The 72,089-nt window shown below is 38.1% G+C and overlaps 2 protein-coding genes across 2 annotated transcripts; both read right to left on the bottom strand.

Annotated features, from left to right (window-relative positions):
- Positions 1–13,131: 13,131 nt before the first annotated feature.
- On the bottom strand, positions 13,132–16,915 carry LOC134852888 (uncharacterized). Its single transcript, XM_063868734.1, has 5 exons — positions 16,638–16,915; positions 16,226–16,347; positions 15,678–15,920; positions 15,280–15,429; positions 13,132–13,575 (listed from the first exon to the last, which is right to left on the bottom strand). The coding sequence occupies exons 1-5, from the start codon at positions 16,693–16,695 to the stop codon at positions 13,273–13,275; spliced, it is 876 nt and encodes a 291-aa protein (XP_063724804.1). The 5' UTR covers positions 16,696–16,915; the 3' UTR covers positions 13,132–13,272.
- A 15,532-nt stretch (positions 16,916–32,447) lies between these two features.
- LOC134852962 (uncharacterized) lies at positions 32,448–48,783 on the bottom strand. Its single transcript, XM_063868854.1, has 6 exons — positions 48,686–48,783; positions 43,279–43,579; positions 42,546–42,782; positions 36,004–38,093; positions 33,472–34,990; positions 32,448–33,216 (listed from the first exon to the last, which is right to left on the bottom strand). The coding sequence occupies exons 1-6, from the start codon at positions 48,767–48,769 to the stop codon at positions 32,762–32,764; spliced, it is 4,686 nt and encodes a 1,561-aa protein (XP_063724924.1). The 5' UTR covers positions 48,770–48,783; the 3' UTR covers positions 32,448–32,761.
- Positions 48,784–72,089: the final 23,306 nt, after the last annotated feature.

Below are 72,089 nucleotides of genomic sequence, written 5' to 3'. Positions count from 1 at the left end.
AGGATTCCACATAAAACATGTCTTATTATTTGTTTGTGGATTCCACAAACTGTTCTGGATTCCGCAAATACCATTGCGGATTCGGCAGATTCGCCTATTTTTGAGCAATTTTGAGCGGTACAATGTTCTAGGTATTTGTTTATTGAATCCAAAATAGCGAAGAAGATAAAAAAAAACGTAGCACGCTTGCCCTTTCTCTGTTTTGTTTGGATTTTTTTCGTTTTCAAATCCGTACTTTAAATCTAGAGAAGGCTGAGGCTTGTGTTTTGTCCGCTACATTTTGTGGCTGTGATCACCTGATTAAAATAGCTGATCTGTGATAAGTGTTAATCTGGGGCTTACTATAGTTGCTCGTGGTATCTTTAAACTGAATTTTTGGTCTCAAAGCATATATTATTCAGTTTGATCTGGTTTCACAATAGTGGAGTTCTCCAGTACATGTTGGCAGTGCGGTGGTATTTAACGAGAAGTTAATGAGGTGCGTTGGTTATTTAAACTTCATTCAAACCGGGTTAACGAAATATTTGAAAGCGTAGAAGACTGATAGTGTTGTTATCAGTGATTTGCGAAACTTGAAGTTTAGTCCTTTTCTACAAATAGCCAAGCAAAATTGTGAAATTTTCTTAACTATTTATAAAAAACAGGTCGAGTTGGAGAGAGTTAGAAAATTCCTACTTAGAAAGGTAAGTGTATCCGAAGTTATGGTTTCAGCTGTAAAACCCATTGCATTGTACTACAGACTTACTGCAAATAAAACTGTTAAATTTTTGCTTAATTGTAAGTTTTACTGAACAAATTCTAATATACTGCCATAGGTTAGTGCCTTTCACATTATTGATAAAAAAATTGTTTTTCTTATTTGTTTTTCGTATTTTAGCTAATAAAAAAATCTACATGAAAAATAATGAGATATTTGAATTTAAAATGGTTTATTATTTAGTAAACTTATACATACAATGGTTCTGTGAAGAAACTATTATCAAACACAAAAGCGATGGAAAAGGATTCCAAAAATAGTTTAGCTAGTATGCGAATGACGTTTTGTTTTTAGCAGTTACCAAGAAGCTCAAAAGACCAAATGATGTTGAGTTTTTCCTATGGGACTGAAAACTCATGGTTACAGTGCTGGATGAGGTTAAAATCTACTTTATAAAATTCGTGCCCTGATTGAATTGTAAGAAAAGTACTTCTAAAGTTTTCTGGTGAGAAGTACTTCTAGGGTAAATACTGGTGTCGAAACAATTATGGTGGGAATGCTTTCGGAGTCTAAATATTCAGGTGGGATTTCTTTTTCAGAGATTTCTAAAAAATTGCCAGAGTTAAATGGGGTTTGTGTTGAATCGTCAGAAAGCATGTGAAATGAATTAAATGATGTAGTGGAAAAAGTTGAAAGAGGTACCGGTTGTGGCGATTGTAGAAGGTTCTTGATAGGTGCGAAAGAATGTGAGCGATGAAACACAGAGGGGTCAGAAAACGATCGCTGGAGGGATCCAAGTGGTATGCGCATAAGCTAAAACGATTTTCATTTTAAAACGAACTTTTGAGAACGAATCGTGAGGTTGTTCAATTATCTGCTCGTTTAGATACTTTGTTTTTTTTTGTGGTTGACATATAAAAAGAACAATTGGTTTCATTTTTACCAGATTTTTTAAAGGAAATTGTTTCTAGGAAAATATGTGTCCTAAATTTTGAAGGTATAAACACTCCTAGGTGATAAAAAGTTTGGAAACTTTGTGTTTTTAATGGTGCTGTTGTTGTTTGTGATGTGTTTTGTGTATCGTCAAATGTATTTGATTGTTCACTCGATTTTAACTTTTGTTCACCGATTTTTGCGTTCAGTAGGATTTTGTTTACTTAAAATGAAAAAAATCCAAAGCAAAGACGTACCGCAGAGAGTATGCTGGGTAAGGCTTGCTCGTCGCTTAACGTGTGTATGAATTGCACAGGTGTTGAATACTCCTTTAGGAAATGAGAAAAAAAGTCTCAAGAATTTAAGCTCTGCCTGTAGGGTATTGAAAACTTTCTGAAATATACTTGCTGTTGGATATCTTTTTTTTCATTTATATACGACTTTTTGATTGACTTTAAATCAAAACTCGGGTTTCTAGCTGTTGCGCGATTGCAATGATAATGTGTTGTATTCAACTTTTTTTCATAATCTAACAAAACTTCCGAGTTTTGCGCTTGAACAAGGATTTTATGTATTACCAAGCGTATTTTGTTTCTTGGTAAATAAGAAAATTTTTAGTTGAATTTGATTTCAGCATTAATTCGGTAAGAATTGACTTCAGTTTTCGTTTGCTTGGACTTACCCGATGAAAAATTTCGATTCCTTACAACAATTCCGATAGGATTTTAATTTTCGTGTTTGAATTTTTGTTACTTGAAAGAATGTACAAGAAACTCAGCCAACCAAACAACGATTGCTTGTGTGCGAATTGTAAGATCGCAAAATTTTTGATATTTTTTACATGATAAATGGATTTCTTGATGTAATTGTTGTTGTTGAAGTTTGTTTTCCTATTATTGTGTTTGCCTGACGATTTTGCTTTCGCTGGTATCTGTGATTTGTAGTTTTGCTAGAACTGTACTCAATTCTAAATGAAGGTCAGCTTTAATTAACAGTGCATTATCAACTTTTCAAAAATTGATTTGCGTTTTGTCCATTTTAAACTAAGAAATAATTTGTCTCCATGTGCCATGATAAAAAAGAGTTTCGTCTAATCTTAAATGTTTGTTATTGTAATTGTGCCGAGTGATAAGCATTCACAGTGAAATGCAAAAAATTTGCTTAAAATAACTAATTTCAACCTGGTTTCACCCATCTGGGTTCTAAAGAAGCTTTTAAGTTCTGAGTTTTTTGTTGGAAAGATTTCGGAGTTCTTGAGAGAGTTGTTTTTATGTGTCTTCAAAACACATATGATGATGACTGATTATCGTTTTTCCAAGAGATCGAAGTGATGTAAAGATAAGTGCTTTTAGAAAGTCGATTTCACAATTCAGAGCAGGACTACATTCGAGATGATATCTTGGCTTTTCTGAGAGACGTTTCGAAAACGACTCGTATGTAAATTTCACATCGAGGTGGCCAATCTTCTGTTTCAATGGATTCTTTTTCTTCGATGTCAACTCCATAATTACTTATAGAGGAGAATGAGACTGCTGCAAGCAAAATAAAAAGATTTGCTATTCCAAATTTGGTGATTTTCTCCCCTTTTGCTTCATCTAGATTGTAATCTGTAAATTCTTTTACATTTTTTTCTGCACTTTAGTGATTTCAGTTTTAGTGATGAAATATGTAGTTGTTTTCGCACAAGCTTTCATCTTAGTTCAATTATTTTGAAGAGTTGCTCACACTGGAGCCACTCTTAGCAGAGTTAGAGTGCAAGGTTTCTAGGCGTGATTTACCTCGGTTGGTGACGCCGGCTATAGGGTTGTCCTACTAATTAGACCAGTGGTTTAAGTAGTAAAGTTTGTATTGATTACACCCTTTTTCTTTCCTTTATAACTGGTGTTTCTGTCAGTTAATTTTTGTGATTGTGTCCACTTGTTTAAAATAGCTAATCTGTGATGATTGTTAATCTGGGGCTGACAAAAAATGCATGTGGTCCTAATTAAACTCAGTTTTTGCTTTCAGAAGTATATATAATCCATTTTGATTTGATTTCAGAATAGTGAAACCTTCCTCTACATGTTGGCAGTGCGTTCTTATGGTGTTGCGTTTTTAAGCTGTTTTGGTTATTTAAGCTTTAATCCTACCGGGTTAAGGGAAATTCCGAAAGCGTAGAAACATGGTTAAATTTGTTATCAGTGGTTTGCGAAACCTGAGACTCATTTATATACTATGTATTCTTATGCGATGAAATTTTTGAGCAAGTGAGTTCGCGAATGATTGTTGCACAAAGAGAAAACTAAAATTTCATGCATGTTAGTCTGTTGTGAATGATCCCTTTTTGTAGTCGTGATTTAGTTGTGCGATTTTATAAATTTCTGGGGACGTTTGATTGATTTCTGCGTTTGTTGAGAATGCGCGCGGCCCGGTGTGGAGTATTAGTGCTAGACGTTATAGTAGTCCTAGCAGCGGAATGTGTTAACCGTTGAATTGTTATTGGTGCGTTATCCTTGTGGATTAATTGTTGCTGATGGATAAAATTGCCTGTTTCATGCTGGTCGTCGAAAATAAATCTTGGAGTATCTCCAAGGGGGTGGAAAAATGGCGATAGAAATGGGTGGCATCACCAAAGGAAGAACTAGAAATTTGAACAAAGGTAATGACCAGAAACTGGGAAGTGATAAAGAAAATACTGATGTGGAAACATTTATGGCGTGACTGTTTTGGGTGTCTAAAAATTCAGGTGAGTTTTCTTCTTCTGAAGTTTCTAAAAAATCGCAAAAGTTAAATGGGGTTTGTGTTGAATTGTCAAATTGAATGTGAAATTCTTTGATGATGTAGTGGAAAAAGTTGAAAGAAGTACCGGTTGCGGCGATTGTAGAAGGTTCTTGATAGGAGCGAAAGAAGGTGAGCAATGAAACACAGAGGGGTCAGAAAAAGATCGATAGAGGGATCCAAGGGGTCTCCAACTTGACTGAAACGATTTTCGTTTTAAGAACGAAAGTTTGAGAACGATTTATGAGGTTATTCAATTATCTGCTCGTATAGATCGTTTGTATTTTCTGGTTGACATATGATAAGAACATTTAGTTACTGTTTTGATCAGTTTTGTTATTAGAAATTGTTTCTAGGAAAAATTTTGGCCCGTAGTTTGAGGGTATAAAAACTTGTAAGTGATGAAGATTTCGTTAACTTTTTTTTAATGATGCTGTTGGAAATTGTGATGTGTTGTGTGTATCGTCATATGTATTTGATTTTTTTGAACTCAATATTAAATTTTGTTTATTGATTTTTGCGTTCACTAGGATTTTATTTATATAACATGAAAAAATTCCAAAGCAAAGACGTATTGCAAAGAGTATGCTGGGTAAGGCTTGCTCGTCGATTAACGTGTGTATGAATTGCACAGGTTTTGAATACTCCTTTAGGAAGTGAGACTTAAAATCTCAAGAGTTTAAGCTTTGCTTGTAGGATATTAAAACCTTTCTAAAATTTAATTGCTGTTGGTTATCTTTTTTCGATTAATTACAAAATTTCGGTTGATTGTAAATCAAAACTCGGGTTTCCAGCTGTTGCGCGAAAGCTTTCGGGCGAAAATTTCTTTTATTTGATGCGTCAATAAAGTATATGGTGTTCATAAATACTCTTTTACTTTTTCGTGGTTAATTTGTACCAAATTGTGGCTACATTCTAATTAACATGGAACAGCGGTATCCCAAAAACAAAATCGTTGTGAAAGGATATCTACGAAATGAATTTTTTATAATAAAAAAATGGTATGCGGCGGTAATGCAATGAAATTTGGTGTGGTGAAAGAATCGACAACTGTGAACGGATTTGTTGTTCATACTTTACAGCGTAACTCGGGGGAAACTCGAAAAGAGCCCTTTTTGAGGTTAAAAGAGTTTGACAATGAGTTTTAGATCAAATTGTTTCATCTTTGAAAAAATTCCCGTTCTGGGGAGGAGGATTTTCCAGCTGAAGCGTGACAGTAAGCAAGAATTAAGCTGCGTTAAGAATAACATTCATAATTCTTTATGATTGAACTGAAAAGAAAGACTTTTCAGACCAATCACAAGGAATTATGCATGTCCACTTTAGCACAGTTGTATTATCATTTACTGTTACTCTTAAGCTCTTCCCCAGAAAACGGTAACTTTTTCCAGCTGAATCAGTTTTACCTAGAAACCATTATGTTAAATTATTTTATCCTCAAAAACCAGCGAGGATGAAATAGAACCAACTAAGTCACCTGTCGCATAGAAAAAATAAATAGAAAAACCAGTAAACCGACTATTCTAAGCTAAAAACTAGAAATTAGGGAAACCAGTTTGGCGAGGATTAAAGACCGATTGAGACGGTCCTTCGGTTTGCTATCATGGAACTTTTTAGCACAAGGGAGTTCAGCCCCACTTAGCATTCTCAGCCCGTTTTTTTTGTGTAGAATTGGTTTAAACTTGTTTGTCTGATCGTCAAACAGAAAAAAACTTTTTGTCTAACTAGCGTTAAGTTTAGTTTCCTCTAATGAACGGACTTGAGAACCGAACTAAGGACCGAACTTTCGAATTTACTTTTTTTACCGAAGAAAAAAAACAAAAACTTCCTTACAATTTTCATTTCAAGTTCGAGGATAAATGCCCTGTACTGTTGCTGTGAAAGAGATGAAGCAGCACTGGGTTTGTTTGCAGAAACATTTCTTACCACTGATTCACAGCTTCCTAAAAAAAACTGGTCTACAAAATTTTAGGCAATTTTAATGGGGTTAGCCTTCAATTTGGGAATTAAGAAGAGTAATGGTTATGATTCTTTTTTGCGTTAAAGTACTGGTTTTGCGTTAAACTAACAGCTTCAATTTCATTTTTTCTTAAGTGATGTTCCTTTTTAATCGAAAGCATTTACAATGGAAATTGAGCAGCAAAACAAGTTAATGATTCGCGAATGATTGTTGCACAAAAAGAAAACTAAAATTTCATGCATGTTAGTCTGTTGTGAATGATCCCTCTTTGTAGTCGTGATTTAGTTGTACGATTTTATAAATTTCTGGGGACGTTTGATTGATTTCTGCGTTTGTTGAGAATGCGCGCGGCCCGGTGTGGAGTATTAGTGCTAGACGTTATAGTAGTCCTTGCAGCGGAATGAGTTAACCGTTGAATTGTTATTGGTGCGTTATCCTCGTGGATTAATTGTTGCTGTTGGATAAAATTGCCTGTTTCATGCTGGTCGTCGAAAATAAATCTTTGAGTATCTTCAAGGGGGTGGAAAAATGGCGATAGAAGTGGGTGGCATCACCAAAGGAAGAACTAGAAATTTGAACAAAGGTAATGACCAGAAACTGGGAAGTGATAGAGGAAATACTGGTGTGGAAACATTTATGGCGTGACTGTTTTGGGTGTCTAAAAATTCAGGTGAGATTTCTTCTTCTGAAGTTACTAAAAAATCGCAAACGTTAAATGGGGTTTGTGTTGAATTGTCAAAGTGAATGTGAAATTCTTTGATGATGTAGTGGAAAAAGTTGAAAGAAGTACCGGTTGCGGCGATTGTAGAAAGTTCTTGATAGAAGCAAAAGAAGGTGAGCGATGAAACACAGAGGGGTCAGAAAAAGATCGATAGAGGGATCCAAGGGGTCTCCAACTTGACTGAAACGATTTTCGTTTTAAGAACGAAAGTTTGAGAACGATTTATGAGGTTATTCAATTATCTGCTCGTATAGATCGTTTGTATTTTCTGGTTGACATATAATAAGAACATTTGGTTACTGTTTTGATCAGTTTTGTTATTAGAAATTGTTTCTAGGAAAAATTTTGGCCTGTAGTTTGAGGGTATAAAAACTTCTAAGTGATGAAGATTTCGTTAACTTTTTTTTAAATGATGCTGTTGGAGTTTGTGATGTGTTGTGTGTATCGTCATATGTATTTGATTTTTTTGTACTCAATATTAAATTTTGTTTATTGATTTTTGCGTTCACTAGGATTTTATTTATATAACATGAAAAAATTCCAAAGCAAAGACGTATTGCAAAGAGTATGCTGGGTAAGGCTTGCTCGTCGATTAACGTGTGTATGAATTGCACAGGTTTGAATACTCCTTTAGGAAGTGAGACTTAAAATCTCAAGAGTTTAAGCTTTGCTTGTAGGATATTAAAACCTTTCTGAAATGTAATTGCTGTTGGTTATCTTTTTTCGATTAATTACAAAATTTCTGTTGATTGTAAATCAAAACTCGGGTTTCCAGCTGTTGCGCGAAAGCTTTCGGGCGAAAATTTCTTTTATTTGAAGCGTCAATAAAGTATATGGTGTTCATAAATATACTTTTTCGTGGTTAATTTGTACTAAATTGTGGCTACATTCTAATTAACATGGAACGGCGGTATCCCAAAAACAAAATCGTTGTGAAAGGATATCTACGAAATGAATTTTTTATAATAAAAAAATGGTATGCGGTGGTAATGCAATGAAATTTGGTGTGGTGAAAGAATCGACAACTGTGAACGGATTTGTTGTTCATACTTTACAGCGTAACTCGGGGGAAACTCGAAAAGAGCCCTTTTTGAGGTTAAAAGAGTTTGACAATGAGTTTCAGATCAAATTGTTTCATCTTTGAAAAAATTCCCGTTCTGGGGAGGAGGATTTTCCAGCTGAAGCGTGACAGTAAGCAAGAATTAAACTGCGTTTAGAATAACATGCATAATTCTTTATGATTGAACTGAAAAGAAAGACTTTTCAGACCAATCACAAGGAATTATGCATGTCCACTTTAGCACAGTTGTATTATCATTTACTGTTACTCTTAAGCTCTTCCCCAGAAAACGGTAACTTTTTCCAGCTAAATCAGTTTTACCTAGAAACAATTATGTTAAATTCTTTTATCCTCAAAAACCAGCGAGGATGAAATAGAACCAACTAAGTCACCTGTCGCATAGAAAAAATAAATAGAAAAACCAGTAAACCGACTATTCTAAGCTAAAAACTAGAAATTAGGGAAACCAGTTTGGCGAGGATTAAAGACCGATTGAGACGGTCCTTCGGTTTGCTATCATGGAACTTTTTAGCACAAGGGAGTTCAGCCCCACTTAGCATTCTCAGCCCGTTTTTTTTGTGTAGAATTGGTTTAAACTTGTTTGTCTGATCGTCAAACAGAAAAAAACTTTTTGTCTAACTAGCGTTAAGTTTAGTTTCCTCTAATGAACGGACTTGAGAACCGAACTAAGGACCGAACTTTCGAATTTACTTTTTTTACCGAAGAAAAAAAACAAAAACTTCCTTACAATTTTCATTTCAAGTTCGAGGATAAATGCCCTGTACTGTTGCTGTGAAAGAGATGAAGCAGCACTGGGTTTGTTTGCAGAAACATTTCTTACCACTGATTCACAGCTTCCTAAAAAAAACTGGTCTACAAAATTTTAGGCAATTTTAATGGGGTTAGCCTTCAATTTGGGAATTAAGAAGAGTAATGGTTATGATTCTTTTTTGCGTTAAAGTACTGGTTTTGCGTTAAACTAACAGCTTCAATTTCATTTTTTCTTAAGTGATGTTCCTTTTTAATCGAAAGCATTTACAATGGAAATTGAGCAGCAAAACAAGTTAATGATTCGCGAATGATTGTTGCACAAAAAGAAAACTAAAATTTCATGCATGTTAGTCTGTTGTGAATGATCCCTCTTTGTAGTCGTGATTTAGTTGTACGATTTTATAAATTTCTGGGGACGTTTGATTGATTTCTGCGTTTGTTGAGAATGCGCGCGGCCCGGTGTGGAGTATTAGTGCTAGACGTTATAGTAGTCCTTGCAGCGGAATGAGTTAACCGTTGAATTGTTATTGGTGCGTTATCCTCGTGGATTAATTGTTGCTGTTGGATAAAATTGCCTGTTTCATGCTGGTCGTCGAAAATAAATCTTTGAGTATCTTCAAGGGGGTGGAAAAATGGCGATAGAAGTGGGTGGCATCACCAAAGGAAGAACTAGAAATTTGAACAAAGGTAATGACCAGAAACTGGGAAGTGATAGAGGAAATACTGGTGTGGAAACATTTATGGCGTGACTGTTTTGGGTGTCTAAAAATTCAGGTGAGATTTCTTCTTCTGAAGTTTCTAAAAAATCGCAAAAGTTAAATGGGGTTTGTGTTGAATTGTCAAATTGCATGTGAAATTCTTTGATGATGTAGTGGAAAAAGTTGAAAGAAGTACCGGTTGCGGCGATTGTAGAAGGTTCTTGGTAGGAGCGAAAAAAGCTGAGCGATGAAACACAGAGGGTTCAGAAAAAGATCGATAGAGGTATCCAAGGGGTCTCCAACTTGACTGAAACGATTTTCGTTTTAAGAACGAAAGTTTGAGAACGATTTATGAGGTTATTCAATTATCTGCTCGTTTGTATTTTCTGGTTGACATATAATAAGAACATTTGGTTACTGTTTTGATCAGTTTTGTTATTAGAAATTGTTTCTAGGAAAAATGTTGGCCTGTAGTTTGAGGGTATAAAAACTTGTAAGTGATGAAGATTTCGTTAACTTTGTTTTTTTAATGATGCTGTTGGAGTTTGCGATGTGTTGTGTGTATCGTCATATGTATTTAATTTTTTTGAATTCAATATTTAATTTTGGTTTATTGATTTTTGCGTTCACTAGGATTTTATGTATATAACATGAAAAAATTCCAAAGCAAAGACGTATTGCAAAGAGTATGCTGGGTAAGGCTTGCTCGTCGATTAACGTGTGTATGAATTGCACAGGTTTTGAATACTCCTTTAGGAAGTGAGACTTAAAATCTCAAGAGTTTAAGCTTTGCTTGTAGGATAATAAAACCTTTCTGAAATGTAATTGCTGTTGGATATCTTTTTTCGATTGATTACAAAATTTCGGTTGATTGTAAATCAAAACTCGGGTTTCCAGCTGTTGCGCGAAAGCTTTCGGGCGAAAATTTCTTTTATTTGAGGCGTCAATGTAGTATATGGTGTTCATAAATACTCTTTTACTTTTTCGTGATCAATTTGTACTAAATTGTGGCTACATTCTAATTAACATGGAACGGCGGTATCCCAAAAACAAAATCGTTGTGAAAGGATATCTACGAAATGAATTTTTTATAATAAAAATATGGTATGCGGTGGTAATGCAATGAAATTTGGTGTGGTGAAAGAATCGACAACTGTGAACGGATTTGTTGTTCATACTTTACAGCGTAACTCGGGGGAAACTCGAAAAGAGCCCTTTTTGAGGTTAAAAGAGTTTGGCAATGAGTTTTAGATCAAATTGGTTCATCTTTGAAAAAATTCCCGTTCTGGGGAGGAGGACTTTCCAGCTGAAGCGTGACAGTAAGCAAGAAATAAACTGCGTTAAGCATTACATGCATAACTCATTATGATTGGACTGAAAAGAAAGACTTTTCAGACCAATCGCAATGAATTATGCCTGTCAAGTTTAGCACAGTTTAATTATCATTTACTGTTACTCTTAAGCTCTTCCCCCAGAAAACGGCAACTTTTTCCAGCTGAATCAGTTTGACCTAGAAACCATTATGTTAAATTCTTTTATCCTCAAAAACCAGCGATGATGAAATAGAACCAACTGAGTCACTTGCCGCATAGAAAAAATAAATAGAATAACCAGTAAACCGACTAGTCTAAACTAAAAACTAGAAATTAGGGACACCAGTTTGGCGAGGATTAAAGACTGTTTGAGACGGTCCTTCGGTTTGCTATCATGGAACTTCTCAGCCCGTTTTTTTGTGTAGAATTGGTTTAAACTTGTTTGTCTGATCGTCAAACAGAAAAAACTTTTTGTCTAGCTAGCGTTAAGTTTAGTTTCCTCTTATGAACGGACTTGAGAACCGAACTAAGGACCGAACTTTCGAATTTACTTTTTTTACCAAAGAAAAAAAACAAAAGCTTCCTTACAATTTTCATTTCAAGTTCGAGGATTAATGCCCTGTACTGTTGCTGTGAAAGAGATGAAGCAGCACTGGGTTTGTTTGCAGAAACATTTCTTACCACTGATTCACAGCTTCCTGCAAAAAAAAACTGGTCTACAGAATTTTAGGCAATTTTAATGGGGTTAGCCTTCAATTTGGGAATTAAGAAGAGTAATGGTTATGATTCTTTTTTGCGTTAAAGTACTGGTTTTGCGTTAAACTAACAGCTTCAATTTCATTTTTTCTCAAGTGATGTTCCTTTTTAATCGAAAGCATTTACAATGGAAATTGAGCAGCAAAACAAGTTAATGTTCCAAAAACCGAGTCTTACAAAGAGCTCACTTTTGCAGATATCATGTTAAGTTTCACTAGGGTTTAATTAATCATATTTAAGCTCTAACTCTTCATCAACTTGTACCTAAAACGGCTTATTATTAATTTATCGTCCATTTGAGTTATGGAAGCTGTGAATACTGATTTAAAAAAATTGAGAAAAATTTCTGCAATATTTTTAAAAATCGGAAAACCCAACACCAGTACACCTTTGGCCTGTACTCATAGAGTAATTTCAGATAAAGTACACCGTCTGTTTGTCACGCTTATTTATTTTCGACCGGATAGATTCGTGCAACTTCTTAGTCTAATACCAATCTTAATCTTACTCTTATATCTCCTAGTCTAAATAGATCTAGTGTATACTGGTTTTAACGAGTTAGTTCTTGGAGTTTATCCAGAAGGAGAACAACTGTATTCAAAGTTTTGTTCAAATTGTTCTGGTGCTGAAGCTACAAGTAGTTTCAGCACTTACAAATAAGTGTCAATGTTAGAGATGGAATATGATTGGTTAGTTAGAAATATTTAGTAGTGATAGTTTCATCAATAATATAATTGGTTTATAAATACTAGTTCAGAACTGGTTCCACTTTACATCAAAAAGTGGACAAATTAGCCTATTTCAAATAAAAGTTCAGTCAATTGAAAGTATATTTTTGCATTATTTTACATTTAGGCTGAAACATTTACAAGTTTAGAGTAAAATGTAGAAAAAAGCAGCGATTACGACAAAATTTTTGAATGATAATTATGCATTGCTCAAAATGTTGAAAAGGTGTTTTACACACCTGATTTTTGTGGAAACAATTTTCTTTTTCCTATTATACTGATTTAAAAAAATTGAGAAAAAATTCTGCAATATTTTTAAAAATCGGAAAACCCAACACCACTCATGCCTAACTAAACAGTTATTTAGTTAAATTCCAAACCCGTATCCTGGGGATTTTCTGTGCAAGATCTGAGTTTCTTTATTTCCTATATAAGTTGATTCTCAGATCTGAAATTCGTAATTAACTTTCTCGATAAGAATTTTGAAATTTCAGATCTGAAATTTGGATCTGAAAAAAAAAAATTCAGCTATGAAATAACCTTGAAAAACAAAGTTTCAGATCAGAAATCAACCAATCCTTAAAGTATCCCAGCGTTATTTAAACATTTCATAACCTACTTCAGATCTGAAATTTAGATCTGAAAAAGATTATTTCAGATCTGATTTACAAAATTTACTAGGTACGGGAAAAGTCAAAGACTTCAATCATGTAACTTGATTATTGTTTTGAAAACAATTGAATCGGAAACCTTTAAATTTTATACGAAACCTAAAGCATCAAACAATAACTATAGCTAGCTAAAACTATTAAATTATCAAAAAGTAATGTACTACATGTAACATTTACAACAAAAGATGGATAAATCTAGTTTCAAGCCTAATTCACAATAGCCGAATGCAAATAGTAATTGTTCAACTCGCACAAAAGTGTGTAAACATCATCAGGGCCACTGAAGATATGCTTTCCGCGCGTCGGCTTCGAGTTGTCCGTTTGGATTTTAATGAAAGTGACGCAATCACTTCGGAAGCCGGAATCTTCTAGAAGAGTTGCGAATCCTTCTTCGTCAGTGGAGCTGTCTCCGATGAAGATTGCACTGTGGGTTTCGTGCCAGTTTTCGCCTAGTTTTTCCCGGAGGATTTTCTTCATGGCGTAACCCTTAGTGATCTTAGGATGCCTCACCTGAAAGAACATGAGTTTTTCTGAGTATTTTTTAGACTGCATCACCGACCAATCGAGAATACATTTAAAACTAAAAACAAGAATTGGCAATGAAAAAAATAAGTACACTTCTTTAGGTTGTTCAGAGCTTGAATAAGTTGTTTCATCATTATAATGAATTAATTAACATATCATTCTATATATTTTCCAAGAAAACAAAGGAGCAATATTTGCAGTGCTTTTCAATTGTTTAGAAGATATTTTCAACATACAACCCAGTACGACTTTTAAACCATTTTCTGGACTCAAAATTAATTCTGATCCAGCTTTGACTTTCAAAACACATTATTTGTGAACAAACTACAATTTAGATTACATTATTTGTGAACAAACTAAAAACTTTCAATAAAGCTTTACCGAAAGGTCATCTGAGTTCTTGTTTGATATCAAATCCTACTGGTTTGATCAAATCTAATAATAAAATTCAAATTCAAGAACAAACAATTTAATGACATTTCGTTTGCGGTCATTGAAATTGTTATTTGATCTAAATTACGCCCTCTAATTGAAATCTATTATCAAACCAAATAAATGAATTCATCCATTAAGAAGCTGAGTTTTGCATATTTGATCAAAGTTTTTTCAATCATGCACCGGTTTGTTTGCAATCAACGTGGCGTGTTCTTATAATGTTTTATAAAGTTCTTGTAATGTCCATATCTAATGTCCATATCTTTTGAGTAGAAAAATTGTACAAGGCAATGTCCAGATTTTCCATCATTTTGTGCGCTTCGTCTTCAAAGCGGTTCTATGTCAGGAAGTGTTTTAAAAACTCCACAAGTGGAAAAAAAATTTTGTGACTATTGTTTTAGGTTAGTTTTATTTTTTCCAGAAAATTAGAAATGTTTCAGAATTAAAATGAAAACACCATCAAATTCAAATTTAACAGATAAAAAAATATGCAATTTCGAATTTTCCACAGATATTGAGCTTTCCACAGATCATAAAGGAGTTTTCCGCAGAGCAATTCTAAGATTTCACTGTTATTTTCGTAAATTCAATAACCAAGTGAAGCAAAATATGAAACAATTCAACAAAATATAGTGGAAACTTCTGTTTTTAAGTTTGTGGATGCAGTTATCTTAAATTTTAGAGCTTTTTGATTTTGCTTTTCCAGTTATTTTTTGGTGGTATGTAAGCCAGTCGAAGTATCAACTAGCCAAAAATACGTAAGTGGTGTAACGAAAGTTATGCAAATTTCATCCATATGATGTAACTTTTTGGCCGGCTTATATACTCCGCGCATTTTCGGTTGGTTTATATTTTGGCTGTATTATTTACTCTCAATTTTTTCTCGATATATGAAAAAAGAAACAACTAGAGACCACTGAAAACGAACCCAAAGGTCTGGTGACGATCTCTCAGGCTAACGCTCTAATGATTCGAAATGGTCTTCACTAAAAATCAATAATGATATACAGGTGTTAAAATGAAGACTATTTGTCTTTTAATTACATTATTTTATTTTTTATATTGATCATTTTATCATTTTGTTGTTTTTATGATTTGAAACTATCAATTTATTTTTCATTATTAGTATAGTATTATAAAACTAATAATTTTTTAACTACTAGTATTATTAAACTACACTATATTTTAAAAATACTAATACTACTGTATTTCTGTATTAGTTGAGAAGTATAAGTGACAGTAGTTAGTATCTACCTCGATGCACCCCTCTCCGTCGAACACAGGCAGCCCGTTCTTCTTCACAATAGAGCACGCCCTCTGCACAGTCTGCTCCACATCATTGGGGGGCACATTGAAGAAGTGCCACGTCATGGCTGTGTCCTTGTCCTCTATGTTCCCACCCACCTGAAACAAAAAATAAAACTTAAAACATCTAAAATTTCCCTAGTCTTGTTTTTTAATCTCAATTAGGGTTATAATCTTTTTAATTTTTCCACTTTTTATTGTAACCACACTAGACAAACTTTGATTGTGATTTAGTTTAATTTTTAGAAAACAATTTTGTCGCTTCCTTCGGATCAGACACTTGTACATGTCTTTTTTCTAATGGCATTCGTTTTGATAGTTTCATTAAGAGGGTCATTATTCTTTACCTCTTTTCCCAATTTCTTCTCTTTCATCTCCGTCACTATACTCTTAATGCCTCCTCTCAACTTGCTCAATTCTTCCTCATTTAAATTGTACTCCATTTTGCCCGGCTTCCCCCCACTCTGCTGCGGTCTATCCAGACCACTCATTTCCAGTCCATGATTGCCACTGTAGACTATGTCTTTGATGCCGATTCGGTCGCGGAGGTCTTCTGTTTTGCGGCCACTGATCGGAACCACAATTACATCCTGAAAATACCTTGCTCCTAATTGCAATTTCAACCTTGAACAATGGTGTAATTAGCTGAAAACTCACTAGTAACAAACTGATGGGCAGGCATTGATGTAAAGCTCATCTGAACATGTATGTCATTACATTTCGATATTTTGATATTTCTTCATTGGGTCTCAAAAATTCCTTCTTTTCTTGATCTTTTTACGGTTGAAGGTTAGTTCTAGGGAAATGAGAACAGTAGGGTGATCAGGTAAGGTTTGGGATTGGGGACTGGGGGAAAAGAAGATATTAAAGCGATCCAGATTTTATTTCTGCTCACCTCTAGACAGCTGACATCGGTTAGTACTCTCTTCATGTCTTTGCTCATGTAGGTGTTGTCTGGCTCACTCTGAATCTCTGCCAGAGTCCCATCATAGTCCAGGAACAGAACCAGTTGCTTCCCTTTAACCATGAAAAAAAACAATTGGCATGATTGATTAAATAAAGGCCGCTAAAACAGTTTTTGGAAGCTAATTGTTGAGGTTGGTTTGACTTTATCTGATTCTTGAATCCAAAATCTACAATTATTCCGAACTGTATTGAATTTTTAGCATATCTTTGATCTTTGGTGTATTTCAAGGAAACTTGAAATTCAGCAAAAACACTTACTTTACGTGCTATCCGAACCAATAAAACAATAAGTTTCTTCTCCTTTTTGAAAAAGCTCATCATGAGTTTTTTTAACACGTTACCTTTCAGTGATTGCTTGATGCTGATGATTGCGCTTTGAACGTTAGAAGGAACAGGCATAGTTTCAAATTGAATATTTATTCTGTGTGCTTCGAAATTATTGCAACTTTTTTGAAGTTTAAAAGTTCGATATTAAATCTATTCAATATTAGAAATTGGAGATCTATTCTATTTCTGCTACTTTTGTAACTTAAATTACTATTCTAATTTTTTTACTAGTCAATTACTATCAACTATTGAGAAGCAAGTTTGCTTTAAAAGTGATTTTACAAAGAACGTTTCCAAAGTCAACTACTTCATTCCAAACATAGATTACAAAGTTTTCAGATAAGCAAACAAACTCTTGTTCATCAAACTTGACTGATCGGTTAGTACAAATAGATTACAAACTCTCCCACCTGGCGTGATATAAATATCTGACCTTGACTTTTACTTTATTATAAACCAAGGTTGTTATAAACATAGCCATCGCGTGATAGACTTACAACATTCCTGTAACGGATTAGGATCATAAGTCAGGCGGGCAGTATGATGGTGTTGGCGATAAAGATGAAGATAAATTGTTGTTTAAAGCGTCCGACAACCTTGAGCGACTTTTCACAGAGGAACTTGAAAAGAAGGTCGTGACCTTTATTTCTGTCAGAAGCAGTTAAACAGAACTGAAGAATAATTCAGATAAGAGGGCGTTTTGATGTACTGAAATGGTTCTTTCTCATGGCAAGTTTCTCAAATTGTAACATCAATTTATTAAAGAGGGCTCATCTAAGTAATTTTTTGACCCAGGGTGAGGTTGCGGTTACATGAATCACACGAAGGGTCGACATTAACCCTCTCTGGACACAGTCGGTCGAAAATGCTCTTAACGTCCCCTGTCAACTTTGGCAGTTTTTGTTGATCTTGACCAACGTTGGCTGCCTTTGGTCAATTTGGGTTGGTTGCGGTGGACTTTGGTAGTTTGTTTTTGAATTTATTCCGTTTTATGAATTAATTGCCAATTATATTATTCAAAATTTTCAAAATTTTCTGGCTAAGAATTTATTGTTTGAATTTTTTTGAAGTCTAATTACGAGGAATCTCATTGAAGTCTCATACGAAGATCAAAGAAAAGTAGCAACGTTGCGGATTACGCGACAAATCTGATTTTTGCCTGTTGCGAATTCCGCTTACAATGCAGAGAATGCACAGTTTGGCCTCGTAATGCTTCAAGTATTTTAAAGTTTAATCCATGATTTTTGTTCAGAAAATCACATCTTTTTGTTGACGTCCTTTTTGAGCAGATAGTTACATATTAGTGATTTAATTCTGTAATGTAATGTTAGCTCAGCAAAATACCACGGGTTGAAAAAATCGAATTACAATTGCAAACTAGGGATTAGGATACTCATACGTCTAGAAAAAGGTACATAACCCTACGATTGAAATTTTAGCTATTCTACGAAACTTTGTGATAAGCATTTTGACATCTTTTTAACTTCACGACTAAGGTCATACTATGAGAATAAATAGAACTTTTAAGGAGCTTTTTACATGAAATTGTGTGACTAGCATTTTTTGTATGAAGTTAACCGGGCAGCGCCCTTTCATTTTTTACGTGTAATTCTCTAACATTTTGGTTTGTGGTAAATCTTTGTGCGGAGATGAATACAAAAGTAAAAAAGTAACAAAAAGCTAATTGATGTTTCTTGCTGTGAATTTAATAGGTTTCCACCACGTATCGTTCATAGTCTAAAGCTGACCCAAACTGGTTGATTACTTTTACTTTTACCAACAAATATCTGTGAATTTACACGACTTTTTCTACAAACAAAAGCGAAAAAACCGAGCCGTAACCGAGCGGCAGATAACTTGGTCCGCCGACCGGGACAAAGTTTTATCCGGATGCAAAACGAACTACTCGGGCGTCATTCGATCTGGACGAAGTTTTATCTGGACGAAACTGTGCCCCGACGAAGTTGCGCCCGGACAAAAGCCCATTAATGTATCCGAACGAAAAACAGTCTATTTTAGCCGGAAACCTCGTTAAGCCGTCTTACGCCACAGTAAACCAAACGAGACCTATAATCAGCCAGACGATTGTCCTAATTAGTCGAAACTGGGTCAACGGATGTGGCATCTAGCCAAACCTTCGTTCGAAAGCATTACTTAGACCCCAGCCAGAACTGAAGACCAGTCTAGCCAAAATTGAGGGCTGTTAGCCATGATGTAATGCTTTGTAGCTCATAATAGTTCCATTTATGCTCCGATTAGAAGCAAATTAGCAACTGCTTAAAAGTTAGGTAACCAGTAGGAAAACGCTTTGTACAAGTTGAAAAAAAAACAGTTTCATTTTTTTTTTCGAAAAACTTTTGCTTCAATTCCAATTCAATTCCTTATTAATTTTTATTAAATGATCAAAAGAATGACTAAGGCCCAAAACTTAGGTTATTAAGTACTTTTTATTACAATGAGGCCATATCAAATAAGCAAACATTTAAAACTGAAGACATTCATTATTTCGTCATATTACGCGCCGACAGGGGAAGATTTAGGGGGGGGGGGGCAGCGTATGATTTCCCTTCTCTCATGGATTCGACCCCCTCATCGACCAAAGGTCCCCCTTTAATACTATTTTATGACATCCATTTTCAGCCGACCAATCGTAAAACTTTTCTAGAGGCGCCTTTGGCGCCCACACATACTAATTTTGGAGAGGGGCGCTCGCAAAAAACGCAATTTTTCGTCAACAATTTCCGAAATTGTCAAAATTGTTTCATGTCTTTCTCGAAGCCATTTCAGAGACGTCTGAAAACAGGCAGAAATCATCTAAGGACAATCTCCCAGATTGGGTTCTTTCAAAAGGTCATTTATAAAAATTATATTTATCAATGTGAACCTATACTGGAAACAATTTATTAAAGCCATTGATAGATGTTTTTTTTTGCTGAACTGATTCGCTCAAAGTTTGATATTCAAAAAATCCTTTCAAGCTATTCAACTTAACAAAATCGATTATTATCCCAGCCCAACAGATTTACCCAGCCCAACTAAATTTCTAGACATTCTGTTTTCAATCTGTTGATTGTAGACTATCAATCGGGTTCCGGGCAGATCACGCGCTTTCGTCTAAAGTTTCAATGTGTTCTGTCAGTGTCGTAGCTTCAATTGAACAAACCAGACTCCTAGGTACCTGGACGTTCGGCTTTCCGTCACAAAACCAGTCATGAAAACGACTTTTGGGAATTTTTCGAATTAAACCGCAGTGTTCTCCTTCATTGCGACGCCGAACAGAGCCAGTCATATGGTGATAAGGATCCCAAAAGTCATCCGGCAGCTGCCGCAGGCCCGTTTTCCTTCTTTTTTGTTTTTTGTAGGTTTTTGTGCAAAAAAAAATTCAAAATTGAATTCATTTTTTCCAAACTAATGTCTCTTAATTTTCTTGAATCTTCAATTGCGTAAAGCTACAAATTAAATTTCAAACTTTATATTGTGTAACTTTTTTAAAACAACGGCTAAACTGAAAATCGATGTTTCACAGCAGAGAAAAAAATAAGAGCTTTCGTAGCTCAAACATTTAGCAGAATTAATATGGTGATAATAATCTGCTGATAATACTAACATCTTGATAAATAATCTTGCAAATATCGGATCCAAAACTTTACCCTTTAATGATGGATCATTTTAAGACTTTTTTCGATCAAAGACAACGCCGAAACTACTGAGCCGAACGCTAACCTAATTATATCAAAGTGGGCCTCTAACGTAGCACAACAGAGTTAAAGAAGGTTATAATCTCCAAAAATTAGCGCAAAACATATACAAAAATCCGTTTTTAAATAAAAAATTGGTACTTCATGAGGTAAAATTGACATTTTTAGCTATCAAATGATAGTTAACTTTTTACGCAAAACTGAGAAGCTGTTACCATACTTAAGCTTTGTTGGGCTATATAAGAGTCTCACTGCGATATATTATTATCAACCATTCAACCGGTAGTTTTGGCGTAATTTTTGATTGAATACGAAAGCCCAAAATGTCCCGTTTTTGGAGTAAAATTTTGGGTTCGAGTTTTCCAAAATAAATTTCACCATATTAATTCTGCTAATTTAATTCTGCACCATATTAATTCTTTTGTCCGGATAATTTGAATCAGGAGTGTATTGGAGCGCCAGGTTTTTAATCCGGCAAAAAAGCTGGAGAGTATTTCGGACCGGGGCGAGAAAAAAATACCTGAAAATTGAAATTTCCCGCTACGACTTTCAACAGATTGCTTAACAAATAAGAATTTTCATAAAACATCATAAATTTTGCAGTATATGAAAAAAGAGCCCTTTTCAAGTGTGGAGCGGCTCCCCATGTATGTCGATTGAATAAAAGGCGGTTTGTCTGATCCTTCCACAGACGCAGTAAGAACTATGTCGTTGAAGTTCACCCAGATATATTCATCCGATTTAGGAGGAAACATTTGACCAACTGCCTCCATTTCAGCTATAGTTCTCATTTCGAAAACACTCGAATTTCTAAAATATTTTCGAAGAAAATAATGAACAGATAAAAATGTGCTAAGGAAGAATCTAACGAAGTTAACTATGAAAAAAGATCTGTTTAAATTTTGTTGGATATTAATTAAACCGAAAAAAAAATGCTTATCGGATCTTGTTAACTATTTCAATTTTCAGAAATTCTGGCCGTCACATTTCCATTAGTTTAAAACAATTTTCAGAAATTAAAATTAAACAATTTTCAGATATTTAAATAACATTCTAATGTAGGTATTATATGAAAGAGTAATAGAAAAACGAACGCGTGAAAATTAAAACCCAATTAATTGTTGACATTTTTGAAAGGCATATTTTATACAGAAATGATTGTCAAAATTAATACATGCATAGGGGTGGGGGAAGAGCTAACACAGAGGCGAAGCAGAGCTCAGCATCACTTGCGATACAAAGAAAGCGTATCATTGCAAGCTACTAAACTTTCGGTGAGATGGAAATAACTCAGTGGAAAGAAAAACTTGAAAAACTCAAAATACGAGAAAAAAATCATGGAATATTTTCCGAGCATCAAAAACACCAAAGGAAACGGTCATCATAAAAATCATTATTTTTTGAAATACGTATAAGTTTAATCTCTGAAAAACAGACGACAAACAGCCACTAGCATTGAACAAGCTTTCACTATTTGCAAGGGTTCACTAAGCCAATAACGTCAATTAAACCGAAAACCAAAAATGTCACAAGAAAATGTCAAAAAAAATTTGAGCGATCAAAAACATTGAAGTTTTCACTAATCATACCAGGCCGACCTGATTTAATGAAAACATGAATGATCAATTTTTATCCTTATACCGATAAAAAATAAGTTCAACAATTCAACAAACCAAGAGTCGGAATCATTTAGGCTGACTAAAAATTCTAAGCGATAAGAGAAACCCAAAAAAAAACAAGAAAATATCTCGTTAATCTACGCAAAATAGGTGGAATAAACTACTATAATACTAGTTGAACCAGTTCAACCGAAAAAATGACAGAAGCGAAGCTGCGCTTCGCAAACACAAGCAAAGAAAACGCAAAAAAGTGCTCTACGAAGTATAACCTTCTCACATCTGTTTCACAATCGCTTGTATTTTTACTAACACTATATACCAGTGAATCACCGACCTGTTGATTTGGAGTCTCAAGTCCTGGTATTTGCGCCACGGTTGCTATTTATACCTGTTTTTTAAGTTTATCATGCTGTACTGATACGGAAATGCGTAAATTTAAAAATTCCAAAAAAATGGATTTTATGCGAAATCCTAGATTTCTCTGCTTAATTAGGGGATTAGCCGCTTATTTAAGGTGGAAAACTACTAGTATCTCTTTCAAGTAAATTCTTTCTATCAGAATTGGCTGTGTAGTTTTCGAAACAAGTAAAAAAAATCCAAAAAATGATCAAAACTTTTCTAAATCCATAAACTTTTCTCTACTAAAGCATGGGAATAGCCTCTTATGCAAGGAAGATTTCCACGCCCTAAAATTTAAACTGAGCCCTTAATATCAGATTAAACTAGTAGTTTTTAAGAAAATCTAAGCACATTGTTAGTTTGATAAACTATCAACCTCAGAATCGGCAGGTTAGTTTAGGGGAAAAAAGTTTCCAAAAAAACGCGCAACATTTCAAAAACTGGACTTTTTCTACAGCCATATTTTTTTCTCAAGCGTAAGGCATAGACTCTTGCGCAGAGGAGAGACGCACAACTGTTTTTATTTTGCTTTCGGTTAAACCCTTGATCTCCAATTTCGCAGGGTAGTTTTTGTGAAAAGTCAAAAGAATTAACAATTGACCAAAATGTCAAAAAAATGGGTATGTTTGAGGCTCTCACTTTTTCTAGCAAATTTAGGGAATAGCCGTTTGAGAAAGGAAAATCCCAAAGATTTGTTCTTTTGATTGAAACTTTCATCTCAGATTTGTGCTCTCAATATTTGAGAAAACGTAAAAATTAAAAACAAATAGATCAAAAATCCCCCTGCTGAAAATTTCGAAGGCCGTAGAAGGTGGGGTAAAATTAAAAGAGACTAGCGAAATATACAAACACATAAAAGAGCTGCCGATTTTTTAATTGGCAATTTTTTTGGAAAATCAGTACAGTAGTTTGAGAAAAATTGAAATTTCTGAGGTTCAAAAGTTTTCCTAAGCTTCGCGAAAAAATGGAAAACAACGAATCTCATATATTTTTATAATACCTGCTTTTTTAAACAGGACCTAGCACTAGCCAAAAACAAAGCAGCAACATATGCTATTAACTTGCCTATGCCTAAATAAGCTTAAATATGATTAAATTGAAATATTCCAAAAGTGCCACCAAATAAGCACTTTTATTTGCGACTTAAGCTGAAAAAAAATTCTTCGTAATAATACACTACGCTTAGCTTGTGTGAAAAAAAGTCTTCGTATTAATACACTACGCTTCACTTGTGTAAAAAAAATATTTTAGATCAGAGTTGGTAAATTTACTAACTACAGGACAACTTCCAATTATAAAAAACCGTTTAAATAAAAAAACAGAATCAATGGAAAAAAGTGCTTGAAAAGTGTTTGCATAATATAAAATTCAATTAGAAAACAAACGAGCCGGCATAAATTTTGACAGTAGCCACAAATCTGAAAAAAAAAATCAAACTTTTCTTACTTTAAATATTTGACAAATTAATTTTTACCTAAACTGGAATGATCTAAAAAGGATTTGAATGTGAGCTTGTCTATTTATATCATTAAAAAAACATGCAGTTTGTGAAATAAGTGTAATGCAAGAAATACGTGCAGTTAAATATGTAAGACAAGTGATTCAACTGAATTTGTTCATCTAGTTGTTAGCCCTAAAAAATTCGCAAGCGTAACAAGGTCCAAAAGGGAAGAAATAGTTAACAAAATCCAGCTTATCAATTTTATCAACTATTAACGAAAACTAAGATGAACTTACAAATTATTACAGTACGCAAGCGCCTCCCAGAATGTGTTGAAATCCTGACTGCTTTTGTGCAGACATTTATCCGCGACGTTTAAATTAAACTCAAAGCCACCTGGGCACCGGTACAAGCAACTACTCTCGTATACGAGAAACATAATCAAAACTTTCCAAAGCATATTCATAGCTAATCTAACTGAACCTAGTATTACCGGTGAAAATTCAAATGCTTTAAAATAACTTTCAAGTTGTTTTTTTTTCCCGATAAATTGAAACGTAGTTTGAATTGAACAAATGAACCGTTTGAAATAAATTGAATCAAACTGCGTCAACTCGGAGGCATCTGCAATGATCCAACATATAAACTGTCTAGAAACTTACGCGGTTATCAACATATGGACCAAACAGTATATTCAAAAAATCGTCCTAGTTTTAAGTTTTTTGTTCCCACCTTAATTCCGACCAAAATAATAGAACAAAAAAAAAGAAAAATTTTCTACGCCCCTTTCTTTAATCCATCGTCACACACGCGTTAAGATCAAACGAATTTAACAAAAAATTGAAAGAATCAGTCTAGCTATCCCGTGTTGTTGAAGAAAACCTTAATTTTCTTAACGACCGCCCTAATCCAACCAAGCCTGAACAAAAGACGGCACACAGAAAATAACATGAATAAAACAGACTAACGAAAACAAGTTTATGCTAGGAGAGCTCATGCTATGAATGCAGCAGCACGCTGCCCTTTCCTTCGCTTGTATAGAGTTTTAAAATGTGTGTACTTAAAGCTTGAAAACACTTTTTTGTGATTTTTATTACGATACTCGAAGAGCCTGAAAATTATGCCCGGTCTTGTTTCTCCATCAGACAAGATTCGATTCTCTGAAAAATCTTTACATGTGTTTCTATAGTTATATATATTATATTTATGCTAGTTATATATTTGTATTTCTTCGATCTATAAAACAACAGAAACAAACTGCAACAACATTTCACCGGCGATGTTTTTTCGTGAAATTCTGAAGATTTCGACGCAGAACCATAAAATGCAGAATAAAAACTATCTGCAAAATTGTAATTAAATTTCAAGCAGGAAGCCTCGTAAAACATGGAGCATATTATCAAACTTGACCAAAAAATTTAGAGTATCAACCGAGGAAACCAGCTAGCATGGCTTTAAAATTCACCAAAAATTAGGAAGAAAACAAAAAAGCCCCTGCTATGATAGGCATACAGTTAAACATTGCCACAAATAGACTTAACTAACTTTCACACAGATTGACTGAACAGATTTTCAAATAGAATGCTAAATTGAACATAAAATTGGCTGCGATTTAGGATGGAAAAAAGTGGACTAACTAACCTAATTAGACAAACGTTGCTTTCGTACATACAGGGTTTCCGATTTGATTGCTCCCATGCTAGTTGACAAAACTGACCACTGTGTTGCACTTTATTTGCAATAGCGAAACTCAAAATAGAAGGTGCAGATAATTCAGTTACTTTCTCATTCATATGCATTTTCTTAAATCTTTAAATTTAAAAAAACCACTCCAGTTGCTTCGGTGTCAATGACTTCTTTGAAAAACCCTGATTTAGTTTAATAAAACGTTATCCCAAAAAAATTACTAATCTATTATATATTTAAATGCGGGCTTCACTATCTCGCCATGTTTAAGCTTTTTCAACGTATTATTTTTGCATGTTTAAGCTATATCGTATATTGCAATGGTTAAGATTTTTTTTCGATTTTCCAATTTGATTTTAGTGGCTATTTTACCTTAAGTTTAAATTAAGCAGCCCAATATTGAATTAGGGGTTGCGAATTTGGCCTCCAATTTTGAATGCCCGAATCATTTTAGTTAACGAGATAAGACGATTTTTGAGATTTTTTCAAAAAATTTCAGAAATTTCAAATAGCAAAATAATTTACGAATCTTGAAGTTCCCAAGTAGTTGGGTGCTGTCAGAGTACTCTAAGGAGTAACAAATCTTGCCTCCAAATATGACTGCCCAAATCCTTGTAGTTTTCGAGATATGACGTTTTTGTGATTTTTTCAAAAAAAATTCAGAAAACTTAAATTATTATTTTTTCGCAAAATCTGAAATTCCCAGCCCTGTAGTTGGGTCCTGTCAGAATAATCTCGAAGATTGCGAATCTTGCCTCCAAATATGACTGCTCAATTCTTTGTAGTTTTCGAGATGTGACGTTTTTTATGATTTTTTCAAAAATTTTCAGTAAACTTAAATTATTATTATTTTTTAAAAATCTGAAATTTCCAACCCAATAGTTGGTTACTGTCAGAGTACTATCAAGGATCGCGAATCTTGACTCCAAATGTGACTACTCAAATCCTTGTAGTTTTCGAGATATGATGTTTTTTGTGACTTTTTTGAAAATTTTAATTTTTCTTTTCTCAAAATTTGAAGTTCCCAACCGTGTAGTTGTTTGCTGTCAGAGTACTCTTAGGAGTTACAAATCTTGACTCCAACTCTGACTGTTCAAATCCTTGTAGTTTTCGAGATATGACGTTTTTGTGACTTTTTTCAAAAAATTTTCAGAAAACTTATATTAATTTTTTTCCGCAAAATCTGAAATTCCCAGCCCTGTAGTTGAGTCCTGTCAGAATAATCTCAAAGATTGCGAATCTTGCCTCCAAATATGACTGCTCAAATCCTTGTAGTTTTCGAGATATGACGTTTTTTGTGATTTTTCCAAAATTTTCCAGAAAACTTGAATTATTATTAGTTTTTAAAAATCAAATTCCCAACCCTGTAGTTAGGTCCTGTCAGAGTACTCTCAAAGATTGCGAATCTTGCCTCCAAATATGACTGCTCAATTCTTTGTAGTTTTCGAGATATGACGTTTTTTGTGGTTTTTCCAAAATTTTCCAGAAAACTTGAATTATTATTAGTTTTTAAAAATCTGAAATTTCCAACCCAATAGTTGGTTACTGTCAGAGTACTATCAAGGATCGCGAATCTTGACTCCAAATGTGACTGCTCAAATCCTTGTAGTTTTCGAGATATGACGTTTTTTGTGATTTTTCCAAAATTTTCCAGAAAACTTGAATTATTATTAGTTTTTAAAAATCAAATTCCCAACCCTGTAGTGGGGTCCTGTCAAAGTATTCTCAAAGATTGCGAATCTTGCCTCCAAATATGACTGCTCAATTCTTTGTAGTTTTCGAGATATGACGTTTTTTGTGGTTTTTCCAAAATTTTCCAGAAAACTTGAATTATTATTAGTTTTTAAAAATCAAATTCCCAACCCTGTAGTTAGGTCCTGTCAGAGTACTCTCAAAGATTGCGAATCTTGCCTCTAAGTATGACTGCTCAGTTCCTTGTAGTTTTCGTGATGTGACGTTTTTTGTGATTTTTTCAAAATTTTCAGAAAGTTTAAACTAATTATTTTTCAAAATTTGAAACTCCCAATGCTATAGTTCGGGGTTGTCAGGGTAATCTAAAGAGTTGCAAATCTTGCCACATGCGACTGCTAAACGCGACTGCTCAAATGCTTTTAGTTTCCGAGATGTGACGTTTTTGATTTATTCAAAATTTCTCAAAGAACTTATCCACAAAGAAATTCAAAAAATTTGAAACTAACTTGATGAAGATACAACCTTATTGTCACCCAGGCTTTTCAAATCTTGCCTCTTAATATGAATGCTCAAATCCTTTTAGTTTCCGAGATAAGACGTTTTTTTTTCAATTTTTTTGGGGACACTTAGCTTTAAAAAAAATTTAGCTTTAGGAATCCAGAGACTCTCAGTGGTTGCAAATCTGGCCTCCAAATTTCTCCAGAGGCCCATTAAATTTTCGAGATGACGCTTTTAAAATGGGAATAAAAAATTAAAAAGTTCGAAATGACCAACCCTGGAATTGGGTGCAGTCAGAGTACACTAAAAGTTTGCAGATGTTGTTTCCAATATATGCGGTTTTTCATGAGTTGTGAAAAAATTTCGAAGCACCGAAGGTGCGTTAAACGCTAGTCCGATTTATTAATGCTTGCTAATCGCAAGCATAAAACCTGTCCAGTTGTTTCACACCCAGACATAAAAAAAATTTGCCCAGACCCATTTTTATATTAACCAAAGAAGTCCAGTAAATTTGCTTCAGTTAACAACGAATAAGTGAAATCATACACATCGGCAGTTCGTACTGCAATACAATTACCTGGGGGCCTAGGAAATTAGACGATAAGCAAATTAGACGGATACTACAAAAACGAAATTAGACGGAATTAATTTTTTACAGATCTGGCATTTTAGACGAAAAAGCTATGAAAAGGAAAGGGCCAACAAAATTTTTTCTTAAGAGTCAAGTTTCACAAATACAAAAAAGACATAAAATGTCAATACCTATCAAAACAATTAGTTCAAATGAACATAAAATGTCAAATCAGAATATTACAGGAGAGTTTTGAATTGAATAAATTATGCCTGATTGACTTGTAAAGTTTTTGGCCACCGAAATTGAACTGTTGTCTACAAACAATTTTATTTTTCTAACGCAATTTGTGAGCAAACAAAGTTAATTTCTCTCACTTTCGTCTATTTTCTCACAATTGCAGTTTTGCAAAACCGTCTAATTTCCTTTTAAGTACCTCCGTCTAATTTGCTTATCGTCTAATTTATCAACCCCCAATTACCTGATTGTCTGAGCGCGCGACCGCAGTCATAATTTCGCTGATTCAATAACTTATCAGTATTTCATCATGACGACACTTTCAAGTACTTTATTAACATGAATTGGCTCATCTGATTTTATTGCAAAAGCCGTCAGAACCTTCCGACTGACCAATAATTAGTCTCAAATTACTTTTGGTCAAGAAAATTTTGATAACACATAATTTTGGGGTTGCCAATATCAATGAGTCACTATTAAAATTCGAGTTGGCCAGGAAATTATATTTAGAAATTAGCTAGTCTCAATTCAATTTTAAACGGCTTTGAATGCTGGATAATTGATCACACATAAATAATTCGAGTTGGATCACACGTGGATTTTCTTTCAACCTTTGCTACCCAAAGAAAGGTCGTAGAGGTTCCAGTGTGGTATCATTTTAAAACCCTTTTATCTGTGATTCGAATTCCAAAAAAGTCCAATTTTCGACTTCATTCAACCGCCGCTAACTAAAAACAAACTAACATTTTTGCAAAAAATTATCTAAAAATTTCGAAATTTGATTTTTTTATTCTTAAATAGCGTATAACGCAACTCAAGTCCTACGAATTTTAAAAACTCAAAAAAAGCATATTAGAAATAAGATCTGCATTCTTTGAGTGTACTCTGACTGCACCCAATTACAGTGTTTTTAATTAGAAATTTTGCAAAGTTTTTTATAAAAGTTTTAAGTAAGTTCTTTGAAAAATTGTATTACGAACTAAGAGACCTCACATCCGGAAAACTAAAAGCAATTGAGCAGTCGCATTTGGACGCACTGTTTGCAATTCCTGAGAGTACTCTTAGAGTACCCAACTACAACATTGGGAAATTCAAATTTTGAGAAACTTCAACCTAAACTTTTCTGAAAAAAGATATATATTTTTTGAAAACCAGATAAAATGTCACATCAAGAAAACTACCAAGATTTAAGCAATCTTGTTTGAAGGCAATATTCGCCATTTTATTATACAATATTGGTTGTGAACTTCTCTTTTGTGAATTGTTTTGTAATTTGAGTTTTCTGAAAATTTCCGAAAAAATCTCAAAAACCGTCGTACCTCTTAAAATAAACTTAAAGATTGAGCATTCTCAAGGAGACGCCGAATTCGCAACCCCTGAGATTACTGTGACAGCCTCCAACTACAGTTTGGGAATTTCAAATTTTGAAACAAAAATAAATTTAATTTTCATGAAAATTTTTTTGAAAAAAAAAACGTCTTATCTGGAAAACTACAAGTTTTGAGCAGTCTTATTTGGAGGCAAAATTCGCAACTCCTGAGAGTAACCTGACAGAGCCTCACTACAGAGATGGTATTTCAAATTCTGCAATTTTTTATATCTAAGTTCTCCTAAAAATTTTGAGAAGAACCTAAAAAACGTCATATCTCGAAAACTACAAGGATTTGAGCAGCCATATTCAGAGGCAACTCAAATCCTTGTAGGGTTTGCAACCACCAGATTTCCAAGGATTTCCGGTGGTTGCAAATTCAAGGATTTGCAACCACCGAAAATTCCCTCAAAATAATTTCCAACAACATGATTGAGATCTTCAAAGTTTTGGAATTTTTTAATATCAAAGTTTTTTGAAAATTTTTGAAAAAATCACAAAAAACGTCATATCTCAAAAACTACAAGCATATGAGCAGTGCTATGTAGAGGCAAAATTCGCACCCCCTGAGAGTTCCCCCACAATTTCCAACAACAAGGAAAACTACAAGTTTTGAGCAGTCTTATTTGGAGGCAAAATTCGCAACTCCTGAGAGTACCTGACAGAGCCTCACTACAGAGATGGTATTTCAAATTCTGCAATTTTTTATATCTAAGTTCTCCTAAAAAATTTGAGAAGAACCTAAAAAACGTCATACCTCGAAAACTACAAGGATTTGAGCAGCCATATTCAGAGGCAACTCAAATCCTTGTAGGGTTTGCAACCACCAGATTTGCAAGGATTTGCGGTGGTTGCAAATTCAAGGATTTGCAACAACCGAAAATTCCCTCAAAATAATTTCCAATAACATGATTGAGATCTTCAAAGTTTTGGAATTTTTTAATATCAAAGTTTGTTGAAAATTTTTGAAAAAATCACAAAAAACGTCATATCTCAAAAACTACAAGCATATGAGCAGTGCTATGTAGAGGCAAAATTCGCACCCCCTGAGAGTTCCCCCACAATTTCCAACAACAAGGAAAACTACAAGTTTTGAGCAGTCTTATTTGGAGGCAAAATTCGCAACTCCTGAGAGTACCTGACAGAGCCTCACTACAGAGATGGTATTTCAAATTCTGCAATTTTTTATATCTAAGTTCTCCTAAAAAATTTGAGAAGAACCTAAAAAGAAGAACCTAGAGGCAAAATTCGCACCCCCTGAGAGTTCCCCCACAATTTCCAACAACACCATTGATGTCTTCAAAGTTTTGGAATTTTTCAAAGCTCGAGTAGTACAGTGATTTGAAAAGTGAGATTTGGAGGCAAGATTTGCAACCCCCGAGAGTACCCTGACAGCACCCAACTACAGGGTGACAATTTCAAAAATTTATGATTTTTTTAAATTAAATTTTCTAGAAACTTTTGAAAAATTTCGAAAATTGCCGTAACTCGTAAACTAAAAGGATTTGGGAATTCATATATGGAGGCCAGAATCGCAAAACCTGAGAAAACCCTGAGCTTATTTCAAACTTGATGAAACCAACACTGAATTTAAAATTGAAAATCGAAAAATATCTTAACCATTCCACTATACGATATAGCTTAGGCGCGCAAAAACTCTTTTGTTTAACATGCAAAAAAATACGTTGAAAAAGCTTAAACATGGGGAGATAGTGAAGCCCGCATTTAAAACAGAGGCGAAGTAGCACTTCGCATACACAGGCAACAATACGACCGACAACACTACAGGGAAAAACTGAACGAAAAATTTGAGTCTACAAAATTTCATAAGTGACGCACGCCAAATATGAGCCTAGATAATTGCTAATAGAAGCAAGCCAATTATGATACATTAATAATACAGTAGTCTGCGTTAATATACAATATTCTGTGTTAAGTTCAGCATTGGACGTACTTAATAGCTGGATCAAAACGAAAACTTTCAAAATGAACACATTGTCGCAACAATATTTGCGACTTAGGTTGAAAAAAAAAAAAAGAAATTTCATACTATAACACAGGCTATACTTGTGTAAATATATAATAGATAGATAAAAGATAGATGAAAAAGCAGGTATACAGACAGACAGACTCAATTTGACATCGAAAACAAATTGCTGGAAAATTAATGACCTTGCGGAAAGTTCATCGAAAAAGTTTCTTAAGTATTGCAATATCTGATATAGCTTAAACGTGAAATTCTTTCGTTAAACATGCAAAATTATTATGCTTGAACATGGAAGATAGCTGTCACACGCATTTAAATATAGTATAGGTAGACATATATAGATAGATAGATAGATAGATAGATAGGTTTTTTATCAGATTTTTGAAATTATTTACCACAACAGTTGTGGTCGGAACATTTTGAGCTACTTGTTAGCAGTTCGTGATTTATTCTGATAATTATTTAAATCTTTCATATAAATCACTTGAAATAATCTATGGTCTCTCGAGCTGAACCTACAAAGATGGACGCTTAAGCAGAGCAGAAAGATCATTAACCAACTATTTGGTCACCCTGTCTTGTTGATGATAAAACTTCATAAAAAATAAATTATCTAATTTGGTCAATTTTTTGGTAATAGATCCGATTTTAATAGATAAAGATAGAACTAGATTTGGTATTGAATTTTGATTGGAGTCATCTACAACTAATTCATTTTTACAGACATTTTGTACATCAAGTTATTAGACACAATTCAAGTATATCAAAACGTTCAAAATCAATTCATTCATTTAAATACAACTTTTCAAATCAGTTCCATAAAACCAATGTTAATCTCCTGCTTGTTGCCCATTCTACATATTCATAGTTTCCACAACAATTCTCAAGATTCAATTTAAGAAGTTAAAACAAAGTCAATCAGAAGTTAACTCAGTTTTGCTTCACTTTTTTTCATCCCGAAAACTCAATTGGTAAAGTGGCAAAACTCGACTGTTCACTCTTCGCACGTAAAAAAACCCATCATCCTCGCGCACATTGTTAACACCTTTAATCACGTGAAAATCACACGCGCAATTATCCACATCCATCAAATCGTGAACACAATTTCTCCTGGAAAACCCTGGAATCAATTCACACATAATAACACAATTGTCAGGATTATCCAGTTTTCCTGATTTTCCACAAATCACCGCTGCTTCTGGATTTCCGGCAAAAATTAACTTTTCTCCCGCTATTTTCAAATCTTCGTCTGTGGCGTGATTAAAACCGTCTTTAAAAATATCCTCAGCCTTTTTCGATTTAGTTGCGTAATAAACATAAATAGGCTTTATTTCCACGATCCAATCAGATTTGTCCATTTTGGCTCCGTCCGTCGCTTTTTTGTAGCTCGTCAAGCCTTTGTCGGGGTTCGGAATGGTTTACAGCAGATTTCAAGAAAAATAAAAACATGAAATTTTTCAAATTGTCAAAGATCCTTTTCAAAAATCTACTTCAAGTAGCCAAAATACATTTCAAAGCTCCTATTCGAAATTCTTAAGTTAAGATGATTTCGCAACTAATAAAAGAAACAACATGGGATCTTAGTGCAGAAAAAATGGTTAATACATCTTAGCCCAGTATTGATTTTTTCGTAAAAATTCCGAAACCTGACCTTTTTCCAAGTTGAAATACTGCTCCAGCTTTTGATTCGGTCTATACAGTGCTTTCTCAACTGTATATATTTTCCCTGACATGTTGATTTGATATTTTACTTCAATTGAAAGACCTACCGTACAATCCATCCAACCTAGCACGACTTCGAAGTGATCATAAAACGGATGGCAAGGACTTGAGCACTCTTTCAAATCAATCAACGCAACAGTCTCTTCGTCAGCCTTTTCACTACAAAAATTTCCAGTATACAGCTTTTCGGACCAATGAGACTTTAAATACATCCCAGTCGCTTCGTCAACTGTCTCTTTACAATCTATTTTGTATCCTTTTTTATTTATTTTCTCAAATTCGTAGTTATTTTTTTTCGCGGATTGGTCAAAGTTCTGCTCCATATCTTTGCAAACTTCGTCCGGATACTCAGGCTTGGTTTTCGACTCAGAACGTTTTGATTTTTTCACGTTTTCTTTGTTAGTTTCCCTATAAAATTCGTCACCTTTCTGTTTTTGGCCTAGGTTGTCTCTTTTAGCACCACGTAAATTTAGAAGCTTGGACGAACAATTCTCCACATCAGTTTCCTGACTTCTATCTTGGTCAGATGATACTGAATTTTTTCCGATGTCCAGTTTTTTCGGTTCTGTCGTCAACTTTTTAAGGGAAGAAATTTCGATTGTGAGATCAAGGCTACTACCTGAACTCGACTCAAAACACTTCGAATCAATGCTGCCAATGCTTGTAGTTTCAGAACCCACTTCTTCAACTGTTTTCTGCTTTCGTAGTAATTTCCTTCCACCACGATCCTCCTTGGCATCTGGTGAAAAGTATCTAGTGCATAGTAGTCCAGAGTTCAAGGTCAAATCAGCAGACGGATCGAATCGACCATACTCTCCGAGTGCTGAATCTTTGTCCTTCACATATCTTGAATCCCATTTCGGCTCCGAGCACTTATTCTCTCTGACCGGTTCTTTCTCAAATTTCCGCCATTTAGTCTTTGTCAGGGCTTGACCAATTCGCTTCAATTCAACATTTCTTAAGCGTTCGCATTCCTCAATTAAGCAAGCTCGACAATGCGCCAGACCTTTACATGCATGCACTCCTACTCCCTTTTCTGGACTGTTATTGAACTGTACACTAGAGAACTCTCTATGCGCATTTCTCTGATTTCGAAATTTTTCGATCATACTGCGGTCGGTGCTATCTTTTTCAGACGATTGCAGATCGTTTCGAGACTCGCTTCGAGATTGTGATTGCATTTCTACATTATGTACTATGGTATCAATTGACGCTCGAATCTGTCCAACTCTCTCCGAAAATGCATACATATCAACTTGGATTAACTCTTCATTGCCTATATCCTGTTCTAATTTCTGTATATTAAATTTGGCGATCATCAACTGAGCTTCAGCATTGGCGAATTTTCCCAGGTCTTTCGGCTCTTTTGCACAATCGAGCGAAAATGATTTCTTCGCAAAAGCTTTTCGCTTCTCCTCTGCTGACAATTCGCTGCTTCGATTGCTAATCTAAATCATAGCCAACAGACATGTTAGAGTGTCAAGACAACAACCCAAGAACAAAAAAAAAGATTTTTAAAGAAGTTTTCTCAAGTTCAAGGAAAAAATACCACCCTAAAGTTCTTTCGTTTTCAAGAATCTTTTATGATTATCATTACGCGGCCGCAACAATGACGCTCTCTTTGCTCTTCCATCGTTTTCCTGTTCTTTGATCGTTCCGACAAAAATTTAACATGTTTAAATACTTGTCTCTGGATTCCAGAGACTTACACACACCAAACTGTGCGCCTATCCAGTGCACATTTGGCCTCGTAATGTTTTGGTCGAAATAACCCAAGAAAACAGAAACCTTTTTTAGATCCATGACAATCTATCCTACTCCTCTCTACCCTATGCCATTCCACCCTTTACTAATCTAACCTATATTCCAATTTACCCTATGCCAATCTACCTTATGCTAATCTACCCTCTGTTCTATACACAGTTCCATTGGTCAGATATAAATGCGCTGACGATTAAATTAGATTAATTTGGTATAAAGGGTAGAATGGCATAGGGTAGATTGTATTAGGGCAGATTGTCTTGCTACCATCGTTTTAAGTATCCCCCTTTTTTTTGCGAAAAGGTGGAGGGTATTACTACCCTAAGGGGATTGTTAAAGAAAGGGATTGTCCTTTTTGTGCAAGCTTTCCTATTGTCACTAGGATTTTTTTATTCCGCTGCAACTATGACAATTAAAATCAACTTTTGAACCTAACATTCTTTCACGAATCTAAAATCAAATATGAGTGTGAACAAAAACTTCCTGAAAAAATTAATCAGACATGACTTATAAAAGTGCCTTCACTACATTAACTAACACTTAATAACCAAAGACGATTAAATGACAGAATATCCGTTTGCTTTTATAAAAAAAAACATTATTTTTCAATGATCTACCAAACCAGATTTTTATTTATATCTTACTTTTGACTATTACCTTTCTAATAATCCTTTTATCCACTAAGTTCAAGGCCACTTACCTTCAATTCGTCAAAACCCATCTGCTCAAAGGACGTTTGTTTCTTCACCGCTCCAAACGGAACTTTTCTCGGCTGGTTTTTCCTTCCAAGTTTCGATATGGTAAGAACATTGTCTCTCCATTCCACTTGAATCGGCGGCCTTTCAACGACGGGTTCCGTTAAGTCTGTTTTAAATCCTGTTTCAGGTGGTTTCCAGAATTTCCAACGCTTTTCCTCGGAGCTGGACTTAGCATCAGCTCCCAATTCTGGCTTCTCTTTTTCTTGATCATTCTCGGACATACTATCGTTAGCCATGACAGCTCTCTTTGCTCCATTTCTTAATTTTCTGAAACGACGAACCTTACCAGAGCTCGGTTGCTCTTTTTGGTCTCCGGTGACGCGGCTATTGTATGGCATTTTAAGTGAAACAGCTTCTTTAGCTTCATTTTTCAGATAATTTGAACGCAAATCACTTTCAGATTTCTTTGTTTGAGGTTCAGAAACATTCGCCGAATTTTTTGCATTAGCATTGACTTCATTCAACTTCTTTCCCATTTGGCGTTCAGAAACATCTTCCAAATTCTCACATATTATCTGACTTTTTTTGAATGAATTGGTGTGTTTCAATAGCCGATTCTGGCGTTCCGTCTTGGTTAGACAGCGAACACGCATACCACAAAACTCACAACCCAATTCACAGTAACGGGATTGAAAGCCGGAATTTATGGGGTAGCGCTCTATATAGCCGTCCGTAGGACTTGATGTATATAAGTTCGCAACACTGAACCGCCAGTTTTCATTGGTTTTGTTAAAAGCGACCGGTGGAAACTTCTGCTTCCAAAAAGCAGATGGGTTTTCGCCAATTCCTACGGCACATTTTCTCCAAGCATTATGTCCGTACTTTAAATCAAAGTTTATTTTTTCCTGTTCCTCAAAGCCCGTTGAACTGTTTAGACTTCCACTCATATCGATGTAATTTGAGATCATCAATGAAGATGATTGATCCTTCGGACGACTGGGTAGGTTTGCTTCCTCATATCCTTGTTGCTCTTTCATCACCTTTTCCCAGAACAGGAAATATTCTTCTTCCTCTGCTGCTCTTTTACAAGTTTCGCAATTACACGGATTGCCATCCATCGTTAAGCAGTAATTAGACTGCAGTGCATTGTTTGAGTCCAGTTTCTGCAGTTGCGTAGAACTTCCCGAATCGTGTTTTTCTTCATCTAAAATTTCAATGCGATTAGGCCATTCATGATTACTGCGTTTCATGCTTCCAGAATTGCTGCGACTGAAAGAACAGGACTCTTCCCATCCCATTTCCATGTAATTAGACATAAAGTTACCATTGAATTGTTCTTTCTGATTTTCCTCAAAACGGCTCATTTTCTCATTCCCGTCCATGTTCAAGTAATTTGTTTGCACGTTAGCCTCCGATCCCGTTTTCTGGATTTCCGATAGATCCACTGAACTAACTAGATAGTCACCCATTGCTACGTAATTAGACTCCGTAAATTTTTCAGATCGAGGTTTGTGATTCCGTGTATTCGGACCATTACTGTCTTGTCCTTCAAAACTTTCAAATTTATCAACTTTTAATCTTCTTTTCTTGTGCTCAGAAAGCTCCGACGCTTTGATCGTGTCTTTTGTGCTTCCACTACTGTCATAAATATTAAAAATTTCTTCAGCTTCGACCGGCAGATTCATCTCAGGCTCGTCAAAAAAGTGTCCATTACGTTTGCTTCTTGAATTGCTAGAAGAATTTGACATTCGATTGCGCTTCGGGACGATGGGTGAATCACTTACACTCGTCCTTTTAATGACATCGAGCCCGTACTTGATGTCGTTCGCATTAGCAGGTCGCTCCGATTTCAAAACCAGCGGCATCAACGTAACATTACACTTCGTTTCTGATTCTCCAACTTTTTCTTTTTCAGCAATTTTGTTTTCTGCAGTTTCGTTTCTAGCAATTTTGTTTTCTCCAACTTTTTCCTTTTCAGCAATTTTCGTTTCTCCAACTTTTTCATTTTCAGCCATTTTGTTTTCTTCAACTTTTTCCTTTCCAGCCATTTTGTTTGCCAGCATTGGCACTGGAATTTTGGATTTCATATCAACTAAACAAAAATTTATTGCAGTCAATATTTAAATTGAACTTCAAACAAATCTGAAGTCAAACAGCAAAAAATTTATTACGACCTATTTACATCCATTAAGACCATTTATCCACGGGGGAAGGACCAACACAAGATCTGTACAGCTCGTCACGGCGAACCGCTGTTGTGCACCTGTTTAAGAACTACATGCAATTTTTTGGTTATTTTTCTGGGCTGGGTAATGTTGCTTCACCCTCAAGCAACGAGCACGGATCATCGAACGAGCAAGGGCTTCGAACATCCGACCTTTCGACTGAGAGCTGTAACCACTTCACCGCCGCTCCCCCTATTTAAGCGTCTCCTTTGCGTTCCTTGACACTAAAATAGAACTATATAAGTGTCTTCGCGACCTATACCAGTGTCTTCATTTTGTTCATTGACACAAAACAAAACTTTATATTTTTATTGCTGAATTATTGAACAGCGTCTTGGATATCCTGAATCAATTATGAGTCACTTGTATCCAAGTAAAAAATGCAGTTTAATAAAGCGGATAAAGAAGGTAAAACTGTTTTTGCGACAAAACTGGATTTAATTTTTCAGGCTTGGATCAAAAACTGATTGCCTTTAGTTATTATGATTTTTACTTTTTTGAAATAGCCTTAATATTGTGACAAACTTATTAACAAAAGCTGGGAATGAGTTCCGAAAATTAAAGTTCTCTAACTAATGAAACGAATACTGATATCCCTGCTCTCCGATACGTAGATCAAACTCCGATCGCTAAACTGGAAAAGAAAAGACGAAGAACATCACTAAGTCCATGCCAAGAGGTGAGCAAAAAAGTAGATAATTACATGGCAACAATGATAAAAGCAAAAATATCAGAGTCACTTGAGTCTACTGTGCCAACTATCATTGACAAACTCCGATCTGAACTGAATGTGCTGCTGAAAAATTTCATTCCAACTAGAAGACAGAGCAGGTTTTGAAGCGCAATCAGATGCAGAGCTCCTTGATTCTTATAATAAACGTGCTAACCTTAAAAGTTTGGAGATGTCGGAAACACGCGATGAAGGCAACAAGCCAAACAGTATAGTATCAACGATTCTATTGCTAATCTGAAGAAGGTTTTGGAAATTGTTAACGCAATTACGGCAACTGTGAACGACAAAGACGTATCAATTTCACACAGGTTACAATCTCGACCCAACGCTGTTAGGCCAATTATTGTTTGTTTTTCTCGTGGCGTGGCGAAGAAAAACATTCTAAGGAAAAAGTAAAGCCTTCAACAAGATACAAACTATCAGAAGGTCAAAATATTTGAAGATACGACCAGAGCAAGAGCAAACTTCCTTCGTATAAGAAAAATGATGGACGGATAAATTCATGCTGGATTCGCGAGGGGACAATCCACTTTATCTGGAAGGCTTAGTAAAGACTATATAAAATCCAAGGCATGATTGAAGGCTTTTAACTTCTGGACTACTCTTTGCTAGATATCAACTCTTGTTTCATTAATTTTTCCGGCATGTCCTCTAATGACATCGAAACCTGAGACATCAACAAAATCAAAGTGCATTAAAAATAAAAACTATTTATGTTCAATCTAATTGGCTAATGTTCGCGCAATCAAAAATCCTATCCTTGTATAAACAAAGACTGGAGTCTTCTGATCTACTGTGTAAATGGAGTGCAGCCAGTATTTAGACAGCCGCGTATTCATACTCGTCAGTATTTAGACAAATACTGTATGAACCAATCAGAATCGAGAAAAAACATAATAATCCAAAATAAATAATAATTATTTATTAATTTCTTCTTTGTCTCGATTCTGATTGGTTGAAACAGTATTTGTCTAAATACTGAGCAGTCTGAATACGCGGTTGTCTAAATACTGATATGTAACCTGTGTAAATGATGCATACAATTTGTTTAGTGATTCTCACGATATCACTGAATACGTATACACCACTCAAAACAACGAAAAGAACATGCAAAACCAACAAAACTCGATTTGATAAAAGCTTAAAATATGTCATTATAAAACGAAACCAAACAAATGTAGAGAATGGAAAAAGGAAAAAACAGTTTTGAGCAAAAAGTTTTTGCGGGAACAGCGAAAGGCTGAAACATCAAAGGGAGATTATTTTTTCCACAAAAAAAACGGAAACTATTGGAGACTCGAGACAAGTTCATTTAAATTTAAATGAAATAGCAGGAAAAACGTCGAAACCATCTAATATTACCGCAATTGTTGCATCAATATGGATGAAACTGGATAATTCTATAGAAACTGATCAGCATTTTTGTTCAATTGAGAATATAGGTCAAAGTACCTTCAATGTACCTTTTCGATTGGTCACTTTTCGAGATGTTAAACATAATCAATAACCTTAAGCCTAAAGCACTCAAGCAGCATTGAAGAAATAAGTAATCTTTTTTTGACAAAATTTGCCATGTAACTGCGCCTTATATGACATGTACCAAATATTTCGTTCCGCTCAGGTATAGTTCCACAAGCGCTTAAAAAGGCTAAAACTTTACCATTGCATAAAGGTGACAGCAAATAATTACATAGTTTTGGTAAAATTATTGAGACAGCCCTGTACTCAAGGCTCTATAATTACCTCGAAAAATTAAAATACTCTATGAACGCCAATTTGGATTTCGACAAAAATACAAAACCATTGATGATTTCGAGAAAAATACAATTCTTTGGATTTCGACAAAAAATACAAAACCATTGACGCTTTAGCTGAATTAACTGAGTGAATATGGTTAGGAGTTGAAAAAAATCCGAGATACAGTTTTTTCATTCATTTAAAGAAAGCGTTTGATACAAATTGAAATGCTATGAAATTAAAACTGCTACAAATGGTTGAAACGCTATCTATCAGACAGGCGACAATTTGTTCAAATAGAAAATACGACGTCTAATTGGCTCACAGCCAGCACTCGTGTGCCACAACGGTCTGTACTTCGACCAAAAATTTTATTTACATAAATGATATGCATCAAGCAGCTTCAAACTCAAACGGCTTTCTATTTGCAGATGACAAACAATGGCTTAAGATAGCATTGCGTTTGAATTCTTTCAGTCACATATTGAAAAGTTTTCTAACTGGCTGAAGGTTAATAAAATATCTTTAAATATTGATAGAACGAACATTATTAATTTCGACAAAAAAAGTGCTTCCAACCTTAATGTTGTCCTTGATATTATTGCGTATGGTCCTTAGACTTCATGTATTTAGGTCTAACAGTAGATAATTACAAAACGGTTTGCTGGTTTGCGGTTGTACCAGTTTCACGATGTTAAATCAAATTTTAATGATACAACGAAAAATTAAGCGCATAATTTACTTCAAAACAATTCGAAACTATCACTCAATTATTCATAGATAAAAAAATTTTGTCCATTCATGAGCTTCATCCTGCTCCCTCGCTAATAGAGGGTCAAAATTAATGTATATTTTGAGTGAACATGATGTGTTACCAGTTGGTGTTGGAAACAATTCTCTGTATGATGAAAATTTAAAGAAAATTATATACTTGGTAACCATGTAATGAGAACGAATGGAAAGTATATTCGTATCTGAAAATCAACTACTTTTATCTGCACGCAGGAAATTGCAAAGACCTTAGTTTTTCGTTTATGAGTTAATATTTTTTTCTCGATTCTGTAATTTTCCCCTTCCTTGAAAAATTAAAAGAACTCGTAAGATCTATTGCGTTTTTCTATTGACTTGTGGATTTGAAACCGTGTGGTCAGATGCCACATGACACATGCTCGAGACTACGGGTTCAACCCCAAAACATAGACTCTCAGAACCTTCTCGTTTTCGAGAAATCACGTTTTTTTTCTGAATTTGGGAAAATAATCAAAGTTAAAAAAAAAAACAAAAAAAAAATATAAAGATTTATATTATTTTATCACGATCAAAGTTTTCAATTGTGACCAGACACTCATTTTGTGTCTGCTGCTCTTATTATAAGCTTGAAAACCTGTTTTCGTTTTAAGAAACTGCGATTTTTACGAACCTTCAAAAAGCCAACGAAAATAAATGATTTTTTTCTTTATATTTTTCATTATTAATAATCTTATATATCTCGTTTGCTTGAAAATGATAAGTGCTATCAATTTGTGTGCGCTCATATCTAATAAACTTGCTTTTCCTAGTACGATGCATGAAGAAAAGGGGAAAATGTTGTGCTGTAAATAGTTTTTTCTTTTCTGTTCTTTGCAATTAAAATGCTGTTTACTGTCAATGTTTGCTTAATCAATCCAGGTTAGAAAATATATAGGCAAGGAATATGCCTTTTGCCTATCCCCTCCAGTATCAAATTAATCAATTATTGATACAAATTATATTACATTTAATTTGATTTTAGAGAAATAAATGTTCTTTCTTTTGTTTGTTTCTTTCTTTCTAAAACCTTTGAGCAGTACACAGTATGAATTAGAGTTACCTGTATGAATGTCTTTTCTTCCACCAAGCGCCTCAATGAACAGCAACAACTCAACAACCGCTCGATATTTCGAACTCCTACAGTAAGCATTCAAGTCTTCTAAGCTTAACAAGTCTTCTAACTTGTGATGTTTCCTCAGCGGTGCTAAATCATCTTCGCTCGAGTATAGTGACTGCGAATCTTTCGGTATGTCATAGGTAGTTTCGATAAAACTCTTGATGTCTTCAATTCTAGTACCTAAAAGCAATTAGATTTGAAAAATTTCTGAAGGGCAGTTATTATTTTTTGAGGCGACTCGTCTTTTGTCTACAGTCTATAAAACTGAAAAGAATGATCAAGAGAACAAATCCCCATCGACGTACCAATGTATATTCCCATAAAAATGATCTCAAAAATTACGCATTAGGTCAGCGTGCGAAATGTCGATTCTGACTGGTTGAAAAGCAAAGCCTTTAACCGCAATGATTTCAGATTTTATAAGTCCAAAACTTTTCCAGTTTATTAAGCATATAAAGCTTTGGAGCTCTCCTTGAATATATCTAATTTTTCGAGACAAGCTGAAGGGCATTTTAAAAAAAAAGTTATTGATCAAAAACTGCACGTTATTGTCGAGCCTTCGTTCCTCTCGCTTATCTCTCAAAAATGGAATGAACTTTCACTATGTGCGATTGGCATACGCTTTAGTGTAAGCCGATTGTTCACCTGCTTGCAACAAAGAGATCAGATAACTTACTGATAAGAAAATCCAACTTCAGGGGCCTCGATTTGAACACGTAGACAGACTGGAGTTGCAAATACACAGTAACTTGCCGCATATCGAGTTTTCTTCTCTGAACAGCCAACAAATTAATGGGATCTTTTCCTTCGTGTGTATATGCAAGTTCCATGAAAGCTTTCAATGATTGGTCCTTGAAAAGCTTCCTGCCTACAAACGCGTGCAGACGAGAACAACAAGCAAATTGAGCAAAAAACTTTCGAAGGTACGACAAAATAGTTTCGTCTTTATTGAGCTCCACAAATTCAGTCCGAGGTAACTAAACAAAACAATTTCAATCCAAAACCCCTGATTAAAAAATGATCAGAGCAAAAATGAGTAGATTTTCATTACGAGGCCAAACTGTGTATTTTGTGAATTGCAAGCGTATTCCGCAACAAGGACACTCTTTGTTCTTTCGTTTTCTTAGATTGTTACGAAAAATTTTTAACATGTTTAATCCTTGTCTCTGAACTCCAGGGACCTACACACCAAAGTTTACGCCTATCCAGAGCACAGTTTGGCCTCGTGTTGCTGACATTTTACTGTCGACTAGCCTAGAAAAAGGCAGACAACACACTTGAACTGGATACAAATTTTCAGTCAGATCTGTAGATGAACAAATATTCATTTCGCGACACAACAGAATCATTGTCTAGAATCTCTAATTGTCCGCCAAAAAGAAACAAATAAACGAAATTAATTGGTAAAAAAATATAGGAAATTAGATTCAAAGAGTAGTGTCGTTGATCTGAGCGGCAAGAGCTGATTGTAAAATAGATTCGGCAAGGGTTTCGTTATAGCTTACCAGAATGCTCTAGTCATATTCATATCATAGATCTCAGCGAAAATGGCTAATTGAAAAACATTGCAGGATTCTTTTTTCACATTGAACCGTTTTTTGTTCGTGGCGCGATGAGAGGATCTGGTCGATATTTATACTAAACTAAGCAGTTTTCTTATTGGGCTAATTGCCTAATTGTAGGCGTTAAGAAAGAAAAATGAATGAGGCTTGAAATACGCATGAAAAACGAATGAGACGTCTTTCACAAACTTCAATTGAGAATGGAGTCCTGTTATTTAAGTACAGTAAAAGCAAAGCCCGCCGACGGCACGGGGACCTAATCGTAGAATCAGAATTTAACACAAACGAAAAAACATTTCACCAACAAAAAGAGAAAAAGGCTAAAGAGCTCTAAAAGAGTCACATAGTAAAACGTAAATAAAAGCAAAAAAAGTAGAATTCTGCTATGTGCTTGAGCTCAACCTCAGATGTCGAGATAAAACTTCACATGCCCTTGCACCTGCGCCATGAACGCTTAACCGTAATTAAACACAAAAGGCCAGCTAAAACTGGAGGTATCTGATTGATAATATTTAAAAGAATGTAATGCGTAATTTTCCATGTCAAAAGGTCAAAAATTGGACTTTTACCTGCTACCTATTACATGTAGGGAGAACACGCTTTAGCAGGGGAGATTGCATCTCCGTTTGATTGATTAACACGGATAAATTAGCAGATTTGGCACATAGAAAACAAAACCAGTCAGCAGAGAAATTTTCGAACACCTTTATTCGATTGAGCCCTCTAAATCAGATTTGACAGGGTAGTTTTCACAAATTTTCAAAAAACTAGCAAAATTTCAATAATTGTAAACTTTTTCAAGCGAGAACTTTTTCATCAAAAATTAGGGAACCCTCAATCTCAAACTTAGCAGTACAATTTTCCAAAAAATAAAAAAGTTTTCACAGAGGCGAATAAGAAGTCGAAAAAATAGAAAACGTTGTAAAAAACTAGTTCAACCAAAAAATAAGTCTTGATATGTCTCAATAGAAGGTCATTCTAGGCTGACAATCCGAAAAAGTCGATTATTAAACTAGCAACGGAACAAAACCAAGAGGAAACAAAGCCGACAATCTTTGAGCAGACAAGTTGAGAAAAAAATATGATTTCATAGAAAAATCTTTACAGTTTTAAAAACCATCTGAGACTAAAATGAGTAACACTTGCAATTTCAACTATAAGGGAAGTTGCCTACAGCGCAACAAAAGAAAAATCAGTGAAATGGCAACTCAGCCGACTATCTTTGAGCGACCTGTTGAGCTGAAAAAAAAAACGATTTAAATAAAACTAGCGCGTAACGCACCTTCGGTGCTTCGAATTTATGACAACTCACAATACCGCAGATATTAGAAATAATATTTGCATCCTGTGAATGTACTCTTACAGCACCCAATTACAGGGTTGGTAATTTCAAATTTTGTAAAGTTATTCAAGTTTTTTTAATTCAAAATTTGAAAAATTATACAATTTTATGACTTTTTTTTATATCTAAGTTCGTTATAATTTGTAAAATGACAGAAAAACGTCATTTCTCGGAAACTAAAAAAAATGGAGCAGTCGCATTTGGACCCAAGATTTGCAACTTCTGAGAGTACTCATAGCACCCAACTACAGTGATGGGAACTTCAAATTCTGAGGCACCTCAAATTAAAATTCTCTTTTTTTTTAAAATGACATATCGTCAGAACTACAAAACTTGAGCGCTCATATTTGTAGGCAACAATTGCAACCCCTGAGAGTACTCTGACAACCCCTAATATCAGATTAGGAATTCCAAACTTCGAAGAAAAAAATTAAACCTAAATTTTCTGAAAACTTTTTTGAAAAGAAAAACACAAAAAACGTCATATCTCAAAAACTAACAGGATTTAAGCACTCATAGTTGCAGAAAAACTCGCAACCCGTAGAAGTGGCATGAAAAAGCCTCAATATAAAGATAGGAACTTAATTTTTTGTATCAAGTTCTTAGAACATTAAATAAAAAACATTACAAACGTTACATCTCGGAAGCTATAAGCATTTGAGCAGTCGCAATCGGATGCCAAAATTTGCAACATGAAACTCCTGAGAATACCCTAACAGTACCCAACTACAAGGTTGAGAATTTCAATACTTTTAAAATTGTCCACAATTTTATTAAATTTTTAAAATCTAAGTTTTCTGAAAAAAAAACATAAAACATGTCATATCTCGAAAACTACGAGGATTTGAGCAGTCATATTAGGAGTCAAGATTCGCAATCCATGAGAGTACTTTGAAAGAGTACTCTGACAGCCCCACTACAAATATGAGAATTTTAAATTTAGAAGAAAAAAAAATTTTATTTTATGAAAGTTTTTTGAAAAAGTCACAAAAAACGTCATATCTCGAAAACTAGAAAAACTTGGACAGTCATATTTGAAGGCAAGTTTCGCAATCCCTGAAGTGCCCTCACAGTTTCACACTACAGGATTGAGATTTTAAAAACTTTTGAATTTTTTTAAATCTTGAGTTTTTTGAAAAAATTTTGGAAAAAATCATTTAAAGCGTCATATTTCAAAAACTACAAGGATTTGAGAACTGAGATTTGGAGACAAGATTCGCAACCCCTCAGAGTACCCTGTCAACACCCAACTACAGTGATGAGAATTTCAAATATTGTCAAATCTTAAAATTTTACGGTTTCTAGAGATTTTTGAAAAATCTCGAAAATTGCCGTATCTCGTAAACTAAAAGGATTTGGTTATTCATATATGGAGGCCAAAATCGCAACACTTGGGGAAGGCCTGACAGCATCCCAATATTGGGTTGCTAATTTCTATATTGGTGAAATAAAAATAAACACTGAATTCAAACTCGAAAAAATCTTAACCATTGCAAAATACGATATAGATTAAACCTGAAAAAATTCTTTTCTTAAACATGCAAAAATAATACGTTGAAAAAGCTTAAACATGGCGAGATAGCTGTCACTCGCATTTAAATATAGTATAGATAGATTAAAAAGCTTCAAGTCAGATTCCTTGAACCTCCAACGAACAATACTTGCAATTGCAATGAAAATTCGGTACAGGAAAAGCAAGATAAATGATGTAGCAACTAAGCCGACAAAATTTAGCAGAATAACGGAAGACCAACAATTCAATTATTACCCTTTTTTCAATTGCACACATACTGAAAAAAAAACAAAGTCTGGCCGAGAGTCGAACCGCAGACATTAGGCTTAAAGGCGACGGCGTTAACTCCAGTCCAAGGAACCTGGAGGTAATGAAGATTCAATAAAAAAGCAATTTGTAGAAAAGTTAAAACGTGTAAGAAAAGTTGTTTACTGGAAATACCTGATTTGAAATACCTGATGCATAAGTAATGCCTGATTTTTTCCCTCGAAACTACGCAATGTATTTTATTACGCCATAAAGCATAAGCCGAAACCATTTAATCGAAAAAAAACTAAATAAAAAAGTTATTAAAAATCAGACTTGGTAAATTTATTAAAAATCAGACAAGTTACAATTTTTATACACTACAGTCAGAAAATCATAATAAAATCCATGCTAAACAAAAACTGAAAACAATCCGAAAAATTTTAAAGAAGTACATGGAAAATCTTCTAAAGTGATTTTTTCTAGAACAATTTTCAGATTAATTTCAGTTTTTTGGGTGTTGACAAGAGCCTTCTAAATTGACCATTATGTGAACAAAATTATTTACAGGAAGAAAAATCTAGTACCCAGGTTGCAATACCCTTGCTTGATGCAATGGTAAAAATTGACGAGAAGCATGTACCCAAGAGAATTTTTTCTCCTCAATTCATTCAATGAAGTCTGTCAGTTTCATCAAAGTTGCGATGAAGGTTGTCGTACCTTTCTGTTCTAATTACACAGCAGTCGGCCACTCTTACATTTTTTAAAAAAAAGAGCTGAACAAAGCGAAAGAGGCAAGTTAGAGGATCAGTTTTTAAAATTAAGTCTTGCAATGTTCCTTCATATGTAATTACATGAGCAAACGCACTTACCTATGTCAAACTTACCAATTGGAAACCACGACGACCAAAAAAATTTATCGGCAGAAAAACACATCTAAAATCGATCGTTATATATAGAAAAGATGCAATCATTATAATAACATAAAAAAGTCAGACAAACGATAATCCAAAGACTCGATTTGTTCAAGGCAGAAATTTAACACTTTGCGAAAAAAAATCACCCCCGTTCCGGAGTTAAACTCTAAACCATTAAAGCCAAGAACAGAAACTGTTCCAATTCACCCAGGGAGCAGCTGTACAATAGCAAAAAAAACTTTCACAAAAAAGAACACTTTCTAGTAGATTTGTAAAATTGGATTACTGCAAAATTAGTTCCCGTTTACAAGACATATGCTCTCTAAATCGTAAAAACAATTACACCCAATTTATCTTATTGAAAAAATCATGTTTTGTATCTTAAAATCTTCTAAAATTAGGTTCAGGTATTTGCGAGGGCCTAAAAAACAGAAGAAAGTCACATTTTTTCATCATCCGAATCTAACAATTAATACCTAGGCGTCCGAAACAACAAAACTAACATAAAATATCAGCTGGCGTATACGGCAGATCTTTTCTTCAGTCTGATCCCAGAAGAAGCAGTGGAAATTAATCGGGATCAACATAGCACTGAAACAAAGGTATGACAAAATGATATGGTCCTTAGGAAGATGAACTGTGTAACATTCGCCCAGAAGATACATATCGACGGAAAACAAAACTAGGTCTTAAGACGACTGGCTAGCGTCTAAACAGAGCTTTGCATGCTTTTCACCGTCTCTACCAAGCCAGTACTTTTCGGTGGTCTTTTCTAACATCGGGTCGACAAAAACGTTACTGCTTTCGGCTTCGGTCAAAACACTCAAATTAACTAGATTACATGCAGAAATAGTGAGCTCATGGCTGGGTCTCAGTATCCCCAGACCACGAGGTCACTCCTAAGAACAGGGCTACTACTATTTATTACATCACTATTGTTTTTGTTCAGTAGATAAAAATCATCATCTCCATCGAAGATGGATCAACCCTTTCCCCCAACTCCTAGTGTAACATTCGCCCGGAAGATACATATCGACGGATAACAAAACTAAGTCTTAAGACGACTGGCTAGCGTCTAAACAGAGCTTTGCATGTTTTTCACCGTCTCTACCAAGCCAGTACTTTTCGGTGGTCTTTCTTACATCAGGTCGACAAAAACGTTACTGTTCTCCGGCTTCGACCAGAACGCTCAAATTAACTGAATTACATGCAAAATTAGTGAGCTCATGGCTGGGTCTCAGTATCCCCAGACCACGAGGTCACTCCTAAAAACAGGGCTACTACTTATTATATTACTATTGTTTTTGTTCAGTAGATAAAAATCATCATCTCCATCGAAGATGGATCAACCCTTTCCCCCATTTCCTAGCTTCTCATCCTTATCAAAACGAATCCAGTTGTTAATTAAATTCAATTCAGGACATGACAAGAAGCTAAAAGTTTATATAAAAGGCTAAAAGTTCCAGTCCCGAAACCCTTCCGGATTCTCGAATCCAGTGAATCAAGCTCCTCAAGTTCAATTTCACACCAATCCGGAAGGCTGGTTCTCACCCTTCACCGTTGTTGGCAACGGCCTTGCAACTATTGTAGCAGCACAATAGTTGCAACTTGGAACGTTCTCTGCTATTCTGTAGTTCGTTGTCGTTCTCCAATCTTGATTTTCGTACTGTTCGCAATCGATTGTTCGTCCCGATTGAAATTTTTTCTCCTAGATTTAAAAGGTGTTGGCTTGCAGGACAGTCCTGCCAACCAACAAGCTAAAATTATCCTACCATGCTCCTTCCCTTCGGAAATCTTGCTTGTTTATTGTCCTGAATATTAAAACCAAGAGACCTTGTGGTTAGAAAGAACAATGCAACAACCTCCCTCCTCAAGAAGTTACTCAAGTTTTTCATGTCACCACAAAGTGATCAGTCTTCCTAAGTGATTAAAAACAATCATGCAGGCTGGAATATTTAAATATACTCTTCCCTCAAGCCTTTCTAAATAAATAATAAGTGAGTGTCTCTAAAGCCACTTCAACTAAAACCAAAATGCAAATTTATAAATGCAACAATTTCAAAACTCAACTAAATGTTTCAGTTTTCAATTACAACTTGGTTGCTTGGTTTCTCACTTGAGTTTTTCACACACATAAAACAATTCTGAGTTTTAACTTTTCTTCATCATCCCTTTGTTCTCTTCTTTTTCCATCGTTTAGAAGTTCTAAAACTTCTAAATTCTTCTAATTTTCTTTCTTGCCGCCTCTTGTTTTCTCGACCATTCGTCAATGCTCCATTTCCTCCTCCTGTGACGCTGACTCCGCACTCTCGGTTTCCGTGTCTTGTAGCACGTCATTGACTATCCTGACGCTGTTGGAAGCCGTCCTCCAACACTTCTGCTCTTCCACCCTCTGTTTACAGCAAGGTAGGGGATCCACGTTTGATTCTCTGTTTCTACAGAAGCTGTTGTGGAGACACAACGTCACGTTTCTCTCCAAATCTTCTTTCAGCATCTCTGCCTTCTCATTTCCACTACGCTCGCTCGTCCTGGAAATTCTTTTCACAGCGGTGGTCACTGCATTCCGATGGGTCACGAAAGCTCGCTTGAAAGCTCCTGCCCCAATGTCCAGCTGATATTCACTGTACACTCTGCCATGTTTCGACATATGCTTTTTCGCATACTCGTACAACCATGCAGTCATGTTAGCTCTGAACCATGGCATCAATCGTTTTCTTGCCCATATCTTCTTCAATTCCATCGGAATGTTTAGAACTTTGCACATTGTCTCAAAAAGATCTAAATCTTTTAGACAATCTAATTTCTGCAATTGTTCTCTCGTCGGTGCCTCCTGTCTATTATTTTCTCTCACATGAGCTTCCAGCCATCGTATCGCCATCATAACTCCCACTATCACTATTGTTATGGGCTGTGATGAATCTGGTAAACCCATGGAGAGCAGCTCTCCAGAGTCCCAGATCAACACCAAATTACTACGCTTGGGATACCACCAGGTCTGCAGCAAGCAGTGGCAAGGAAACTCGTCATGTGTCAACATGATGCTCCTCCAATTGCGTTTTCCTGAAGCTTCCAGCAATGGTTCCACTTCCATCATCACTCGGTGGATTTCATCATTCTCATCTACTGCATTGTAATCTGTGACAGTTGATCCTCTCTGTTTCTGTTTTTCAAAGTCACTGAAGTTCCCGCTCACATATCCCATGAACTTCTTTCCTAGTATTGACTCCAACTCCTCTTTGGTTCTCTCTGGAACTGCTGAGAACATCTTACATAGTAACTCGTAAGACTTTTCAGACATTCTCGCCAATCTCACGCACTTTGGCACTGAGAAAGCTTGATCCACAATCGTTCTTGTACTCTTCACGTCCACAGCCACGAAATGTACAGGGTATCTGCTCTTGCACATTGGGGCCAACGTTGAACCCACCAAATATCGTGCTCCTGATGGTCTACAATAAGTTTCGCTGTGTCTGATGTTCATCTCTGTTTCGATTGCTTCCCTCCATTTTCCTATATACTTCTGCTCAGTCTGCAGAACTCCTGGGAATACTTCTACGCTGATGGCTGTGACCATCTCATGTTTCTGTTCTAGATTCAATAGTGACTCTAAAGAACCAAACATGCTGTAGAATCCTAGTGCTGTCACTAGATTCACATCGGTTCCTCCATGGCAATCTGCTATCAGTTCCGTTTCCGTTCTTGCTTTCATCACTACATTTCCAAACAATACTGTCAACTGCTTGTGTTGTTTCTCCAGGGTTTTCACACAGTCTAGACTTCCACAAACGTGACCCTCTAGTCCACAGACTTCCGCCAGACAGCTACCAGGTTTGACCCAGTCTTCTGGTCCCCAGTCAGGCAACTCCACTCCATCTTCTCCGTTGCTCTTAGAGGCTGTTATCATCACATTATATATGATGTTGAGGTCACACAGGTTACAGTCCGCATTCAGTTCCCTCTGTATGTCTTGTGTCGCCCGTAATATTGAGTCAGCGTTGGGACTAGGACACCACGATGGCTTCATCAATTCCCACACTGCCATCAAGCTCGTTCTCAGTAATTTATCTGAGAATCCCAACCCAAATTCCACTCTCTTGTCGGATTTTGGTACTGAAGGTGCAGTCACCTCTTCTTCCAAGACCAATCCCAATTTGGCCTGTGGATTGTTAACGCTCTTAGTCGTTACAATTCTGGACGTCCAGAACCTTAGTAACACCGCCTGCTCATAATCAAAGAAGCAATCACGTATGTCTTCACTCAGGAAAGGATTGTACGCTATCCCTATGATCCCGGATACATAGCTATATGACTTCTTCTTGATCGGTCCACAGTATTCACTGGATTTCGGCAATGCTCCCATAGATTCTTTAGTGAGCCTCAACTCCTTGTTTGAGAATCTCCTGATCTCGTCTATCTTTTTCATGGGTTCCAATTCTTCAGGTTCTTTCATGTTCACCCTCATCGGTTTACTCTGCTGCATATCCAGCATTGCTAGTAAGAACATGGCTTTCGTTCGCTCATCGCCTTCCTTCAACATTTTAACACAAGTGCTTAATGCAGGTACTGAGATCTGCTCTATCAGGAATCGAATGAAACAGAGAGCGTCTCTCCGCTTTGCACACGCTACTGCTGCTCCCTCCTGGACTATCAGATCCCTCAGATTCGTCATAAGGAAAACTTTTTCCTCCTTTGATCTCTTCCTTTCTTCTGAATCATATTCTTCGCGAGTCAGTCCCATCATGCACCAGGCGAGCCTGAGTTGTAATTCTGTCCTTACGTAAGGTACTGCCACGAGAGCATGTATTCTTGGCGTAGTCCTCATTTCTTCTTCGAAATACCTCAATACTACTGCTTTCCATGGAAGGCTCACTAACTGCTCGATCGTCTCCGCCTCTACGTCAGACGACGCCAAAGTTCCATACGCCTTCTGCTTGAGGGTGGTGCCTTGCAACATCATTTCCAGATAACCCTCCATGGCTTTTTCGTCTTCCAGGGCCACTACATACCCTCTAGCCGAGTTCCGGTATTCCAACATCTCCATGTATCCACCGGTGGGTTCATCTATCGACACTGTCTCCGACACTGTTAGTCGGTTGTATTCCACTGGTGTCAGTTGTCCTGCAACACTCCCTTTTCCATGATTCATGGGAAATGGTTTGAAGTCCCTCATTTTACTCTCTCCACATTGACTGAGTATTTCCATTTCTAAAGTTGCTCCAGTCAGAGTGCGGTCACTCCTTTTGGATTTATAACCGGTTGACTTTATCCCCGCCATGAGAATGGGTGGCACCATCGCTATATCAGTTAATATTCTATCTGTGCCAGACAATTGATAATCACCTTGCCCCAAATCCATGACTTCCTCGACTCGTTTTCTTTTCGCTGAGTTACCAGCTTTCATCGATATTTCCGAATCCACTTTTGTCTTTCCAATCCTCCTCGGCATCACTCTGCTGCCTAACTTCATTTTCATCGCATTGATTTTATCAATCACCATTTTCGATCGCATCGTTCCTCTCCTGGTCCTTGACAGGTACACCACCTCTCCTTCATTGTCCTGCGGTGTCATCTTGATGGGAGAATTCGCTTCACTCTCATCAGTGGCTGAGTCGATCAATCGCTCACTCAGTCTCACTTCACACTCATCAAGCTTGTCAAGTACTTCTCTCATCAAGGGTTGATCGAGACCTGTTTTGAGAATGGACTGGGTCCCATGGCTCTGAATCACAGTCCAGACTTCTTCCATGAACGCCACTCTGTCCAGCTTACATCCCGTCCTACTCTCGTGGTCTCGGTGATGTACTTCCCATTCTTCTTCGGGTAGCGTTCCCAAGAAAGGTACTCTGGCTGAGGCCTCTATTCTTCTCCTCCGAGGTGATTCCATGAGGATTCTCTGATCGTTATTTCTTGTATTGCCAGGAGAGCTGCTCTCCGGCAAATTCCGTTTCATCTCCTCAAAGGCTGACGGAGGTTCCAGTGTCGAGATGCCTTCATCCGCTGGCTCAGTCGTTTCCAACGTGTCTGCATTATTCTCAAGATCACTGAAGATATTGAAATCCAGGCTGGATGTTCCTCCTGTCGATGCCCTGTCGTCCTCCCCACCAGCTTGATCTTGTTGCATGGGTTCTTCAGTCTGACGGTTTCCACCCTGTCCGTCATCTCCTTCTGACTTGTCCCTATTCGAGTTCGATGGTCCTTGTTTGTCATTGTCAGCTTCTTCCTGGAATCTCGGTATGAGCAATGTACCGGCTGATTTATCTTCCTCTTCTCCATGGACCACTTTGATTTCTTCGCAGCCGAAGGGTGCTAGGAAAATTCTCGTCTGCAATACTCCCGCAGCTTTCATCTCTTTTCTCACACTGGTCAGGATTACTGAGGCTTCAGGCAATTCAGTCCTGCCTCTCATCCTCATTGGAGCTAAGCCTAGTCCCCTCCATTCCTCATCAAATCCTTCAGGCTTGGGAGTAGCAGCGTTGCTTATTCGCCTTCTCGTCGCTTGATCCGTGTACGCAAATCGTGTGTACTGTAACACGGCGGCATTTCTCCCCACGAAGTATGGATCCATCGTCGCCGAGAAATTCCCTACTCTCCTTTCATTGGTTTCGAATGCTCTCAACCTAGGAGTTTGTACTACGGAGACTGCTCCGAGCAACATCCTTCTTATCAGAGGGAATTCAGGGATTGCTTCGGGTAGCTTCTTGTAATCGCCCCAGTCCTTCGTCTCTTCTCTCACCTTGTGATACGCTGCTGTGAGACGAGGCACTCTGGTCATTTCACCATTCGTTTTGTCATAGGGCCTCAGATTCCAAAGCTTTGGAAACACCTCGATGTGCCCTCTTTCTACTTCTCCCATGCGGTCACAGAAGTGATCGTCAAAATTGATGACTGTCATCTCTGGCTCCGATATTTTCGCAAATAACAGATCTTCACTCATGAGCTCTCGCAATGCGTGCTGCTCACACCAGTTCAGTGTACTACCGTCCACTGCCGATATGAGGTTCAGGTGCAACACCGACCTCCTATATGCTTCCACTTTAACGTCAGGGAACGCAAAGGTGACTGCTGGTCCATAGATCACTGTCACGAACTCCGTGACTCCTCTGATCAGTGCCAAGGGATCGATTCTCATAGCTAAGCTCAAATCTGTTAACAGCGGCATGCCTCCAACATGTCGTCTAACATCTTCCTCTCTTTCAATTGTCTCGTCTTCTCCGGTTCCAAAGCGATTTTGCTGCAAGAGATACTGGATAAGAGTGTGTCTCAGGTCTCTTATTTTGTTCCACGAGTCTGTGGATTTCTTCATATCCAGATTCCTCACTCTCTCTTTCATCTGCTCTGGACAACGTGCCAGTTTCATCAGTCCTCCCAAGTTTCCGTGGGTTATTGCGATCAATGTCAGAAGTCCATCTAGTCGCAGGTTCTGTATTCCATCCGTAAGCAGTATCACCGGTCCTTTCACGAAATTCTCCGCTCCAAATGTCACGAACAGGGCTATTAATTCCACTATCGATACTTTCACTACCGCTTGGAGGAATTCCTTTATCAAGTAGTGCGAGACTTTCGGGTAGACTTTTGCCAAGAAGGACGCGGTCCATCCGGCTCCCAACCCTTCTAGCATGCTGTCTGTCCTTTCAAATCCCTCCTGTCCTTTCACTTCCTGGGTCCAGAAGGTTTCCAGAGTAATCTGACACATTCTGTTCACGAACTCAGCTGTCTTTTCTCCGGCATTTTCCGCCAGGTTCACCTCCTTCAACAAGTAGGCGTGTATCTTAGTGATCATTACTGGGCCTTGCTGAAAAGCATCTGCACCCAATGTCGCTACTCTCGGATTCAGGTGTAGCCACTGGTTTGCTTCCGGCATTTCGATTTGCTAGGTTTCTCAAGATGTTGTTCCATCTCATGACTCCCTCGTTGTGCCTTCTTCCTGATGCTGTCAGGCTTCTTGTGTTCATTGGCACCGTGCAAACGGTCAGTACCGCGCAACTGAACTTCTGCCAGAGAGTAGTAAACAAACACACCATCATTGCTTCCCACAGTGCTTCCTGCTCATCTGATCCTCTGGAGATGTCATTCGTCCCAACTAAGATCATCACATTGGGTATCTTCCCTGGATTCATCAGCTCCACCATGCGATATAATTGGGCAATCGTCGCGCCTCCAAAGGCCATCACCGTGGTGACCCATGAGGTCCTCAAATTCGACAGCACTCTGACTAAGCTGTCTCCCAATATCAGGTGAGATGTCCCGAGTGGTGGTTGCTGCAGGTTCACAGCCGGGCTCCAGGTAGCTCGATTGAAGCAGGCTCTCGGATCTGTCTCCGGAACTCCCGTGAAATTATACTTCAATTGATTATTCTTCTGCACGTCTATTACACGAGACACTTTCTTCGCTGGCATCTTCCTTACTTTCCTCTCTGGGATTCTCGAGTTCCCCATGAGTGGTGTCACGTTACTCATCCTTTGTCTGATTACTGTCTGGGAGAGTTGTACTCTGCCCGTATCGTCAATCGTTCCATAGGGTGCAGTCACCCCGGAACCTGGTGCATTCTTGTTAGCGACCAATCGTCCAGCTGTCTCTATCAGTTTTCTCACTGTCTGTTCTACGACGGGATCACCCAAGGTGTCACTAGGATCCGGGATTGTTACTCGGTTCGTCTCTGCTGGAAGCCGTGTCTCCGTTGTTTGACTCATTTCTCGAGGTGTCAAGAGCTCCATCGGGGACTGCCCACGAGGAATATCCCTTGCAGGTATCATTTTCTCAATGGACGTCGTCAACGCCACCTGCTCCGATCGCTCTTTGTATTCCTGCCTTAAGCGTTCGATCTCTTGACCCTGCTTTTTGTTGCAGTCTTCAAACAACTTTCTCCACATGTCCCGGTCTTCCTCCATCGCCAGCATGGTCTTCGTCATATCGTCTAACTCCTTCTTCGTACTTCTCAACTGATCGTTCATCTCGTCCAGATCTTGTATGGTTTGGTTCGTCTGAACCTTCTGTGTTACTTTCGCCCCTTTTGGTGGCACAGCTGCTCTCAGTGGTGAACCAGACGAGGTCGCCTCGCTGTTCATCTCCCGATGCATTCTCGTCAGCCCAGGTTTGGGCTTGGAGGGCATTGGCATCTCACCTGGTTGGTAAGTCCTAGAACTTCCCAACCCAGGCTCATTCGCCAAGTCACTCCCTGAGAGAGCCCCGTTTCTCCACCTCATCACTCTCATGTTCGGGCGGTCTAGTACTCCTCTTTCTCCATATGCTGCCATCAACAGGACTTCCGTGGGGCGGTCCCCACGGTTGTCGTGCCCCAAGATGTTAATCAGGGCGGTCAGCAACATGACCACCTCTGGGTCCTCCAGAGCGAAGTCTCGTTCGATCAGCCGACGATAGATCGCATCTACCATCGGTCCTACATATGCCTCTGCCAGGTCCATCAATTCATCCAGGTTGAAATTGTCCATACTGTTCTTTCCAAGTTTGATTTGATTTCGATTTCAAGTTTTGACTCAAGTGAGCAATTAAATGATCAATCAGGATCTAGAAAAGGAATCACGACTGTCACACCTGTCAGTTTCACCTTAATATATATCGTTAAAATTTGCTTAAAGACAGTTCAGATAAAAAGATATTTATCTTATCCTAAAATTTATTAAAATCAATTGGTTTCTAAAATTTTGGAATTCGACCTAAGATTGGACAGTCCAAACTTTGGATCTATTCCCAAGATCGTCATTTAGTTGTTCATGGTCACTAACGCTTACTTACCCATGATCTTAATAACCTAACACATAACATAACATAACATAACCTAACACACATATCACATATTACATGCAACTTGGTCTTTGGCCTAACACCCTCTCGCTCATCACTCAGCCTATACTTAAGTAATATTTCTTATGTAGATACACTTGTATGTTCGTATCAGAGAATATCACGTGTACAAGTGCGTACAATTCCCGAGGATGCAGTCTTCCTCTATTTGGATCGTACACTGGAAGCGAAAGCTCCTTCACGTCCATTTCCACAAGGAAGTCTCTCAGCCTCGTCAAAGACAAGACTAGGTTTTCTGGGTCCACGTGCTGCTTCTCTGTCGCCCTCGTTACCAAGAAGCATAAGTACTTTCCCGGTATCTGCGACACCGCCGGGGGTAAGGCTGCTACGCCCCCTATCCCTGGTCTTTGCTTCCAAAGGAATTCCACGTTTTTGTATTCCCTCTTAAAATCTGCCGCTAGCGCCGTCCTAAAACTCATGTCTGCGGTGATTGCTATCGCACATGTTCTGTTTGTGAGTATGAAATCACTATCTGTTAGTACTATGTTACTTGAATATTCATTTGGTAAGTTAAAATATGACTCAACTACCCTGCCTATGTCAGGTTTCTTAGGTTCTTCGCCTGTTTCTGCTTCTAAGTTTCCTGTTTCTCTTGCTATTCTCAATTTTTTTATTATCAAGTTTTCAGTGTGGGTAAGTCCTACCCCCACTCCCCGGACAAAAATATCCATCGGCGTCCCCGTCGATCGCATACCGGGTATTAAGTCAAGATTAGAAGCTGGAATGAGAAGTTGTCCTTCCTGGGCAGCCCAGGAAGGATCATCTCGTTCGGTCTTAATGTATTTCGCGCTTTCGCGATCTACGTCTTGAATCGTAACGCTGGTCTTTTCAGGGTCTGATGTCATTTCGTTCAGCCACTCTAAGACACGCAGGTTCGTCAGGTCTTGTTCATTTGACTGCTGTTGCTCATCGTCGAACTCCACCTCGGGTTTCGACCAGTCGTCAACCCACTCATCGTTGTGATCATCGACTATGTCAATGTCCTGTGACACGGTTATTTCCTCTTAACCCACTACTTCCTCCACTATTTTCTTTAGATCTATCCTATCCACTACAAAGTCGTCACCGTAAGGATTGTATTTCTTTCTTAGTCTCGTCCCGTCTTTCTGACGAGTCTGCACCGTGAACGGAAGATCTGGTTCCATGTTCTTGGAAACCTCTGTCTGTTCGGAATCCTGCCAATCTTCCTCTGCGTAGGGCAAGGTTTCATCGTCCGCTTCGATCTGTTCGTTTGGATCCAGGTCCAATGGTGTATCCGTACCTTCCTCTACGACTTCGTTTCCATCGTTCTTCTCCCTGGTGCCTTTTTCATTGACCTCACAAGCAGGATCCATCATTAGATAATCCCCTTCTTCCATGTCTGCAGGTATACACCAGTCTTCTGTCGATGGATTGTGTGGCTTGATGTTCTCGTAGTGGGCGGCTCGGCCAGTACTCAGTCTATAAAAGCGTCCCTCTTGGTGCACCTCTGTAATCATGAAGGGTCCCCTCCACTTCTTCAGAAGCTTTTTTGTCCCTTTCGGTGGTATAACGTTCTGAAATACCCATACGTAGTCTCCCACGGAGTAAGCCTTTGCACCAGCTGCTTTCTTGTCGAATCTTTTCCTCTGCCTTGCCTGTGCCTGCTGAGTGTTTCGTCTACACAAGTCGTTCAACTCCTGTTGGCGTCTGATCACATCCCTCACGTAGACCTGTGGGGATGTTTTCTTTCCCTCATACTCTGGGTAGAAGAATGTCAAGGGTAAAGACTTCTCGTGTCCCGTCAGCATCATGTGTGGACTGACTCCAGTGGTGGAGTGTTGCGTGCTATTATAAGCTCCCATCACCTGTGGAAGGTATCTGTCCCAATCGGTCATGTACCTGGAACAATATACCCTCAGCATCGACACTAACGTCCTATTCTGTCTTTCCACTAAGCCATTCGTCTGAGGGTGGTATGTCGTGGAGTGAGCCTGAGCGACTTGTGACCGTCTCATAAGCTCTTTCGTAAGCTCGCCTACGAAAGCCGTTCCATTGTCCGATTGAAACGTCATTGGACATCCGTGTCTTGCTATCCACGTATTGATCAGGTGGTCGCATGTCTCTTCCGCCGAGGCAGTTATGCAGGGCACGGCCTCTGCATACTTCGTGAAGTGATCTATCATGACCAAGACTTGGTTGTAACCGCTGTCTGTCATGCATATCTTCTGGTGATCTATCTGCACCACCTCGTTGAATTCAGACGACTCAATTGATTGTAAAGGAAATCGCAACTTCCTAGGATCCTTGACCTGTTGGCATGACAGACATGCTGTCACCCATTTCTCGCATGCCTTTTTCATCCCAGGCCACTCAAAGCGCTTCAGGATCCTCTGATACACTTTGTCCATCCCTTGATGGCCCATCTGATCATGCGACCTGAATAATAGTTCTGTCTGATAGAGTTGCGGCAACACTATCGCGTTATATTTGTATAAGACCTTGTCTTCTTCTCTTCTCCTGCAAGCCACGATCCCGTCCTTGTTCAGATATAATCTCCCCTCCTTCTGCATGAAGTATTGTCTCAGGATCCTATAGCTGTCTTATTCCAGGTCACCTTTGTCAGGTGCACCGTTTTCTATCCACCTTTTTAGGTTGCTTGTCATGCGATCATTTCTCTGCGCCCTTAGAAGGTCCGAGAGTCTGTATCTCGCCTTCAAGTACGTCTTCATGACTCTCATCTGACTGTTCAGCTCGTTGGGCTGATGTGTGTCTTCTTCCATCTTAACGCACCAAATCTTCGCCAACGGTTGTGTTTCTTGTTGAAACGGCTGAAGATCAGTCCTGACTACCTCTTTCTGCGGCAACAGGCTTATCGAACGTTTCGATACCGCTATCGTTTCTAAGTCATCCGCTGCGTTGTCAAAGACTCTTTCGCTTGGTATTAGGTAGCGATCACTGTCAGGATCCTGGTACACCTCTCTGTCCAGGTTTCTCGCCCGAGTTTCCACTAGTAGCGTGTGTATCGCCAGTTCTGACAGCTCGGATCCTGAACTCGAGTTCCTGTCTGAATAGGTGTCCATTCCTGAGTTTCGGGAATCATCATCTGTCGAAGAGGTTGTGCTGTAGACTGCACGCTCCTCCAGATCATGTCTGTGCTTTCTTCGCATCCATCTGAACTCCCCGGACAAAACCTTGTTCTCTCGGTCCTGTTTCTCATCAGGAATTCCCTCGTTTATCTCAGACTCCCCGGACAAATTTCCTTGTCCCGGGTGTTGATCTTGTGATCGCTGGTTTTTCTCCTCATCCTTCTCCCCGGACAAATAGTCTTGCAGCAGATTTTGTTCTACCTCTTCACCCTTTTTTTCCCGGTCTACAAAGGTGACGGTTTTCTTTCGCTTGCTGCTCCCCTGTTCTTTCTGTCCGTAAGAAGTACTGGTTAAAATCTCTTGGGGTATTGAGGATACTAGTTGCTGAACTATTGTCCTACAATCCCTCTTGTTCTCTTCGTGCTGTTGTCTGGACGGCATGATCTTCACTTTCTCACTGACTGTTAGCGATGCCACTGCTGCTGTCCACTCGGGGTCATCTCTGGTCACTTCTCTTTCTAACAATCCACCCAGTATCCGCATCACTTGTGGTGTGACTTGCACCGTTTTATCCAATAATGAGAGGCTGTTTATATTCATGCGAGAGAGTTCTTGCTGGACCAGGTTCGTGCGCAGCAACAAATCCAAGGGGACCGGGTCCTCCCTTGACAGGATCTTTATCTCGGCTGCTTTCTCTACAGGTAACTCAGGATGCCCCGGAATTGGATGTCCAGACTTATCCAACCATCTCGTTAAGGGAAGCGCTTCATAAGTTTCTTTGTCCAGAAACGAGAATCCCTCCTTTACTTCCGCCTGATTGGCCTGCTTCTGCTCCAATCTTTCATAGAACTCAGTTTTCTTGCTGAGACTGTCAGCATTCTGATGTTTATCACGCATCCTGTGTTCGATTATCATATGGTAGCCATCCACTCTTACTATCCATCTACCAATATAACTCTGATCCATCGAGTAGGTCTTCAACCAGGATAACGCTCTGTTGTCCACGCGTAACTTGAAGGGAGCGCTCCCCAAGTATGCACGGTACTTCTCCACGAAGGTAACTACTGCAAACATTTCTGCTTTTGGTGCGCCATATTTCATCTCTGTGTCGCTCAAGACTTTGCTGCCGTATGCAATGGGACGGAGGACTGTTCTTCCGTTCCATTCTTGCTCTTGATGCAATATTCCTGAGATGGCTACCACCGATGCGTCTGTGTCAAGAACATACATGCCCTTTTCTGTAGGCATGCCCAGCACTGGCGCTTCGCACAGTTCCCGCTTTATGTTCTCGAAAGCAACTTGTGCCTCATCGTTCCATTCGAACTTTTTACCTTTGTTGCGCATCAGCTTCTGCATCGGGTACACCTTGTCCGCGTATCCTTTTATGAATTCTCGGTAGTAATTGGCAAACCCTAGGAAGCTCATGAGCTGTGTGTCCGTTCTAGGAGCTTTCCATGTCAGCACAGCCTCTACTGCTTCTGGATCTGGCCTCACACCATGCCGGTCCACCATTCTTCCCAGGTACTTGATGGAATCCCTAAGGATTTCACATTTCGATGGTTTGCATTTCAAGCCTGCTCTTTTCATACATCCGAAGACCTCATCGAGTCGATCAATGTGATCCTCCAGGGTTGGTGTCGCTATGACTACGTCATCCACGTAGCACATCAAGAGATTCCCGTACTTTTTGGTCACTCCTGTCAAAGCCTGAGCCATCAGCCTTTGAAAGGTTGCTGTTGCATTCCACAAGCCGAAGGGCATCCTCTTCCACTGGTACAACCCCAATTCGCACGCGAATCCGGTTTTCTCCCTGTCCTTCTTTCGCAGAGGAACCTGCCAGAAGGCAGAACCCAAGTCCAATGTGGTGAAGAACTTTGCATCACCAAGTTTGGATAGGCTCTCGTCTATTCGCGGTATCGGGTACGCATCTTTAATCGTTACCGCGTTCAAGTAACGAAAGTCGCAACAAAATCTAAGCTGCCCCCCTTTCTTTTTCGCCATTACTACTCCGCAAGCCCATGGTGATTTCGAGGGTTCTATCATGTCGTATTCAAGCAACATTTCTATTTCCGCTCGGCACGCTTCCGATTTATGTGGCGTCATTCGCCTTGCGCCTTCCCTATGGGGAACGGCGCCCTCTTCTAGTTCGATTTCGTGTTCGACGAAATTACAGCAACCGATGTCCGCCTTATGTTTTGAAAATACTTCGGCGTTCCGATCTAGGAGGTCCCGCAATTTTTCAAAATCTCCCTCACCTATTTTTCCTTTTAAATGTTCTATTTCTGGCAAAACCGGTTTGTCAGAATCTAGTTCATATGACGAGGGGCGTTCCGGAAAATTCGAGCAGCTTGATAAGCCGTCGTCCGTTTCGGAGTTCATTGAAAACAATTTATGAATAGATTTTAATTCATTAATTCTCTTTAAGATTTTATCTTTATTTGCATGATAAGGACAGTCTTTCACACTATATTTCTTCAAGTTTTGTGTCTCTTCATAGTCGGTCCTCATCGGCAATGCGTAACCAAGCTTCTTTCCACGCTGGATTGAAACCGTGGTGTCCAGTGTGTTCAACAACACACTGACACACAGTCCGTTTCGCGTTACCGAGAAGCTCCGGCCTAAAATCACCGAACTCTGACTATTTGGATTCGGTACTAAGCAAACCTGTTTGCTATCACTTAACGAATTTAAATTTCTCATTCTAAAAATTGCTACTACAGCTTGTCCTGGTTGTAACTTTACTTTTCTGTCCAAAAAAACTGGTACCTTATTTTCATCTGTTATTATCCTATTAATTGGTCTCTTAACATACTTTCGGTCCGGGTTTCTAATCCGTATTAGACCGTTGTTCAAGTCAATCATCACATCAAAATTCCTGACAAAATCTCTGCCCAAGATGAATTGGTCGGCGTCGTCCAGATTCTCTACCACCAGGAAGCTCATCCAAAGGTTCCGTCCTCCCATGTGAAGGACCGTCACCGGTGTTCTTCCGGCTACGTAGATAGCTCCTCGATTTGCAGCGGCTAGTCGGAGATTCGTAGGAATCAGATCTTCCCGCGTGAAGCCCATTCTCTCCCAGGTTTTTATCGGCATCACACTCACCACCGCGCCTGTGTCCAGAAGCCCTGTGACTCCGATTTTTGTTCCGTTGGTGTCAAGCAGGTGTGCTGTCACATCTGCTTCATATCCAATATGTACCGCGTCTTGTTCCATCATGGCGTCATGGCCTATCCTGCGGACTTTGAGTTCCTCTTCACCCAAATAGATCTGCCCCATTTGGTCATCATCTGTTGTTATGTAAGTCCTGGTGTAGATGCTGATTCCATCCACGTTCAGCATTATTTGATACGGCCCATAGACCTCCAAGTAGCGTCCATGAAGTTTCTTCATGCGAGGGCCACCCGTCGTAAGTAGTGCTCGCACAGCTCTCGACTCAGTGCGTGGCTCCACCTGCCTCAGATAATCTGCATATGTGTCCAAATGCATTAAAGTGAACTCTGATGGTTCACTCAAATTTCTTATTACCTGGTGTCCAGCCACTGAGATTATCGACTGTATCTTCTTTCCCTGCGGCGCCATGCCGAACCTCTTACCGGAGATCACTTTAAGTTTCATATCTAAACTGCTTGGTGTTTTCGTCTCTTCGAACTCCGTTGCCTCGAAGGTATTCAGTTGCTCCTGAAGCTTTTCATTTTCCAGTTCAAGTTTCACTTTTTGTTCGATCTCTTTCGTCACCAATTCCTGCTGTACTCTATTTAAAGCATCCTTTGCGGCTGCCTTATAATCGATCTTGAAGTCATCGGCCGCAGTTGCTGGTTCCGGTTCACGTGCCTCTTCTGTTACTGCTTGCATTTTCTTTGCCGCCAGCTCTTGAGGTTTGTCCTTCCTGCGTGCCTCTGCTTCGCTCAAAAGTCGAGCCTTGCTTGCTTTCACTCCTGACAAAGCTTCTTCATGCCTTGGATGCTTGATGTCTGCCACTGCATCCCAGAATTGCGGACAATCTGATTTAAAATGACCTTCCAAGTTACAAAAGAAACACCTCGGGCCAAATTTCGCAATTACCCCTCTCATGAAATCCTCATGATCCAATTCTGACGCATCTTCGTCCTCGAGGCTAAAGCCTATTGCTTTCATGCCTTGTTTGTAAGCTGGGCATGCTGACACATGATGGTCTGTTGAACTGCAATTAGCACAAGAACGTCTCTTGTCCATATCATCCCTCGGTTTGTACCAATTGTTCCCTTGGTTTGCTGGTCCGTTGTTAAAATTGCCATAATTGTTCTTGTAATATCCAGATCTCGAAGGAGGTTTCAACAAAAGATACTCTTTTGATTTGAGCCTCAACTCCTCCGGTGTTGGCGCATTAGTTGATAGTGGTGTGTAATGCGTTGCTAGCATCGTACGAAGTTCATCATTTTTCACACCATCGATGAATTTTGAGGCTACGGCCAGGTTCATCCTTCGGTTTGACTCATCCGGTTGGCTGCGTCTTCTCAGCATTTCCAAATCATCGAGAAACTTGTCTATTGTTTCATCTTCTCGTTGCCTCCGTTTCTCGAAGCGCATCATCGCCTGGTGCCCCTGCACCCCTGATCCGAAACGGTTTAACAAGATTTCGAAGATTTTCTCTGCAGTGTCACGTTGATACTGTTTCTTGGCCATGACACAGTTCAGGGCTGTCCCTTCTAAGTTGCTGGTGAGCGCGCTGCATTCCTGTCTCTCCGACAAGTCCTCTTCCTCGAAATGCAGCTTCATTACCTCTATCCAGGTATCAATACAGCCATCAGATTCGTCTTTGTAGCATCTTGGCTTCTTAAAGACTCTTCTGGACTTTTCACTGCGTTCATTGGTTCTAGATAACCGCGTCAGGAATGTCTCCAAAGACCTGTTCAGGGGTTCAAATGCTGTGGCCATTGCCGTAGCATCCCTTGAGTGTCCCGCCTGAGTGTCCTCACACCTTGTCGAAGGCTCTGTGTGCGGTGCATCCCTGCAATCCGAATCACCATGAGCGTTTCCCGCTTGGCCCATGTGACTCCTCCTCGGGCTTGTATGCCCCATGTTGCCAGAATCGCTTCTCCCGGTCGCATGTGCGCTTTGCGTTGGTCGTTCGTTCGAGGTTTGTCTGTTCCCCGTTGAACTTGCTCTACTGTTCGGGCCCCATGCTGTATTACCCCTTGTGGCATAGCCTGATGAACTGCCCCTGCCTCTAGTGGATCCATTTGTCTTCCTCCTTTGATGTTCATTGAAGTTCACCCTCGGTTCCCTGCTGGGACCTCCCGAGTTCGGCTCTCCTTCTTTTGGTCCACTCTTGCTGCTTAGTAGCCCGTCCAACCTATCCATGATAGCCTGCGTTCGCCTCTCCATCATCGCGTCTATCTTTATGTCAAGAGACCCAAGAGACTGCTCTTGCTGTATTCTTAACTTCTCCATGTCGGCTCTTAAGCGTAACTCCCTCTGTTCCGCCTCTCTTGTCATTCGCGACAAGTTCCTCGTCATATGTTCGTCCGTTCTTTCTTTCAAGCGTTTTTCGCTGCTGCCAACTTCTTGTCTGTTGCGGTTTATTTCTTCCCGCAGACTTTCTCTTTCAATGTGAACTGCTCTTTCCAGTTCACTCATCCTTATCGACATCTGTTCATTTTGTTCTCCTAAACTGCCCACTATGTTGTTTAAGGCTTCCTCTAGTGCTGCCCCGTTATCCATGAGTGGCGTCACTAGTGGTGGTGTAACTCTGTCGTCCCAGGTAGCTTCGTGCTGGTAGAGATCCGGGCCTTGACTCTCTGTCTTGACGTTTTATCATTATCTATTTCAGGATCCGCTAACGCGTTGCCAAGCCCTCTGGTTCTAATCTCTTCAGGTTGTGGCTCCGAACTTGTCCTAATCGCGAAGTCCTTGGACTGGCCCGGTGTGTTTGCCTCTTTGCTTATCGTTGTCACTACACCAAATTTGTCCATGGTTCCAGTCTCTCTTCCGACGTGTGCCTCACTCTCCTGGATCGAACTATTGAGACTGACTTGAGATCCAAATTCCCCTTGCTCCTCTTCATCCTCTTCCTCCTGGGACTCCCCATCGTTTCCTGCTCCTCCTCCCATGCTGAATGGAAAGATGTTTCCGAAGGTGTTCTTCATTCTTTCTGAGAACGATGATGAGGTTGTTTGTTTTCCAGTTCCGCTTGCCATCATAGTGTTGTCTGTCGGAGATCTTCTAGTTGCCGTTACTTCAGTTGAGATGTCGGACAGTTCCGACATCTCCTCTCGATCCAACGTCCCGGTGGAAGTGGCAAAATCATGGCCTTGTTCTACCGGAGTAGATTCACTCGCCAGCCTTCTGCCTCTCCCTTCCAGTCCATTTACTCCCTGGTTGTCGTTCATGGTATGGTCCGTATTGACCTCCACTTCTAACAGTTCTCTTCGCTCTTCTGAGGTCTTTTGACTTCTCGTTTCAACCATTCTGCCTGAAACCGTCCCCTCTTTATCGGACCGGGTTCGCTTGATCCAATCCACAAAAGGATCGGTCATCGTTTTTCTTTGCTTTTCAGGTATGAATTTCCTAGAGCTATTACCTCGTTTTGGTATCCTTGACTTGTCTAAACTCATTCTTTATTTGTCACTTTCCTATGCCTACTCTTGACTCAATTGCTAGAGACCTTATAGTTTTATTAACAATAATAATGACACAACACAATAAATTTCACCAGATTCTACTAAATAGTGACCACGAATCCCTGTATGTTGTCAGAGTACAGTTTGTATAAAATTTATTCACACTGGCCGATTATCGGTCCAAAGATCTGGAAACTAGCACAATATGATGTTATCAGTCAATTTAAAAGATAGTGTAGTCACTACCCAATCAAGCACAGTTTAGGTTGATTTAAAATCAAAAACAAAAAATATATATTGACACAATATGAATGTATATATAAAAAAACGTATGTGTCTTGTACTCTTAGTCGGTCGCAGTACAATAGTCGAACCTGTCTTTTAAAGAAAAAGCTTTCCCTGCTTGGTGCTGCACCAAACAGACAAAACTTTGAAGGCAGTTATTTGCTCAAGTGGGCGTCTATTGCACCCACCGAGTATTGTGTTACCTATCTGCCTTCGGACTGCCCGAGCTAGACCTACTAAAATCCTCAGGGCAGTCACTTTTCCCAAAAACGTATTATGTTTCAATCCACACCAATGAGTCACGCTCTTTTTAATTTAGACTTAGTGTCGCGAATATCCGAGTTCGGATCTGTTTTGTATTAGTCTGGTTCTTTTTGAAAGGCAAGTTACCAGTGCAGTCACTGATACCTAGCCTGTTTATTAATAACCTAATACCTCTCGCTTTTTAGTCTTTCTTTCGTTTACCTAAGTCCTTAATAAAATAATACCCCTCCGGATTGGCACAAATAGGACCCTTCCGGACTGTCAGAATATGGACCCCTCTGGGTTTGGACCCCTCCAAGTTAGTTAATAGTAGACCCCTCCGGATTTGGACCCCTCCGAGTTAGTTAATAGTAGACCCCTCCGGATTTGGACCCCTCCGGTTTTGTGGAAAGTAGACCCCTCCGGATTCGGAGCCCTTAGCTCTGTCAAAGTAGCTTTCCGTAGTTTTCTTAATTTCAGCTTATACCCCTCCGGATACGTTCTGCGTTGCTTTTATGCTGTTTGAATTAACTGGGAAGGGTATAGGTTCCTTTCCTAGACCCCTCCGGGTTGAAGTTAAGGCACTTATTTGACAATTCACACTAACGGTGAAGGGTCTTATCACTTGCCTAATTTCGACTGTATTATGGTTGTCTTGTGCCTTCAGCCCTCCCTCTTTGTCTAGAACTGTCCTAAGTTACTTAGTTCAATCGCTATCAACTTTTGGTAGAGGTATAAGGGTTTTTCAGAAAAATTTATAAAACGTGAAGGGTGTACCCCTCCGGATTTGTGTAATTTGCTAAAAACAATCTCAAAAAATTTTCTCGCTCGCTTTTCCGAAAAATTTCTAATCCTATTAGTAAGCTCAGCTAATTTCTGATCTATTGGTACCAAGATCAACTCGATATGATCAGTAGTTCTAAAGTTATTAACCAAAACGTCTTTTTTCCGAACTCAAAAAATTTTCTCTCTTATAGGTTCCGCCTAACTTTTTCCGCAAATCTGGTCCTTTCGACCTAAAAATTATTGATCCGAGCTCAGAAGGCCTATACTCCTCTAGTTCAATGCAAAAGACCCGATCTAAAACGCTATTGTAGAAAAAATTTGCGAAAAACTATGCTACCTGGACCCCTCCGGATTGATGAATCCACCAAATCAAACACGTTATGTTCGATTTCTCTGCAACCCGGAAGGCTTTCGGGTAGCGGATTTTAAGACTTGTAGATTCACTAGTGGACGTTGTCCGAACAACTATTTTTACTGTCCTACCTCAAAAATTTCAAAAAATTTTCTAAATTTTTAGTGTTTCTTACTATCAAAAATTGGGAAAATTTGGTTTCTTGGTACCAAACTAGTTCCAACCACTTCCGAACTAAAGTTAACCGGTTCTACTTATTACAGTAGTGCAGTTACGATGTAACACACTAACTTAGCGCTTTTTTCCGTTTCAAAAAATATCGATATCTCAAAAATCGCGACTTGTGGGGGGATCAAAGTATCGCTATTTTGACCCTAAAAACCGGTCTGTTTTCGTTGTTTTTCACTGAAAAACGATATATGACTATTAATATAGGCTATATGAATAATAATATTAGCAATACTGTACCCCTCCGGGTTTGTTTATTATCCGAATTAAGGTGCTTAACTCGGATATTCGCAGTTCGGTGAAGGGTCACTACAGTGCAGCACTGTCGAGCCCCCCACAGATTACTATCTTACTTTTTGTACCAAAAGGGATACAAAACTTGTTAACGATACCCAACAGTCGATTGTTGTTGTCGTTGAGCCCCTTCTTGTTGCTCCTTGAACTGCTTGCCGGATCGGTCTTCACCCAAGACCCTTCCGAATTGAGCGCAAATCAGCTGACCCTTCCGGATTGAGCGCAATTTACCATTAACGTGCTTAAATGCTCAAATAACCCTACAGTACAAGCCTCACAAACGGGCTACAAAACTGATCGTAACAATCCTGACTGATATAAATGCCTGTAATAACAATATATCTATCAACAACAAACGGGGGGGTTGAATCACATCTTGTCTGGGGGGATGATTTCTACTGATTTTCTACTTTTTTACTGTTTTTGGTTTTTTCGGTAATTTTTTATGTTTTTTGTTTTTCTTGGGTACTATACTACTTTTTGTTTGGTTTTACTTATATCTTTAAATGTTTTTGGTCACAAACCACTCAGGGGACGAGGGGTTCGCGATTCCCCCCACCCTTCCTGGTTCATGAATTTTCGGTCTTAACTAGGTTAAAAAACTATTCACGGCAATCCGGAAGGCTTCCGCGTTCCGAACTACCCTTCCGCCCCGGCAGTTTAGGCCTATTAAGGGCGTTAATGTGAGCATCCGCTCGGCGCGGAGTGCTCGTTAACGGTTCCGCCGGTCATGATGTTACGAAAGAATAACACCCAGGAGCGCCATAAAAACATACATGTAACATTCGCCCGGAAGATACATATCGACGGATAACAAAACTAAGTCTTAAGACGACTGGCTATCGTCTAAACAGAGCTTTGCATGTTTTTCACCGTCTCTACCAAGCCAGTACTTTTCGGTGGTCTTTCTTACATCAGGTCGACAAAAACGTTACTGTTCTCCGGCTTCGACCAGAACGCTCAAATTAACTGAATTACATGCAAAATTAGTGAGCTCATGGCTGGGTCTCAGTATCCCCAGACCACGAGGTCACTCCTAAAAACAGGGCTACTACTTATTATATTACTATTGTTTTTGTTCAGTAGATAAAAATCATCATCTCCATCGAAGATGGATCAACCCTTTCCCCCAACTCCTAGCTTCTCATCCTTATCAAAACGAATCCAGTTGTTAATTAAATTCAATTCAGGACATGACAAGAAGCTAAAAGTTTGAATAAAAGGCTAAAAGTTCCAGTCCCGAAACCCTTCCGGATTCTCGAATCCAGTGAATCAAGCTCCTCAAGTTCAATTTCACACCAATCCGGAAGGCTGGTTCTCACCCTTCACCGTTGTTGGCAACGGCCTTGCAACTTATGTAGCAGCACAATAGTTGCAACTTGGAACGTTCTCTGCTATTCTGTAGTTCGTTGTCGTTTTTCTTTCTCGATTTTCGTACTGTTCGCAATCGCAGATAAAAGTTGTTCTGTTTTTCACTCGCTTTTTGTTAAAATGGCCGTTTCAGCATTTCTCAGAAATGTAACGTCATCATTCGAATTTTTGAAAATTTAAAATACTAGAATATTCTAGCCCTCACCGTTTGGCTAAACGTTCCAATAACGTCGCTAATCCTTCGAAATCGTCAACTCGGAAGGCTTCCTGCTCAAAATTCGAATCCTGCATAAATTGCATTTTGGCCATTCTGGTCGAATGTCACATAGCTTCTCATCCTTATCAAAATGAATCAAGATATTAATTAAATTCAAGTCAGGACATGACAGGAAGCTAAAAGTTTATGCAACAGGATGAAAGTTTTAGTTCCTTTACCCTTCCGGATTGATGAATCCGCTGGATCAAGCTCGCTAATCCTGATTTCCTCGTGATCCGGAAGGCTGTCCTTCACCCTTCACCGTTGCTCGCAACGGCCTTGCAACTATTGTAGCAGCACAATAGTTGCAACTCGGAGTGTTCTTCTGTTACTCAGTAATTCGTTGTCGTTTTCCGATCTCAATTTCGTTGTTGTAGCTAGCGCAGCTAATGTTGTTCTGTTTTTCTTTCTCGTTTTAGTCAAAATGGCCGTTTCTGACGTTTCTCAGAAATATGACGTCATAATTCGAATTTTTGAAGTTTTAAAATACCAGAATATTCTAGCCCTCACCGTTTGGCCAATCGTTCCAATAACGTTCTTAATTCTTAATAATCATCAATCCGGAAGGCTTACTGCTAAAAATTCGAAGTCCGCATAAATTGCATTTTGGCCATTCTGGTCGAA

This window comes from Symsagittifera roscoffensis, chromosome 8, assembly GCF_963678635.1.
Source record: "Symsagittifera roscoffensis chromosome 8, txSymRosc1.1, whole genome shotgun sequence".
Classification (NCBI taxonomy): domain Eukaryota; kingdom Metazoa; phylum Xenacoelomorpha; order Acoela; family Convolutidae; genus Symsagittifera; species Symsagittifera roscoffensis.
Note: the sequence above shows the minus strand (reverse complement) of the source record. Positions and strands in the feature narration are given on the sequence as shown.

Excerpts from the sequence above, each read along its gene's own strand:
- LOC134852888 (XM_063868734.1), bottom strand. The coding sequence starts at position 16,695 with ATGCCTGTTCCTTCTAACGTTCAAAGCGCAATCATCAGCATCAAGCAA. Across the intron at positions 15,430-15,677 it reads AGAAGAAATTGGGAAAAGAG|GTGGGTGGGAACATAGAGGA; the intron begins GTAAAGAATAAT and ends TTTTTGTTTCAG. Across the intron at positions 13,576-15,279 it reads ACGGAGAGGGGTGCATCGAG|GTGAGGCATCCTAAGATCAC; the intron begins GTAGATACTAAC and ends ATGTTCTTTCAG.
- LOC134852962 (XM_063868854.1), bottom strand. The coding sequence starts at position 48,769 with ATGTTGATCCCGATTAATTTCCACTGCTTCTTCTGGGATCAGACTGAA. Across the intron at positions 43,580-48,685 it reads TACGCCAGCTGATATTTTAT|TTACCTCGGACTGAATTTGT; the intron begins GTTAGTTTTGTT and ends TGTTTTGTTTAG. Across the intron at positions 38,094-42,545 it reads AAGAAAAGACATTCATACAG|TTGATATGAAATCCAAAATT; the intron begins GTAACTCTAATT and ends ATTTTTGTTTAG.